Source organism: Amblyomma mixtum, chromosome 2 (assembly GCF_055824585.1).
Source record: "Amblyomma mixtum isolate Tamu chromosome 2, ASM5582458v1, whole genome shotgun sequence".
NCBI lineage: Eukaryota > Metazoa > Arthropoda > Arachnida > Ixodida > Ixodidae > Amblyomma > Amblyomma mixtum.
The window spans coordinates 182450706-182520340 of NC_143013.1; the positions used below are offsets into that span (position 1 = coordinate 182450706).

The 69635-nt window shown below is 46.1% G+C and overlaps 1 protein-coding gene across 1 annotated transcript; it reads right to left on the reverse strand.

Moving 5' to 3' along the window:
- Positions 1–18522: 18522 nt before the first annotated feature.
- Positions 18523–46226, reverse strand: LOC149361764 (chymotrypsinogen A-like). The gene is made up of 6 exons (XM_089572806.1): positions 45765–46226; positions 41957–42143; positions 37969–38104; positions 35542–35686; positions 22296–22435; positions 18523–19194 (listed from the first exon to the last, which is right to left on the reverse strand). The coding sequence occupies exons 1-6, from the start codon at positions 45904–45906 to the stop codon at positions 18988–18990; spliced, it is 957 nt and encodes a 318-aa protein (XP_089428932.1). The 5' UTR covers positions 45907–46226; the 3' UTR covers positions 18523–18987.
- Positions 46227–69635: the final 23409 nt, after the last annotated feature.

Consider the following 69635-nt stretch of genomic DNA (forward strand, 5'->3'; position numbering starts at 1 on the left):
GCAACGGCAACCTGCGACTGTGCCCTCTGCGTATTTTTGCTTTATTTCGTCGCTTTGCTCTTCTTTCGGGCCTTTCTACCAGACAATCTGGCGCCCCTTTTCCCATAAATATACCAGGCTTTCCAAACCCGTGTCCCACAGTGAGCTTCCCGTGAAAAAACAGCGTCCGTCGGGTAAAATACTGAGCTAGCTTGAGCGCGTAATGGGAAGGCAAAGATGAATTTGGGGGAACAAAACAAAAGAAGGGAAGAGCAGAAAAAAAATTAGCTCTAAAAATGTTTAAAGAAAATATAACACAAAAAATGTTAACGCACACACAGGAAGAGGAAAGAGAAAAAGAAAAACTACTGATTAAATGCGGCGCCAAACAAGTATGACATGCTGAGAGCACTTTGATAAAGTTTGGCGCAGTGCATGTGGTTCCGAGATTTGCATGCACGCGCAGGTTAAATCATTCCGAGATTATCGAGTTGAGTCGATGTTGGTGTAAGTAAATAACAAATGACAAGGAATATGTAGAAAAATGACAATAAAAATGGCATGGAGAATATAAAATTGAGCACAAGAAGTTATACAAAAGTTAACAAATTAAAAATAATAATAATAATACATGTGTGCGGAAAACGCGAAAGGTCGGCGGCCCGCGGAGCTGCCGCGTGGTCCCAATGGTCTTGGTGATAGATCAAAGGTGTCTATTTGGGATGGAATGTGGATGCTGGCAGGAGGTTGGACAAAAAAGTACTCAGGAAATAAACTGCTAGATTCCCTGCCATTTCAAAGTGTGTCTGCAGTTGTCAAGAAAAACAAGTTCCGGCGTATTCTGATTATAACGCTGTCCAAGGCCTATGACCGGCGGAATTTCCTACGTTGGCTCCTTTAAGCAGGAAAGTCTCCCGGGAGTAGCGTTCAAGCCATGAGAGAACGTGCCGAATTTATGAATGAAGTACGATTCCCTTTGTTCCCTGTAATATGTGTTAGGGAACCCGGACTGGAGAAGGATTACACGGATGTTTTCAAAATGTGCAGGGGCAGACGCAGGTGCCTGGAAAGGGGCAAGTTGGGCAGGGATGACACATGCGCTTTGTGGTTGTTGAAGCGGAAACGAAATGTTGTCTTGGTCTGACCAATGTACTCCTCCCCACACACCTCGCATTGAAGTTTGTAGATAACATTGCTCGAATCGCAGTCGAGGTGTTCATTTATGTGAAACGTAAAGCCATCGGACTTGGATTTTGCCAGTTTGGTGTCGGAAATGTGCGGACACACCTTGCAACGGGGTTTTCCGCATGGGCGGCATCCACCTCGGGCAGCGGTCTTCTTTGTTTTCGCGTTGACAAGCAAGTCTCTCAAGTTCTTGTCCCTGCGGTACACCACTCGGGGTGGTTCCTTGAATATTAGTGACAGCCTATTACTCTGTCTGATTATATTAAAATGACGGCTTAGTATGTTGTTTACCCTGGGAGCAGTTGCGGAGTAAGTAAGGATTAGGTTTGTTTTGCTGTCTTTTTTCACCTTGTTCGCTGCCAAAATGGAAGAACGGTCTAGGCTGCGAGCGCGTTGAATCGCGTCTTCGACTATTTCCCCCGGGTATTTTTGTCGTGACAAAGCGTCCTTGAGAGTCCCCGTATGCTGGTCAAATTTCTCTGTTGTAGAACATATTCTTCGGTATCTGTGAGCCTGAGAATATGGAATACTTCTTTTGCAGTGCTTCGGGTGGCTACTGTGAAAATGGAGATATTGCTGCCTATCCGTTGGTTTTCTGTATAGGGTAGTCGAAAGGCAGTTGCCGTCTACCGATATTTCCACGTCGAGAAAGTTAATCTTTAAATCGGAGATACAGTGGGTAAACCTTATGGAGGGATGCAGGGTATTAAAGTGCGCAATGTAGTCCAGCAGGCCCGCTTCATCATGTTTCCATACAAGAAAGATGTCGTCTAAGAAACGCTTGTAGAAAAGTGGTTTTTCTGGCTGTTCCTCAAGGAAGGGAATTTCTAGTGACGCCATAAAGATGCTGGCATAGCTAGGGGGCATTTTTGTGCCCATCGCAGTACCGCTTGTTTGGAGGTAGTGCTCGCCATCAAATTCAAAATTGTTGGAATTTAGTACTAGTTCAAGAAGGACAGAAAGGGTTCCACCGTCCAAATCAACCGAAGAGTTGGAGCTTTCGAATGCTGCCAGCGTTCCTGCAATGCCGTCTGCGTGCGGAATATTTGTATACAGGGAGCAAACATCCATGATCGCCAGAAGGCCTCCTGTGGGGATGGTCAAGTTTGAAATCTCCCGAAGGAAATGGCTTGTGTCTTTGATGTACGAGGGAAAACGGGGAGGGATGTCCTTGATGAGAAAACTAATGAAATTTGATATGTTCTCCGTCACTGCCCCGTTGCTGGACACAATTGGACGGCCAGGATGGTTAACTTTATGTATTTTAGGGAGGAGATAAAACCGGCCTGGAGCTGGATTGCTCGGCGACATTGATTTTAACATTGCCTGAGTTATTCTACCGTCCTTAGCGAGTCCAGCCAGAGAGTCCTCTATTTCTGTCCCCAGTTGACGTGTGGGGTCGTTCGGAAGCTTTCTGTAAAACTGAGGATCATTGAGCTGGCGGTGGCCTTCTTTTAAATATTCTGATTTGTCCAGGATTACTATAGCTCCACCCCTGTCGACCGGTTTTATTATGATGTTTTCGTCTTTACGCAACGTTTCCAAAGCCTGTCGTTCTTCGTTCGAGAGATTGTTGCTATATATATATATATATATATATATATATATATATATATATATATATATATATATTTATATACGTGGGTTCGATCCCGGCCGCGGCGGTCGAATTTCGATGGAGGCGAAATTCTAGAGGCCCGTGTACTGTGCGATGTCAGTGCACGCTAAAGATCCCCAGGTGGTCGAAATTCCCGGAGCCCTTCACTACGGCGTCTCTCAGCCTGAGTCGCTTTCGGACGTTAAACCCCATAAAACCAAACCAATATATATATATATATATATATATATATATATATTGTAAAGAAGAAGACTATCAGCGCCCGCAGTGGGAGCGCGAACGCCCAGCGCGAGACGAGAACGCTGACTGTCCGAGCCTGGACGTGCGATTTTGGTGATTTTGGTGACATAAGTGAAACAGCACGAAAGAAGAAGCCCGTAGGCAAAACGAAGAAGGGACAGGAAAGAGCGCTGAACTGACAACTGAATTTTATTGAGCGAAACTCGCACAATATATAGGAAGGGAGTGGCAAAGAGAATCAGACGCAGCCAACGTCACATGGTGTAGAGCCATAAAAGCGATAAAAACATAACAGGTTGATGAAGCTAAAAGTCAACTGAATCTCAAAAGGGGTGATAACAAATTGAAAAAAAGTGCACTTGATGATTATAAGCAGTTAATGTAACATGGTTTAAAGAGCCATAAAAATGCATAACAGGTGAATAGCAGGTTACAAGGGTAAAACCAATAAAAACTGACGAATCCAAATTCTGGAAAGAATATAAGTTTACTGAATGTGACAACGTGTGGCTAAAAATAAAGTGCACAGACCTTAACAAGAAAACGATGAAACAGTGACACTCAATGATTGAAACACGCGTAGTCAGCAATAAAAATTTAGCAGTGTTGTTCCAAAAAGGAAAGTTCACTCCCGTACAGTGATTTTGACGCGGCACTGACACATTCCAAGCCCTTCCTTTTTATAAACAAGGCTTACTTCAACTCCCGGACCAGGCTGTCTCTACTTCTGTCTAGAACGACAGTTTCGCCTAAACGAGGCATGCATTCTTTGGCACTGTGTCACTTATGTCACAAAGAACTAACTAGCCCCAGTAAAAAGTTCTGCTTAATTTTCCTGTTCCGCCTGGCCGTCCCGGTCAGGCGCCTTTTGCCAGTAAAGCACGTTACATCTTGATGGAGATCGCGGAGTCGCATCCTGGAGCTACGCAGTCGTACCCTCGCTACCACCATGCCATCTGACACAACCCTGACCCAGCCCGTCGGCACTTCACCAAGCCCATTGTTTTTCCTGATGCGCTCCGCCAGCGCGATGCTACCATCTTCAGTGGAATGGACGATAACGACGTCGAGAATTGGCTCTCCTCTTACGAAATGATGAGCGCCCATAACCGGTGGGACGACACCATGAAGCTAACCAACGTCATATTTTATCTAACCGGAGTAGCCAACCTTCGATATAAGAACAAAGAAGCGGAGTTTACCACCTGGTCAGCCATCAAAACCAGTTTTACAGACATCTTCGGACGCCTGGCTGTCCGCAAGCTTCGCGCCGAGCAGCGTCCTCGCGTTCGCGCCCAGCAAACCGGCGTAACGTTCACGAACTATATCGAAGACGTCATTGACCTTTGCAAGCGTGTCAACGTGTCGATGAGGGAGAAAGACAAAAGCAACTATGCACTCAAAAGCATCGAGGAGGACCCCTTTCATATGCTTGTGGCTAAGAACGCCACTTCCTTCAACGCCATATTCGACCTGTGCCAAGTCTATGACGAGCTGCGCCGCCTGCGCGTTTCCACTCAGCCACCTTCTGCGCGGCCCAGAACGCTCGCTGGCCTTGTGTACCCCGAAGACCCTTTTGCTTCAAATAAAGCAGTTTGTTCGTGAAGAGGTAGCTCGACAACTGCCACTCCTTCCGTCCATTCCGAGTTCACCATGTCATCTTGCGTTCATACTTCAGCAAGAAATACGGGAGCAACTGTCGAAGGCCCAGCCATCTGTTTGTCCCCCACACTCTAATAACTGATACTCTCTATGACAGAGTAAACCGGCTACTCTACTCCCTTTAGCAGCAGTTTACTCCGCCTAAATTTCCTAAACAGTGAAACGCCTCCTTCTGTAAAGAGTAAAACTGCGAGTGCACTCCCTCTAGGGCCTGAGGGAGATGAAGGTTGTTTATTTTCTTAGTTTTTGTACTGCAGCGGAGCCATATATATAGTGACCTCTGACTCGAATCTCACACAAACTAGTGATAAGCAAAAAACAAACAAGAAAGTGCGCTGTGCTCCGCCTACAGAGCCAGACCTTGCACATAACCGATACGTGCAGTGTAAACTTTAAAGATTACCGCGTTGCATTATACCGCATATTTGATTTGATTTCAATGGATTTTATGTCCCAAAGCGACTGCACTGACATCGCGACATCCCAAAGCGAAGTGTACTGATATCGCGCAGTGCATGAGGCTTTGGCATTTCGCTTTCATCGAATTGCTACCGCCGGGGGGTTCTGAATAGTATATACCATTCAACAAAGTCATGCACTTCCGTAGAATGCATATAAGAAGACACTGTCATAGTAACAGTCGCAATTTATCCTAAACATAGGTTTATTGTTATGTGAATATATTTTATGTCTTTCGGAACCGCCATTCACATTTTACAACATCTGTTTCAACACAGCGACCTCTAAGGAAAAGCGGTTTTCAGAAACGAGGGATGCTTCTGTTAAAGGAAAACACTTCTGTCAGATCCCGTAAACCTTCGCGGTCGACCGCGAAACATTAGTCTAAACACTTTACATTGCATTGCTACTACGGTATGAATGATGAACGAGTGCTCTAGGGAAGCTACACATCATTTTAATAGAAATAATTGTGTATCAGGACACGTTTGCGAAGGACGAGGCAACGTGCCGTGCACAATGAAATTGCTGTCGAGTAAAGATGTTCTGTGGCGTTCAGATGTTGCCTTTGCTGTTTCATCGTTAACTGAGCTGTGCCAACTCTAACCAGCCAGCGATCTACCAATTTGGAGAGCAGAATTCATGACATATATGCACGAAACTGCCGCTGAACTCAAAATGTAAGCACATGTAGTAATGTAAGCAAAATGTAGTATAGGCGAGAGGTAGCGCACTCGGTTCGCAATGCAATGTTCCCCGGTCCGAATCCGTGCACTGGCGCAGTGTATCTAACTCCTGCACAGGAATGCGCCTGGAAGGAGAGCGGCGATTCTGGAAAAAGGAGTGAAATATGGGACAAGCGTACACTCCATAGAAAGGAGTTCCCCGCACTCCTTTAGTTCTTAGGGTGCACCTTCTATTACCTCGGTCCCACGAGCATTGCGCCGTCAAGTTGCCCACTTCAAAATTCGTGATGGGCTCTTAGACCGCCGCAACTATATCTCTGACGGCTGCAAATCGCTCCTTGTGATCCCGTGGCCTTCCAAAATGACCCACCCGCCGCTCACGCCGGTGCCTTCAAACGTTATACATGCCTTCGCCTCCGTTATTACTGGCTCGGTATGTACACTTACGTCCGAAAATTCGTTCCTTCTTGCTCTAACTGTCAGCGCCGCAAGCAAAGTCACCACCATCCGACCGGCCCCATGCAGCCTCCACCTTGCCCATCCAGGCTTTTCGACCGTGTTGGCCTTGACCTGTACGGACCGATTCCCTACACGGCTGCAGGAAACCGCTGGATCATTGTGGCTGTCGATCATCTGACACGGTACGCCGAAACCGCTGCCCTTCCCTCTGCTACGGCGCGGGATGTTGGAGCCTTCCTCGCGCACCGCTTCATACTTTGCCACGGAGCGCCACGTGAACTCAGAGCGACCGTGGATATGTGTTTCTGTCCGAAGTCGTTTCATCTCTTCTACAGTAATACAACTTTATCATCACACCACCACGACGGCTTAACACCCGCAGACTAACGGGCTTACTGAAAGCTTTAATTGTACGTTAGGTGACATGCTCTAAATGTAACATGGACGCAGACTATTAGAACTTGGACGCTGTGCTACCCTTTTCCACTTACGCTTACAACACTGCCACGCAGAGCACTACTGGTTTTTCGCCATTTTTCCTCCTCTACGGGCGTGAACCTTCGTCCCACTTGACAACATTTTTCCTTACCGGCCCGATTGCTCGAAATCCTCAACTGCTTCCGCAGCATCTCGCCACGCTGAAAAGGGCCGGCAGCTCGCTCGGCAGTTCACATCCGCCGACCAGGGGCGCCAGAAATACCACTTCGACAGCACGCATGACAATGACAGTTTTCCACAACAATCCCTTGTTTGGCTCCGTCTTCCTCCTGCCTCACCTCGCCTCTCTTCCAAGCTGCTTCCGAAGTACCATGGCCCCTACCGCGTCCCGGAGCGTACTTCCCCGGTTGCCTACATAATCGAGCCTGTAGCGCCTTCGCCGCCGGATAACCTACGACGTGGGCGCTAGGCAGTCCATGTGTCTCGCTTGAAGCCACATTACGACCCCTGAGTCTTGACGCCCCCTTAAGTCGCCAGGATGGCTCTTTTTTCCACGGGGGACTGACTGTAAAGAAGACGACGATCAGCCCCCGCAGTGGGAGCGCCAACGCCCAGCGCGAGACGAGAGCGCCGACTGTGCGAGCGTGGACGAGCACTTTTACTGCTCCGTCTGGTAGTCCCTGTCAAGAGCCTTTTGCCAGTAAAGCCCGTTACAGTATTGACGCCAGCGCTCGTGCAGATGAAAGCGCCTTTCAAGAAGAGGGGGAAGTGTGTGTGTGGAAGTGATATGGAAGTGCACGTCCTGGGCTACGCCGCTGTTGACTCTCGGCCGCTGATTACCAACGTGAAATCTGGTGCAGGTGCTGGGTATGTCGTTAATGCACCGTACGCCTCTTTCAAGTCGCAATTCCAGCCCGGTCAAATACCGATGGTAGACACGCCAGTACACCAGGGCAGTAGCCTATTGCAGGGCTTACCTCCCGAATTTGGACTGCTCCCTGTTTCCCATTGTTCCCGGAGGGCAAGTGTTACAACAATGAATCCTCCAGCTACAGTGCCGCCGGTCCTGCTCCACCACCAGTGAGAGCCACCCCATTTCCACGGTCAACCACACGCGGACACCTAAGACTGGCTGGACCAATAAGACCGGGTGGCCATCTACAATGGTTGGGGCGCTGACTGCAAGATGCGGGATGTTTATTTCGCCCTTGAAGACTACACGAGGACCTGGTTTCTAAACAATGAATCTTTCCTTGGAACGTGGGACACGTTCAAAACCGAGTTCCTTCGATTCTTCAAAGACAGCACGTTGCGCAAGGAGAAGGTTGACCTGCTTTTAAAGGCCCGAAATCAACTCCCAAACGAGAGCGTGAAGGTGTATGTAGAGGAAATGAGGAGACTCTTCCGACGAGCGGACCTAAGCATGTCGGAGGAGAGGAAGGTGAGCTTCTTAATGAAAAGTGTCAAGGAGCACCTGTTCGCCGGCGTGGTTCGAAGTCCTCCAGTGACTGTAGCTGACTTCGTAAAGGAGGCGAGCACCATAGAAAAGTCTTTGGACATGAGGTCCCGGCAGTACGACTGTACAACAGCGTCGATGCTTACGGCCACTGTGGAGGGCGCCACGGTGAATTCGGCAGACTCTCTACGTGAGATTATCCGATGCGTCGTGAGGGAAGAACTGGCGAAGCTCTTTCCGGACAAGGAACAGACTCAGGTTAGCACAGTTGCTGACGTTGTCCGTGAAGAGGTGCAGCAAGCTCTAGGTACTTGTGCACCACTACCTGTTCCCGGCCCTTTGCAGCCTCAGCCCCCGAATCTCAGCTACGCCGCCGTCACACGCCGTTTTATTCCATCCCAGCCGAACTGACGTTACGACACACCTGCCTCCGCCGCTACACGAACTCCACCTTCCCAGCCGAATTCTTCCCAGCGGCTAGGACGCCGCAGAACGGATGTCTGGAGATCGCCAGACAATCAGCCGCTGTGATACCATTGCGGTGAGGCTGGACATGCTTGGCGCCGCTGCCCATGCAAGATGGGCCTTCGAGGATTCCCCGTCGGTTGTCCTCGTCCGATGTATGGAGAACGACCGCAGGATATCGCGGACATCTCGCAAGCGAACTCCTTACAGCGACGTTTCTCTCGATCTCCATCACCGCGTCGCTACAGTTCCCTAGGACGAGGCCAGTCTCAGAGTCCCCTTAGGGGAAACTAGAGGTAGCAGCCTCTGGAGGTGCGGCTGTTCAACGACAAAGTATACAAGATCCTCCATCACCACAAGACGGTTCTCAACCAACGCCGAATTCTGTAGCCGTACCAACGGCTCCTGAGCCCACGTACCTCAAAACTAGCCGATGTCCTGACACACCCCTCCATGACCGCGACGCCTTTCCTCGTTGGCGAACTCCTTCGACGCAGCGCAGCCGAAACCGAATGCCTCTACATCCCCAAAGTAAGACACCACCAACTGCCGACTTGGAGATTTCGGTTGACGGCGCCGAAGTAACCGTGCTGGTGGATACTGGTGCCGGTTATTCAGCACTTGTGGACAATTCCCCGCGGCACTAAAAAAGGTCATAACCGCATGTGACGGCCCACAGATGCGTACTGCAGGGGAACATTTGATTACATCTACGGGCGCGTGCACGTCGAGAGTAACCGTGCAAGGCCAAACATTCTTGGCAACTTTCGTAGTGTTAGCCGAGTGCTCCCGGGACGTCATACTCGGTATAGATTTTCTGACCGAAAACGGTGCAGTTATTGATCTGCAATAGCTTTCCGTCAAGTTCTCGACCGAGAAGGCCATATCCGTGGATAGTGTTCTCCCAGCGGCGGTGCTTATTCTGGACGAACACGTGACGGTACCTCCACGTTCCAGTGTAATGGTAACCGTCGGCTCAAAGCACATACGGCAAATTGAGGGTGTCCTCGAAAGCCAGCAGCTGTTGCTACTCGACAGAGGAATTTCCGTCGTCAGGGCGGTTGTCTTCCTTGAAGATAGCAAGGTCAACGTTCTTCTCACCAACTTCAGCAACGAACACCAACACCTTAACAACGGGACGACTGTGGCGTATGTTGACGCTCTTAGTGAAAATAGATGTGTGCACAGTTTAACAACTGCTTCAACAACTGAGCCAGACGGACTTGCTGGTGTTATGTACGACACTAACCCAACCCTGCAGCTCGAGCAGCGAGGCAAAGTGCGGGAACTGCTCAATCGCTACCGTGGTGCCTTCGTGTGCTCGCCTCGCGTCGGGCGGACGCATCATGCGAAACATCGCATTATTACAGATGAAAATCTTCCGCCACTCCGACAGTCACCTTATCGAGTGTCTACCAAAGAACGTGAGGCTATTAGCACACAGGTGGAAGAAATAATAATAATAATAAATTCTTTATTTCACTCATGAAGTAAGGGAGTGCGGGAAAAAAAGCTGAAAATTCAGCTTGTCTAGTTCCCAGCTCCGCAATGCTCGCAATGCAAATGCTCGCAAACGACGTTATTCGCCCTTCTAAGAGCCCGTGGGCGGCACCTGTGGCGCTTGTGAAGAAGGACGGCACCTTACGATTCTGCGTTGGCTACCGTCGGTTAAACAACATCACTAAAAAGGATGTGTATCCGCTGCCCAGAATTGACAACGGCTTGGATCGCTTATGCAACACCAGATATTTTTCCTCCACGGACTTGTAGTTTGGTTACTGGCAAATTGAGGTAGACGAAAGAGACCGCAAAAAGACGGCATTCATCACTCCAGGCGGATTGTACGCGTTTCAGGTGATGGCATTTGGCCTTTGTTCAGCACCCGCGACTTTCAAAAGGCTCATGGACACTGTTCTTGCCGAATTGAAGTGGCAAACTTGCCTGGTGTACCTGGACGACGTCATCGTTTTTGCCTCGTCTTTCGAGGAGCACCTTCGTCGCCTCGAGGAGGTCTTGCAAGCCATAACATCATCAGGCCTTACTCTAAAAGCCAAAAAATGCAATTTTGCATATGAAGAGTTAAATTTTTTAGGACATGTCGTGAACCAAGAAGGGGTACTTCCGGATCCTGAAAAACATCCGCCATTGCCCATTTTCCACCGCCGCGTGACCAAAAGGAAGCTCGTTGCTTCCTCGGGCTATGCGCATGTTACCGCCGCTTCGTGGAGAATTTCTCTAAAATTGCTTCACCCCTTAGTGATCTGACAAAAGCGCATGTACAGTTCAAGTGGGAACCTCCGCAGCAGAAGGCGTTTCAAGAGCTTCCTGCAGTCACCCCCCGTGCTGGCGCACTTTGATGAACTTGCTGAAACAAGGGTCCACGCCGATGCGATCAACGTTGGTTTGGGCGCTGTCCTTGTTCACGTTCAGCGGGACCAACAACTTGTCATCACCTATGCCAGCCGCGCACTCTCCAAGACAGAAGAGAACTACTCTGCCTCTGAAAAAGAGTGCCTCGCCATCATGTGGGCAGTTTTCAAGTTCAGCCCAAATCTTTATCGGCGCTCCTTCAAATTAGTGACCGATCATCACGCCCCATGCTGGCTGACCAATCTCAAGGATCCTTCCGGCTGCCTAGCTAGATGGAGCCTTTGACTTCAAGAGTCCGATATCACCCTCATTTACAAATCGTCACACACTCGCAGACTCAGACTGCTTATCTCGTGCTCCTGTGCAGCCAGCTCCGGATGACGCTGCTGACCACGGTGAAGTATTCCTGAGTGCAGTACATACCAACGATTGCGCCGAGCATCAACGCGCCGACCCCGATCTTCGCGACGTCATTCGTTATCTTCAAGGAGCCAGCAGCAGAGTTCCTAAAGCCTTCAGGAGCGCTTAGTCGTCTCTCTGCATACGTAACGGTGTTCTCTTTAAGAACTTCGCTGCCAACACTAAGCCATATTTTCTGGTCGTCCTCGTGTCCCTACGCGATGAAATTCTTCACGCCTGCGATGACGAACCCGCTTCCGTTCACCTTGGGGTTACTACAACACAAGCCAAAATTCAAGAGAAGTACTACTGGCCTGGCCTTGCTCACGACGTTTCACATTACGTCCGCTCTTGCAGGAATCGCCAGCGCCGTAAGGTCCCGCCCGTGAAGCCAGCCGGATTCCTCAAGCCCATTGAGCTGCCTTCGCAAGCGTTTCAACAAATCAGCATGGACTTGCTGGGACCCTTCCCTACATCAGGCAGCGGAAAAAGGTGGATAATTGTAGTCACACCAGTCACCGTAGGACGACTTCTTATCATCCCCAAACTAACGGACTGACTGAACGTCTAAACAAGACGCTTGCAGACATGCTTTTCATGTACGTGGACGGGAAACATAAGATCTGTGACGACGTCCTGCCCTATTTAACGTTCGCGTATAATACAGCCGTACAAGAAACCACCAACATGACGCCGTTTAGCCTCGGGTATGGCCGTCAGGTGACGACAACACTGAATGCCATGCTTCCCCATGACGTCGACCACCCAAATGACGACGTTGCATCCTTCTTACAACGCGCCGAAGCTGCCCGCCAACTCGCACGGCTTCGCATTCAAGACCAACAGGGCCAGGACGCGCAACGCTACAACCTACGGAGGCAGCTTGTTGAATACCTACCGTGTGATCATGTCTGGGTTTGGTCCCCAATCCGACGACGCGGCCTATGTGAAAAGCTCGTGTGCCGCTATTTTGGTCCTTACCGAATTGTGGGACGCCTTGGAGCCCTGAATTTTGAAGTTGCCCCTCACGAGACTCATCAATCTCGCCTCCACCCCCGCCCCGAGGTGGTACATGTAGTTCGCCTGAAGCCCTACTACGAAAGGGCGCATTAACTCTTTTGAAACCAACCCTGCGTTCGTGCCGGCATCGGATCGATGCCTTCGGAGGAGGGGGGCTAGTGACGCCAGCGCTCGTGGAGACCAAAGCGCCTTTCAAGAAGAGGAGGAAGTGTGTGTGTGAAAGTGGTATGTGCCATTCAGCCCGAGGACATCATCATCATCATCATCTGGAAGCGCACGTCCTGGGCTACGCTGCTGTTGACCCTCGGCCGCTGATTACCAACGTAATTATATATGCAAAGCTAATTGTAATAATTCGCACTGCCATTGCATTGATAGGAATATGAAGTAATAAAATCCGTGGGTGTTAATATTGCGAGCCTCTCCGTCTGGTCGTTCAGCTTTATTATATTCCGGATGTGCTTTGAAGCATTCTTAACATAAAGTTCTTTTTGCATGGTTCTGGTGAGTAGGCTGGAAGAGCATTCACAAAAGGAATAATAAAGACGCACACCCGACAATTCTGGACAAAGCATTTTCAACATCAAGTATTTTATGAGATCATTTTTTTTTTCTAAGACTGTAAGATTTCACTATCAAAAAGTGTATCCGCAGTTCTCCTCTCCGCAGGTTTGTATTTTTTGCTGTCAATGCTTGTGGTATCATCAAAAGCGCTAAATATTGTTTTTCTGCGGCAGTCTTACCTGCTCGATGCGAGCAACAAAAAACTTTTAAAAGGAAGATTTTCCTACAGATCGGAAGAATGGACCATTGCAATCAATATTTCCATAAGAGTAAATTATAATTTCGCAATATCCAAAAAATTTCTGTCCAAGAATGTTCTGCCTGAGAAACTCTCTTGTTTCTCATTAAAGTGGCCACACAAAAGGGGCTGTAAAACTGCCACGGTTATTAGCTCTGAATACTCCGACTTGGTATACGTGCTAATGAACGTAAACATCGCTTTGGCGAGCGCGGCTTCGGCCGCTTATCTCTTTTTTGAGGAGCGTCCGCTCCGGCGGACGCAGTTGTTGCTGCGACGCGCGTCTTTACTTTCCTCTCTCTCCTTCCTCTCATCTTTTAACTCTCCTCTATCTGCACGTGGCAGCGGTGGTGGCTTGGCTCGAGCCAGTAGCAGGCCCGTGCAATTTCCTTTTCATCCTTCTCTCAGTCACAACAACAACAACAACATTTAGAGCCTGTATTTACGACAGCCTTTATTACTACTGAGGCGGCACCCCAGCGGTTCCGCGCCCTTTGAGTATGATGGCTTATCAGAAATGTACGCGCATCTGGAGCTTCTATTAGCTTCATCGTGCGGGCGTTGAGCGTTGGTAGTAAAGATTTTCACCATGCGCAATTATAGAAACTTGTAGAGGGCCTTTCCTTTCTGCCGGTACTGCGCATGCATCCGCGGAAGTTGCCATAAAATGACAAAGAGGATTCAAAGCGCTCTTGATTCCACTTCTTTTGCCTTGCTAAAATAGAGCCAGATTTCAGTAGGTTATCTGCGAGTGCGCAATGAAGATAAACTTGATCTCCAGCTCGAATAGATTGACAGGCGACAAGATTGCACCCTGAGTTCAAATACGGGGTTTACATTTTAGGATGCGAGAAATATTGCTAACTATTTATGCAAGTTCCAGTGTCTTAAAATCTTTCTCACCATTTTGATCACGGAAAGAGCAAGTTCCCAAAAGAGTTCCAAATGAAAGAACAGCTCCCAATGGAAATGTGGCCATTTTATCTTTATTACTTGTTTGATTTCACTTTGAAGATAAAGGAGACGCACGCACTCCAGATTCTGAACTGCATTTTATTTCCGCTTGCACATCGCAGAGTAACGCCGCACCATGTAACCTGAGGCTTTGCTATCGCTGTGGTGCAAGATTATGTCACCCTGCCCCTCCATATCAGATGGCAGCTCTGTGAGAGATTCACTTTCACCGGACGAGCGCGAAGAGTGCTCTCTGCAAGAGGACTGAGTGACCTTCAAAGTCCGCTATTTCTTTTCTCCCAACATAACCAATGATATACTGCCGCATAATTTGTTTTCGAGAAGAAATTTGTACATCCGGTTTGCCAACACTGTAGTTTCAGATTCCAAATAATGACACTCAACAAAACAACCACAGAAGCAAGCGGGAAAGCTCACGGCTCGCACAGCAGTCTGCTTCCTCTGAGAACTACTGTGGAAAGACTGGCGTTATTAAAGCGATAGCTCTATCCGGTGTACCAACCACTCTCAACGCCACGCGGCCTGTACACTGGCTGAATTTGACCTGCAGACAAGCAACGGTGAAAATTGGCCTAATAGAAAAAGACACAGAAAGAGAAATAACATTTGCGGCTGGCAGTCGAACCCGTGGGGGCGCGAACAGATCAGCTTCACAGTGCGCGAAGCTCACAGGACGCGAAAGATCAGATTTGTGAGACCGCTAGCCTACAACGACAGTCGAACTCGCATCATGTTAAACTACACCACAATCTCGCGCTGTGCAATGCAGTGCGTCGTCTTCATGAACTTCCATGTGCTCCGCGCGACGGTACGGCCCGCTCATCGTAGTATTCAACGTGGCACAAATCCCTGCTTTAGCACTCATTCGAATGTTGCCGATATTCTGTATAGTTTCCAAAATTACAAAATTTGGCCGGGCCCTTCCCCGAAATTTGACCTTGGCCGATTTGAAAATTAATCGATTACCAACAATAATTGAGTGTGCGGACAAAATGATGACCTCCAAATTTGGCCCGGGCCTTTGCCAAAATGCTAACCCTCCACTTTCGGGTATAAACGTGATTAAACACTGCCTAACGTTTCATAGGAAAATTCTGATTGTATATGCCATATTACAGTGTCTGGAAAAACTTCCTCACCACCGCGGTGGCTCAGTGATTATGGTGCTGGAATGCTGACCTGAAACACGGGAGTTGGATCTCAGACGCGGCGGTCGCATTTTGATAGAGGCGAAAAGGCTTGAGGCGTGTGGACTGTGCGATGTCATTGCATGTTAAAGAACATCGCTTCGTCGAAATTATCCAGAGCGCTCCACTACGGAGGCCGTCGTAGCCTAAGTTGCTTTCACACGTTAAAACGCCATAAACCCAAAGCCATAAGAAGTTCTTTCTCACTGCTTAGAACACGAAGGCCGTTGTGCGATAGGCGATGTTGGCTGGGCATTATATTTCTTATAACTTTTAAAGGCCACCCTAACAAATGCTGTTTAACAGAAGCCCTTAACATCGAACAACACGAATCGAGCTCTCACGAAGCGCAACTGCACAGTGCTGCTATGCGATTAGAGGCGAAAGTCGGTTAGCCTCGGCCATGAAAAGAATCGCTGAATGCAATGAGGATGCTTTGAAGGTTGGTTCTTGCATAAGAACTATTCAATAAATGCTGACTCCTGCCTCTCTCCAAGAAACCCCGCGCAGTATGAAGCCACGGAATAGCTGGTAAGGAAAAATTATTCACAAAGATGCATAAGTTTAGATTTCCTCTACACTGTTTCCGTAGCACTCGCCCTGAACAGAACGTATTCGAGCTCCACGCTTCTTATATGCAGGATGCGCTCGATTTGCAAAGGCCCGAAAGCACATTCTCCTTACAATTACCTGTGGCCCCTTTCACCGCAGACTGTAATTTTTGTCCTTGATTTTTATGAAACGCTTAGGATATAGTAATTTAGCTATCCAACATGAATTAATTTATTTTGCGGCGCTTCTTTTTGAACTTTAAGCTTAGTGATTCGGAATTTCATGTATGGGTACAGCCATAGCGTTTCCGAAGGGCAAAATAAAGGTAATCCAACCTCCTCTCTGCACACTGAGCACGTGTGCGTTGGTTGCACTCTAAACCTAAACCTAAAAGCCACCTAAACCTAAAAGCATTTTAATGCCTATTCGGATGCACTTGAGTTTCTTTGTTGTCTTTTATCTGCACTGTAGGACTTGTTTGAATTAACTCCCTCTTTGTTAAAACCTTTTATTAAACCTGCCAGGACGCTACCAAAAAGGGCTGAATGAAGCATTGAAAAATCTTGAAATTGTCATCTAAATCCCATAAGAAAGGCTTAGGAAGTTACTCTAAGGCACGCTAGCAAATGATGCATTCAAGAAAAAGCTACGCATGTAAACGATCACAAGAAATTAATATTTCAACGAATTCGCGGACGCAGTTCACAACGATGAGATATGTTACCCGTTGAGTAGAACCCGAATAAATCCCTCATAGTCCCCGCGCCAAAAGTTGGACTTTAAAACCATTCTGCATAAAAATGTACTGCTAGAGCTGCCAGGGACGATCCTCAGTGTTCCCAGCAGGCGGCAGGGAGGAGAAGGAAAGATGGCGAGCTTAACCAGAAGAACCGCGTATGTTTACAGGGTGAACACTAAGTTACTGATCGGGCCATATTAGCCCGAAATTGGCTTGGCGTTTCTGAGTCCAGTCACTGGAAGTGTCCCTAGTTTTCAAGCATGAAAAGATTGTCCCGTGCACAAAAAGATAATGATCCTGAGGTCCACCTCCCAATGGCCGAAATGTTTGTGCAATTCCCATCATACATAGCCATTTATCTCTTTGTTACTCTAATCAATCATGCACAGTTCATCCTCGGTCCTGCCCTAAATAGGAAATTTCCGGAGCCCTCCACTACGGCGTCTCTCATAGCCTTAGTTGCTTTGGGACGTTAAACCCCATTAACTAAACCAAACCAAACCTTCTTAGCCTGCTACGGGTGACCAATACTGAGCTAATCTGGAAACCGCGAGGTAAGACATCTCACAATGCGATTACGAAACTGGCTGAGTGTGCTACATTAAATAAATAATCCATCGCGCAACTTGTGCTTTGCCGGGAAAACACATCCGTCACGCGACGTTATTTGCTTGAAGCTGTACTCCGATAACGGCTTTAAAACAGATTCTTTTGGCAAACTTATTCATCCCCTTTGCTCAGCAGCTGGTTTTTGCGGTATTCACTTACATTGAAGGTTCCGACGACATCAGTTCTTTGGTTCTTGATCACGGCAGAAAATTGGCCCACGTGGCCCATTTTTATCTAATTTGGCTAATCGACGCGCGAGAGATCAGCTCAACAACGCTCTCATCGGCGGATGTAGCAACAATATACTTACCCTCTCTCATTCACCTGTCTCTCCCCACCATTCAAATTTGAGGTAAAAGACAAAAAAGCAGCGTGCTACGCTGAAAACAGCCATATGAATGCACAAAATTCCAGGAGTACTATCTGTGAATCCCTTACAGACCGCGATCGAAGTAATCTAGTGAAGCTGGGTTTAACTGCGGTAATTAACAGAGTCACCTCTTCATTACAAAATATAATGGTGTTCGTACAGGATTAACGACGTACAACGATTGTTTTTATAATGGACTAAGATTACACAGAGCCTAACGCTTTATGTACAGTTTCTTCCTTTTCTCTAGCATCGCAAAGGGAGAGCTTTTAAATAAGCTAACAAAGCACAGACTACCTTAGGTAACACTGATATTTTTATGTGCACGCTGGCTTGAAAACATTTGCGATAGCTTTCGCTTTTTCCTATTCGGAACTGCGAATTAAAAAGATACTTCTAATCACTTTCTATATTTACGCTTAAAGTAGAGTGGACTAAAATATAAGATATTGTTTTCCGCCTTGAGACGTCTTACCGTTTCTTGGGTACGGCGTGTAATCGATCGATAATTTTTGTTTTCTAAGATGTTTGTGACAATGTGAAATTATTATCAACGCTTACCGGTGGCGACTTAGATGAAATGCGACGTATAGCAGTATAACACATGTATAAAAAAAAAGCCAGCAACCGAAGAGCGCAATGTAAGACCTGCAAAATTGGCCACTGCGCAGCAAGAGACACAGGGTCAGACCAAGTTTTTCCTTTTAAGCCTTGCAACAAATTGTTTCATTCAAGTTTGTCATTATCTTCTTCCTGAGCGCACCCATGCCAGTTAATTGAGCGCATCACTCTTCCATGACGTGTAGTCGTAACCGGTTACTGCGAAAGTGCTACATCAATTCCACTTCAACACACTGCTGATGATGGTTTATTTATCAAGCACAAATAAAGAAAAATGATGACTTCCACAGCAAGCTATATACAGCGTGTTTCAAACACGAAGGCTCAAAGAAAGCACTAAGTTCCGTGTGGACCCGATGAGCGCGTTGATAATGCAATGTTCCTCAAATTAAATGCAGAATATTCAGCTGTTGTTACAAATATTAATACTGTTTTGTTGCATAGAAAGGCGTGCAACCGCAAAAGGTAAGCCTGCGAAGTGCCCACATAATTATAGCCGCTGATATACAATCCATGCGCTCATTTTGTTGCATTATCTTGCCTCTCGAGTGCCCTCAGCCGAAACAAATCCATGAGGTCCGTTTTACTTCCTAGCTTTTATGTCTTGATTTTCTGTGCTTCACACTAATCACGCTGACTCAGTGTTTTAATAGATCTCGATAGTAAGAATGCAGGCTTAGAATATTTAGTTTCTTGTTATAAGAAATTGCATATCTTCCTCAAAGTTTTTCTGCTCGTCTGGGCGTCCACGTAGACGTCGATGAAGTTTCGGACATAGTGGGACACCTTCGCGAAGTACAGTGGTTCGTCCTCTTCCCCGCACTGTTGCGGTCCGCCCACGACGATCCCATGCAGCGTCCACGTCCCGTTGACCTTGTGTACCACTGGTCCTCCACTATCGCCCTGGAAAAGAGTTCATCACCACATATATTTCCATTAGCCAGTTTGAACCAACCGAAGGACTCATACCACCCGCACTCACGTCCGGGCGCACTAACTTGGAACCAGCAGAACGCTGAAAGCTACTCCGAGCGAATAGAAGCAATTCACACCATAGAGAGCCTCGCAGAAGCTCTCTTCTCGCTAAGATCCTCATGTGGTCGCTAAGTGTACCATATTCCAATCTTTAACGGTGTCACAAATCAATTTTTCAGTATGAGCTGCCGGCATATGGAAAGGTGCGGGAGTTAATAAATGTTAGCACAGAAGAGAGGGCACAGGCGAGGAGTGCACAGAGCAAGCAAGCCTGGGTGTGGCTCTCGTCCCATGGAATAGCCAGTGTCCAGGTAGAAGCATCATGGCGTTGAGGGTGGATTCGTGCCTGTGACTTTTCTATCAATTGTAAGCACGCCCCATCACATTCTCGACGGGGCATGCCGAAATGTTTTGGGACAGTACAGATCATAAAACAGTGTGTCGAATTTCAAATATTCTAGTACGCACACAATGAGCGATTCGGCATGCATAGCTGCCACACCGCATTCTAATGTACACGGCACAAAAGCATGGGAGGGCATGTTTCCATAGTTTAGAACAGCCAGAAGCGATATCGGCCTGCATCGCCAAAGGCTCGGGCATTCCCTTTCACACTACTTCTGCCTGCCCATCTGTGTACGGAGGACAGGACAAGACTCGTTATGGTTACTTGCCTCGGCGCCTCGTGAAAACATTCAAGGACACTTATTTGGACACCGCCAAAACCAAGAAATTAAGGCCACTCAGAAGGATATTTTTGTAACTTTGTGAACCAGAAGAAGTACAATTTAGAAATCTACAAGAAATCTACAATTTAAGATGAACAGAAAGCTCGGCGAGTTGATTGCTATCCAATTTTCAGCAGTGCGAAAATGACAAAGACGTTTACACACACAACAACACGAGCGCTGAGTATCAGCTGAAGGTGTATTATCACAAACGACGTTTATAAATAATCTCGCCAAAAGACTCACAAACACCGACTTATCCCATCTTAATATTCCTGCAATGACTTCTCAGGAAAGGCGAATTCACGGTTAATAAATGAAAACGACGGTTTTGCGACACGCGCGGAACCCCCCTTATAAATGTGATACGCTTCTACTAATTCTCTTACCACCTGATCTTTGTCTTTGAAAACTACAGAGGTCTCTTGAAGCAAAGGAGTACAGGCGTGTTCACGTTGTCTGCAATGCCGAGCTAAATTTGATCCGCCTGCTTTGTCCAACGAATTAAAATGTTCCCTCAGGCGGTCTTTAAGCAACGTCCTGTCTGTCCAACATACCATTCGCCGCAAGACAGGGGGATTCTGTATACAATCCCTTTTACACAATCGACCCTCCTTTCAGCATGGTTAGTGGTACATTCACTTCCGGCCCTCCTCACTCGGTCTCTCACCGTCTGAAGAAAGTGGGCCGTAAAATTGAAGTTGACGTTTTATTTTCGTCTGGAAGGGAATTGAGTGATATTTGCCCCGCTGTACAAAGACGGCGTGAGTCGTTACATGGTAGGAGGGCCGAAAGTGAATGTACCACTAACCATGCTGAAAGGAGGGTCGATTGTGTAAAAGGGGTTGTACACAGAATCCCCCTGTTTCGCCGCATGGTATGTTGGACAGACAGGACGTTGCTTAAACGACCGCCTGTGGGAACATTTCAATTCGTTGGACAAAGCAGGCGGATAAAATTCAGCTCTGCATTGAAGACAACGGAAAAACACCTGCACCCATTTGCTTCAAGAAACCTCTGTGATTTTCAAACACAAAGATGAGACAATAAGAGAATTAGTAGTAGCGTAACACATTGATAAGAGGGGTTCCGCGAGGGTTGGAAAACCGTCGCTGTCATTGATTAATCTTGAAATTGCGTTTCTTAAGAAGTCGTTGCCGGAAGAATAAGATAGTATAAATAGATTTTTGCGTATTTTGGCGGCATTATCTATAAATGCCGTTTGTGATAATAAATTTTCAGTTTACAGTCAGCGCTCGTGTTGTTGTGTGTGTAAACGTCGTTGTCTTTTTCGCGCTGTTAAAAAATGGTCTACAGTTTAAAATTCCGCTTTAAGAAAGCTGACATTTATAAGTCCCTAACGGTACCGCAATATAGATTGTTGTGGGCAAAGTTGCACCGGAAATCAAGCTTTTAATTTCTTCTTAGTTGAGTTTAGTTGTCTCAGCTGTTCTTCGAAAAACACATGCGTTACCTGATTAAGCTTATATCTAGCGTAATCACAGCACATCAATAATAGATGCCTTGTAACTGCCTGTAGATCCATTAATTCACTAACTAATACCGCACTCAAAAACTAAGTTCAAAGCTGATATTCAATTCTAGATCAAACCGGGCAGTCCGACCTAGTGTGGTAAGCAAGGTATTACTGAAAACAAATGACCTATTTGAATTTTTTTACTTCCTACTAGGCTCAGGCCAAAATTCTCTCTCGTAAAGGGTCCCTGAAAGGGTTTTTGTGATTGGCTAATATACGCTTGCATTATATAGAGTACAGGCCACCGAGTGTACATGCCGCGTACAGGACCTCAAAAGCGAACCGATCGTATACAATGTATTTTTTAAAATACGCGCTTCGACGCCTCGAGGCGACCTGTGCTGCCGAGGTTTCCTTCAATCCACGCGCAACGAGTCATGCAGCGCTCGTTACGTTAGCAGCGGAGGGCTGTCATTGGTTCGGCGTGATGTTTCTTCCTGACGTCCGGCAGCCTCTTCCCCTTACCCCTTCCCCCCCCCCCCTTCCCGCTCGCGTCCGCAGCAGACGGAGGGACCTAGTGGGTAGGGCCAGCGGAGGAGGCGGACATTTCAGCGTGCAAAAACTGACGAGAGGAATGAGAAAGGCACGAAGACGCGTAAATTCAAATTTTAACTATAGATAACTGAGTTTCTACAAAACGCATAAGAAAATTATTCTTGAAGGATATGTGTGAAGCGTCGTCCTGTTACATCGTAGACATTCCAAACTTTATTCGGACCCCCTTTCAAGGCCCCTTTAAGTACAGCAGTAACCTTTCAACTCACATCGCAAGACGATCCGTAGTCGTGCCCACCGCACAACACTGTGGGCGGAAGGTCGCGCCCGCTATGATCCCTGCACGCCTCTGTGCTCATGGCCTTCGTCAGAGTCTGCTTCAACTCGGCTGCCTCATTTTTGCCTTCTCCTGAAAAGAGATACAGTCAGCGTAGAAGCAAACGACTGCAGGTTACCCAGAAGAAGGCACCAGTTACCTTCCTTTTACTGGGCTAGAAGGACGACCAGATGTACTACAGAAGAAATATAAAGGAGAGCTCAGTTTGAAATGAAGAGCGTAAATCGGGGAGCAACGCACAACATTGGGGCAAATCTAGCTCATTACAAAGGCCTGACGTCAGCAAAAAAGAAAAGAAAAGGCACATGTAGAACAGTGGCGGTCATGAAATTTAGAACGGTCAATACCGGCGGCCGCCGTCCGAAAATTTTCCACTGCCTTCCGTACATCAGCGAGCGAGAGTTAAGACGGCCTAATGCAGAGCGTAGCAGTTTTGTCTCGGCTATATACGCAGGGATTGCACAGCAAACGTGCTCCATCGTCTCGACACCCCAGCAGCTGATGCAGGCAGGGAACATTATTTCGTAAGTGCAATGCCAAGCCTCATGCGACGTAGCAAAGTTCCTTCACGCCGCGGTAGCCGGGTGCAAATGCAGTAGTGCTGACGCAAAGATGATTGTTACTAAATTTTAGGGCGAAAGCTTTTAATGCTTCATACTGTCGTGACCAAGACTTGTTAGCAAATGTGCCCGCGTTTAGGATGCATGCCTTATATGGGTGTATGCCAATAAACAGCCACTCGACACTTAATCGCGTGCAATCGAAACACATCGGAACATGATATAGAGGAATATCATGATTATATCATTGTACTTAATGACTAAATGACTAATTGGTAATTAGTAGTAATTAAGAAGTGGCATGTGGGGCTGTGCACTGCGCCTGTACCTCAACTAACACTAATTAATCGGTGTACTAGTTAAGGCACGTTAACTATCACTAACCATACATTAACTAGTATCACAATATCTGCAAGTAATGCTTAAATATCATTTACCATCATTAATAGTTATACGTTTATAGACGTTTCATAGCCATTGTGTTGAGCATTCTGAGAGTCCATCACTTCAGAGGTGAGTGACAGGACATGATGCATGGCATTAGAACAATGGTAATGGCCAATTAGCCTAATTAACCTTTCTAGTAAGACCAGATAAATACATGAAACCAAGTAGGAAATTGGTCGAGTTGGGGAATCGAACCAGTGTCTCCGGAGTGCGAGACGAGCACGCTTCCACTCCGCCATGCCAGCTCGATGGTTTGGAATGAACAAAGGCGCGTCTAGCTAATACGGCGTCTTCGTTCACTGCCATCTTCCTCCCTTCCCTTACGGCTAAGTCCAGGTGTCGACTGAAATATGCGAGAGAGATACATTTGCTTTCCTCAAAAATCAATTTACCATCGAACAAGGCGTAAAGCCGAATAACCAACGTGTTTCTGTGGACTCCCTGGCAGCGTTACAATGCGCTGTCGCGTTCTACTCTTAGAGGCGAAGCTTAACATCTTAACTACACATCAGTGACACAAGCAGCAACACTGAGCTTTAGGCTTTCGCCTCACCGCACTTTAGGCCAACAAAGGGCCCCCCTGAATTTTTGGAAATATGTTATCTCTGGAGGCTGGACTTTTCAGTTTTTAGTTTTTGAAAATTCGGCGGACTTTTTTCGGCGTTTATTTAGACTGTGCTATCGGTTTCCTTCGGCGAATATCATTTCCGACAAATGAAATACTTCTTTCGGTGAATCAATGTAGCAGTTATTTGTGGTCAATGTGTATTAAAGTAATTTTTGTTATCTTGAACAATTGATTTACCAATAATTAACATTAAAATACAACATTTAGAGCTGGGCTTATAGAAAAAATTGCTACTCTCTTTAAAAGCATAACTCAGTTTAAAGGAGTTAGCCGCCAGGCAAAAATGGAAGTGGAAGTTAACTTCTAAGGCCTAGGTCGTCATTTAATCGTTGGGATTTCATGCCGTGCTGAGCGCGAGGGCGTGGCTACACGTGGTCTGCGTGTTGATGGCAACAAAGGACCTGCCCCTCGTCCGCCGCGTAAGCCAAAATACAATTTTTCGTGACACCCCTTCGTTGAATGTCGGCGTGCATTCTATTCGCCTTATTAACTAACTGCTCAAGGTAGGAGATGGTAGTGAAAAAACAGTGCTTAGCTAGAAGACGGCGAGGAGATTATTCTTCCCGGTCTGCAGGAGCGTGTGAGCTATGGAAGAAATAGCGCAAATCGCATAACTGCACTCTTTATACCCCAGTACCATGGTCGCATCATGGCCCTGGCTTCCCTGCTAGTTAATTTTCAACATTAAGGGAGCGAAAGACGCATTCAGTAGCCATATACCTATATACTGCAAGCCAGAAATACCGAATGTTTTTGGTTAAAACGAATTTTGAAAGCGAATGCGGCGTCCTTTTACAGTTTTCTTTTTGTTGTTCGAACCAAAAAGTCTAAATTGTAGTTGTGACTTATTTACATAAATGTACACTTATAAATACAGTATTTATTTCTTTCTCTCATATCTTCCCGGTTATTATTGCGAAAGCAATACTACTTGCACTTTCATGCCTTTGCCGTGCCGCGGCGGTGACCACCATTGACCTTCATTTGCGAAAGCAGTACTACTTGCACTTTCACGCCTTTGCCGTGCCGCGGCGGTGACCACCATCGTGCCGCGGCGGTGACCACCATTGACCTTAATTTGACCTTGATTGCATTAGATTGGATTAGATTAGATTGGATTGGACTGGATTGGACTGGATTGGATTGGATTAGATAAGATCAGATTAGATCAGATTAGATCAGATTATATTAGATCAGATCAGATTAGATTATATTAGATTAGATTGGATTGGATTTGATGGGATTGGATTGCAATGGAATGGAATGGATTGGATTGGATTGAATGGGATTGGTTTGGTTTGGTTTGGTTTACGAAGTTTAACGTCCCAAAGCGACTAAGGCTATGAGAGACGCCGTAGTGGAGGGCTCCGGAAATTTCGACCACCTGGGGTTCTTTAACATGCACTGTCCTCGCACAGTACACTAGCCTGTGGAATTTCTCCTCCAAAGAAATTCAACCGCCGTGGCCGGGATCGAACCCGCGTCTTTCGGGTCAGCAGCCGAGCACCATAACCACTGAGCCACCGCGGCGGCCGGATGGGATTGGATTGGTTTCGATTTGATTGGATTGGATTGGATTGTATAGCCGATGCATCACCACAAGTCTAACCACAAGCACCACCACCAGCTACACTACCAGCTGTACCATGGCGTAGGTACGGATATTGTTTTCTCAATTACCGTGCTTAACCAAGCTAAGCCACAGCGAACTTTTTTTTGTCATCAAGAAATACAGCGGCGCCTCCGGAGTATTCTCGAATTCTGTATTTGAGCATGCAGTGTTAAACCAGATTGGGTAAAAACCTGTAGCTTCAAGCATTACCCATACTCTGTTCAGTATATTAAATAATTGGACATTGAAAAGACAAACTATTTTAGAGCATTAGTTTGGTGTCTATTCCGAATAATAGGCACAGTCCTAATATACTAATAATGCCACTATGTCATGTCTGAATATGGGGCACACCATTTTTGATGTAATGGCTTCTTTCGGTCGGTCAAATGCTTTGATATAATTTCATGTGCCTCTTAAATCCAGCCAAAAATATAACCCGCAACATCTACCGCAGTTTTTCGGGATGCTCGATAGACGCTGATTGCGAGAGTACTCAGGGCCGGAATGACTACATTGTGTATGCACATTTCAACGCACGGCTGATGTCAATCGGGTTTGAGAAGTAGCTGCTTCAAATTGGCACTCGAAGGAGAAAAAACTGGCTTTGACGCCATTAGGACAATTTTCCCAGCAGAAGAAGAACAGCGGCTCGGTATGCCCAAGCGCTTGCTAAAGTTGAGTGTGCTATGAAGAAAAGACTATCAGAAGAATAACTCCATCGTCAGCAACCGCCAGAATCACTGTTCTTCCGACGCACTGCACGTAAAGCGAGCGAGGTACATTTTTTTATTGCCAAGCAAAAAATACCCAAGCGAGAGGAAGTGTCTGTTTGCTGTTTTCCACCAGTAAAAACACTGAAACGAAATAAACGAATTAAACTTAGACGCATTAAACTGGGCTACGTCCATGTCCACCACCAATGTTGCCGTCTATCACTCTGACCGGAATGGAGTGAATAAGCGAAACCTGAATTTCAGGCCAACATAGAGATGTAAGGACGTGAGAGAGTTTCTGGGATTTTAATTTGATTTGAATAGTATTTATTACTTATTTCTACATATATCGCACAGGCTGCATTCAGCTGCAGCATTGCGTGAGGGAGGCCTAAATAAAAGAAGTGCGAAGCAGCTAGGGGAAATATCCGATGGGCGAAACTGATGGAGCAGATGTGATTGCAAAAAGAAGGGTATAAATCTCTTTAATCACAATTTTACTTCAAAATAGTCTTCAAGAATAAAAAAAGCATGACAACTGATAACGATTTTAAAGATATACCACTGTTTATTTTTTCTTAAAAACGGCTGAGTGACAAAAACTGATAATGTTATCATGAAGTCGATGTAAAAGTGCTGTAGGACGGCGCAACAGTGGTGACACAAATGTGTTCGTGCTTCCAAAACGTGCCTGAATTTTTTATGGACATGTAGGCGATGGGATGTCCAACACGGTTCAGAAAAATGAAAGGCTTTTTATATTCAGCGACAGTTAACATTCGATAGCAAACATCGTAGTATACTTCACTAACGTCCAAATACAGAATTCTTCGTGCATATTTAGTTGAAGCGCAGCAAAAGTCAAGGGACAGAGTTTGTCTATTTCGTTTATCAAGCGGTGTGTTTTGATGCGCTCCTGCTATCTGATCATAGCATTCAGATTGCTGTTAGTGATGTCCAGAAATAAAGGGATAGCAGCTTCATACTGCTCCTTGAAATGCCTGTTATAATCACTGGCGAACAAACTCGCTTGAGAGTTATGCGTGGGTGCTAGAGAGTTGGTTAGGTTTTCTTGGTGCGGTAACTAAAATGACGATGCGAATTCAACTTGAGGAGGAGCGAGCATTCGATGTAGTATCTTTCTAGTGATTGCGGGAGCTTCCGAAATTACCAAGCGTATAAGGATATTTTGTAGTGGATCAAGTAATGCGGCTTTACTCGGATAAGTTTTGTGTAAGATCAAGAGGGAAATATTTGTACTAATAAGCGCAGTGTTATGGTAAGTTATTAACGTAAATAATGAATAGGTAAGGACCAGGCACGTTTTCTTTTGGAGCGACAAAGTTATGTCGCGTTCAAAAGTTGACTAATGGTCAGTATGGGTGAACTATTTACGCAGAGACAAAAAATTCGAATCCAGAAACTTTTTACAGAATCTGAATGTAATCTGGAGTAATGTAGTTTGGAACACAATCGAGTGGCCAGGAAAAATAATGAAAGTACGTTCAGTATGAACGATATTGTGTAACTGATGCGGAATTCGTTAGTAAATTCCATCAGTTGTGGTTATCCACCAATAGTTTCCTGAATCCCTGAATAAAGCCTTTGATTTGGAAGTGCAGCGCAGTGCTATGTATCGTGTTCAAGCAGTTTACACGAGATACTGGAAATGACGCAGGCCAACGATTATTTGCGGGAACTGTGCAACCAGATTCGAAAGCAAAAATTATATTACTAATTTTGAAATTATGTGGCAAATACTCTGCACATAAAGACTGCTGAAGTAGGGGCTAATTAATGAGATTTGGAAAGGTTCGAGTGCAGTTAAGCGTTTTCGTGTCGATGCTGAGACACCGGAGAAGATTTATAACTTATCTTTTTATTCCATACTTGTTATAGGGTAGGACATGCAAATCAATTGTTGCTTCCGTTAATTAAGGCATACTGAATTGGTCTTTCTGTGCGAACATAGCTATAAAGTGGTCACTTAAAACAAACGAGCGTGACGAGTATTCCGCTGACGTAACCAGTGCCCCGTCAGTATCCAATAGTGGTATATGGTGAGAGTAATCTGTGGAGAAAATCATTACTCCGAACTTTTTTTTCATTCTTTGTTGTGAAAGGCTGCAAGTCGCTGTAGAATTTTTAGCTGGCTTTGCGAATGGCACCACAGCATTCTTTCCGCTGTTGTTCTTTTTGTTTTTAGCGCTCGGAGCTGACAGTCATACCATGGCTTTAAGTTTCGCGGAAAGAAATACGTAGTATTTCCGCACGCATCAGGAATAAAATTTTGTTTTGAGCAAGAATTGTACATTTGTTAATACATCAAAAGAATAGCTTGAAGGAATGTCTGCCAGAAGTTTTCTAAGCCTAGATTGATTGCATGAAAACATATTTTTCTGTAGTCGACAATGTTTTTAACATATTAGTTTAGAGAAGCTTGCGGGTGGAGTAATTTATGTATGAGAAGCACGTGGTCACTAAAGCCGTCAATGCGGTATATATAAGTGATATTCTCAGTACGTGACTTAAGATCAAGATCTAATGCGTTAACACGTTCACTGGCCCAAACAAAATAGGTGAGTTAAATCATTACATTCACAGGAACAAGATATTACGTTATTCCCTTCTATATCACAAATTAAAACCGTTCGCATTATTTTTTGGGAATTTGCTTTTTACTGGACTTAGGTTATCGTGTGACTGCCAACAAGAGCCAGTGGAAACAAAATTATGCGGTTCGGAACATAGCAAAACACCTATTTTTAATTCACTGGTAATGCATTACGCGGATTACACGTGCAATGCGTCTTAAGCCGAAGTAGAATCCCGACAACAGATAACACGTCATTCGAGACAGATTGCGCTATCACTCAAGACGCATCAGCTTCATGTTCATTCAGGAAGCAACCGCTATTTTCCTTATCAGTTATTTATATGCTTAGCATCATTCCTATGTGCAATTATTTCCCTGGTTCTGTTAAACATAAGGAACGAGAGGTTACAATATTATCGTCCTTATCAAGGAAATTAAAACTGTTCGCTTAGAAGACAATAGATTCTCGGAATGGGCTTGTCGCTGGACTGAAGCTATAATGTGTGTCTGTGGTCGAAAACTATCAGCTTCATCAGGCGGCATGTAACAGACGCCAGATAGCAACCTTTAAAAAAGTGTTGCAGGCCAAGGCTATTTTGATTATTGATAATAAAAGACAGTATGCGTTTTGATGGATATTAGAAGCACAGTTCTCTGCTTGCCTTTTGTTTCTGGTATTTTGCAATTGCCGACATCTTAATGATGGCGTGTTTTAGTCAGATAAGGTACGCCGCGATCGTTAAGTTCTCTAGAATCAGCAAAATTATTGCACATAGAAACGATGCTGTGTATATTAGGAAGTGATAAGGAAAATAGCGGCTGCGTCTTGAAACTACATTAAGATGATGCGGCTTGACTAATAGCGCAATCTCTTCGATGACGTCTTAACTATTCTCGGGATTCTGCTTAGGTTGAGATGCATGGTACACGTAAATCATGCAGTGCATTCCTAGTCAATTAGAAGAGGGTGTTTTCGATTTGTCGAATCTTATCACTTTCTTTCCAGTGACTCGTGTTGGCAGTCAGAAGTCCTAACTTATGCATTTTGCGTCCATTTGAATTGTTTGAATTTTTGCAGGATGCGCTCTTTTTCTTTAAGACTGAATTTTGTTATACCCAGTCTGTACTCAATGCCGCGTGAACTTGTCTTGGGTAATTATGCTAATCATAACAAGTGAAACATTTTGCGTAAAAATGTCAGCGAGTTATGGAGAAGTTAGGTGTCAGTATATATTTAATACTGACACCTTTCGTTATTTTTTCCTCGAGCGATTAGGGAATGAAATATTTTACCTTGAAATGCTATTAACTCTGAATCTCTGAGCAGTTTCCTTCGTAACCTGTAATAATTGTTCATTTTACCCTTTGAGTCAGGTATTGCATGTACATTTTTTGAAGAAATCTTAATCCGCACTACTCTTCATAACGTGTTCTTTAATACTGAGTCACGTATTTTGAAACTGTCTCTCATGATTATCTATTTTACAAAGTTATTTCAGCTGTGGGAACCTTCTTTGTGAAACTTTTGTGTGACGTAGCTAAAAAAAACAACCTCTGCCCATTCCGGCAAAAGCCTTCAAAGTGGCTAGCAGTTTGTTCCAAATAAACAAAAATAAAATAACTGACGATGTACTGGCGAGGAGCTTCCGCTTTGCAGTATTGTCCTGACTAGTGCAGAAGATTTAACCTTAAATCTCAAGGGAGCTTGACTTCGCTCCAGTTTGAACTCGGGAAATTCCTCTAATGGATGTTGTATGTAAACTGACGCCGCATGTATATCCGAAGATCTTTCAAAGCGACCGCATTTAAACGTAGTCCATTGATCAAGGAATTCTACATCGTGGTTCACACTCATGCCATTAGCAGAATGCCAGCGCATGTATATAAAAGTGCCACATTCAAAATGCCCTCTAAAATGACATATCTTTCTGTATGCTGGACACCTTTGCTAAGACTCTGATTATTAGCTACTATAAGGCATTGCGGGAATTCCTGAAAGACTGACTGTTTGATGTTGCCTACAGAAATGATGAATGCTTTATTTAGTTTCTCCTATTTGACATAGTTTATTGAAGTAAACAGTTCGGGGTCTCTACTGCTGGAAATGGCTAAAGTACAGTATTTCGAAACATGTAGAAGATTAAAAAGCGCAAATTTCAAAATGTAAATTTTTATCATATCCGGTGATGATGTGTTTCCATGCACTTTAAAATATCATGCGAAGGCGTGTGGCAAAAACGCATGCATTGAACGTCTTTGCTGTCAGCATAGCTAACTATCCGGCAGTTGATGCAGCACTACCACTGAGATGTGGACAGAGTTTACCAAAGAAGAATTACTTTTCATGTCCTCGTGTGGCCAATATAGCATTCTTCAAAATTTTGCTCGTTTCGCCTGAGAAGTCGTAAAGAAATTTCTCGATAAAGGTAAGTTTTCAGTTGTTACACTAATTTCGGGTTTATCTGCGCTCGCAGGCTTCATCTTGGCTCTGAAACTCATATGTCATCATCCCGCTCTCTTCACACTATTTTCCAGCATGTCCGCAACATGCTGAGAAAGGGCTGCTGATAACCGGAGCACAAAAGGGCTGCAGACCCATCGACGAAATTTCACGGAAATTGCACTCTGCGTGCTATTTTTCAGTCTATATGCTCACTTCTCGTATTTTAGATCTGAGTGGTTAAATTTCACATGAGACAAATAATAATAAAAAAGAAGTTGGTTGCTTTACTGGCGACCAGTATCCCGCTTGTATTTCATACCATTCACCTGTACCATCTTTATAGAACCCTTGTGGATGGCAGCGGAGAATATATATACCCAGCTGAAACAGAAATGAGTCAGCTACTAAATTTCAATAGTAGGTAGCAGTACCAAAAACTAATATCAGTTTGAGGTATATGTAGGGACCGATTTATTTGCAGTAGATACCAAAGCTCATCGTTCCATTTTGACTATCTGTGTGGTAGTCTGATGACCTTTATTTTTATACGCAAACATAGCTAATAGCCTCTCTATGCTACAGGGCACTGTCACTTCGTTTCATTCCTGCTTTGGAAAACTATGATGTTCCTACCATTTACAACTTTATTTCAGTTCCGTTCATTTACCTGCATAACAACAGTGACCATTAAGTCACTGGTCATGGCCTGGTTTACAGTGCAAGAAATAGTAGAAAGCACTGTTCGCTAACCCTAAAGTTATCTGTTCAGAATTCCGCTCCATAACATGCGTTGAGTTTAATTTATTCGAGGTGCCGTGGGCAAATTGAGGACATGTGGCAGCGGTTCGCAGCAATGTTTGATTTCGTATTTTCTTCTCTTCAAAAGCCACATTTGTGATCAGGGCTGGCGAGTAGCAGTCCTTCATAAATACAAAACCTGAACAATAAAAACACCCTCTGTGACTTTCGGGGCGTATGTTGTTTGTCTGACTTGATCGCTTACGAAGGGGTCATCAACAGTCGGCATCTACGCCCTCATTTTTACTAGGGCACGAGATCAAGGATGCTATAACCCTTGTCTTTAGGTCGGTTTACGGAGAAGAGCGTCGCTGAAAGGCCTCGCACGAGACCTACTTGAGTGTGCTTTACCACAGAACGTGTACAAGAAAATGGGTCAGTGGAGATCCTTAGAATCACGATGGGAGTTGAAGATCAAAATAAGTATTTCTGTTTTTCTACAAGCAAGCGGACGAGAAGAATCAGCATTTTTGTCTCAGCTGGCTAGTTCTAGCTACTTGATTGTACCCCGATATGAGAAAGCAATTTTCATCCTCTACGAATAACATTGTTAGCAGATAATTTCTGACGTGATAATACTAATACGCATAGAATGACTTTGGTTTACGGTTCACTGCGTTTAAATCACCGATGCATTTATATACCACGCTGTCCAATTACATCTGTCTTCGGTTCAGAGGCATTGAGTCATTTCTATTCCTGCCTAAATTTGTGCACATTCGTATTTCTACGAGCATGACAACAAGTGCAATCTCAATCACGTTGTATGGCTATTGCGCCTTTAAAAAGAAGAATGAATGAAAAGTTACTGATATTTTAATAGCCCCAGGCTGCCCAGTCTATCATTTGATTCTCATGCGCACAAATACCAATGTTAATTTTATCATTAAAATACATTTAACTTTCAACGGCCTGCGTAATTCTTTTCTAACATGTAGAACGGAAAAGCCTAGGTCATGTGTTATATTTTCGTCACTCGTTTCTTTTTTTTTTAATTTGCATTGAGTCTGTACACAGCGCTGTTGCTCCTGCCCATGTTTTGAAAAAAATAGAATGAATGAAACTAGCAAAACAATGCACAATCTTATTAAAAGCCGAAATGGACGCACTGAAAAGAGCGTCGCTGCGTATGGGACTGCTAGCACTTTTAAAGTGTTTCGTTGGAACACATTTAGGCCAACTCATAGATAAGAGAGAGCTAGTGAGAAACCCTGTACTGAAGAAATAAACCTAACCACATCTCCATGTTTGCCGGAGTGAGCTAGTTGGGGGTCTCCTCGTAATACTCATGTCAGCTGTTGAAGAACAGCGCTCCCAGAAGTGGTTGTTTTGTGCCGGCAGGAAACCGAAGCTTCCAATAGCTGTTTTTTGCAGGAATGAGATACGGTGCACAAGACAAGTCTAATATGTTCTCTCGCATCCAATAAAGAAAGCATTTTTGGCAAGCGCGCAGAGATGCTTGACATTGCGTGCTTTTTAAGCAACAATTAGTGTTTGCTTCAAAAAAATTCACAGACGATGGTAGGTGGAGTGTTACGCTGTTAGCCACCATCCATGTTCTTCCAGTCAAGCCACCTTCTAGATGGCGTTTTGCCCTGCTACTCGGTCAACCGGTTGCGCCAACGACAACTACGCTAAATCCAGGAACGGGCATCTAAGAGCAGCGCTCTAAAAGTGCTGCGGCTTATGCGGCAATTGTGTGAAGGTGGCGGTGACGTAACTTTAGTAATTTTCTAAAACCGCTTTTCTGACCGCATATGTATATATACCGGGTGTTTCAGCGAACACTTTCAAAAATTCTCATAAGTAGAATTTTCTTGGTAAAGATATGGCTTTTGCAGCATAGTATTACCAATGTTGGCGGACACCATAAAACCGGTGAATCATATTACGTAGTAAACTGGTTCACTAAATTTTAATAATTAACTTTTTAACTATTACAGTTAGGCGCCTAGTTTGCAATTAGATATTTGTAGCCGGTCGTTAGTAATAGCCATATCAGTTTTTAGAATTTCTAAAACGCAATTACCCTCACCGCTGTGGCTCGACAAAGTTTGGCTGCATCGGGCGAAAAATACATGCGTTATCGAAAGCATGCAGGCAAAGCATCCCCTCCAGTGCACGTAACTAGTCGAAAAAGCCAAATTTTGTCGAACCACAGCGCCGAGGATAATCGCATTTCCGAAATTCTAGAAACTGATATGGCTATTACTAACGACCAGCTACAAATATCTAATTGCAACTAGGTGCCTAACTGTAACAGTTAAAAATTTAATTATTAAAAATTAGTGAACCAGTTTGCTACCTAATACGATTCACCGGTTTTCTGGTGTCCGCCAACATTGGTAATACTATGCTGCAAAAGCCATATCCTTATCAAAAAAAATTCTACTTATGAGAATTTTTGAAAGTGTTCGCTGAAACACCCGGTATATGCCCCTACGAAAATCTAGAGATGATATTGTATGGTACGTACAGAATGTTCAGGAACGGTGTAGCATCATATGGTTCAGTATAAATAAGGTGTAATATTCCTTACTTAAGGTTGCGTATCTTGTATTGTAGGCATAGTATGACACGGTATGACGGGTCATGTGTGTAGTTGAACTTACTGGAGCTATTCGGTGGGCTGTGAAAGGCGCCGTGGAGAGGGCTCCCCAAATATTTGTAGCCACATTGGTTCTTTAACGTGCGCTGACACTGCGCAGCACTCGGGCGATTTGCTCCTCCCCTCCATTCAATTGCGACCGCTGCGGTCGGTATTGAACCAGCGAATTCTATCTTAAAAGCTGAATGCGGAAGGCACTAAGCCACTGGATGGGAGAAAGATGCTTCTCTTTCTTGTTGATCACTTCTCGATTATTTTTGAGATCTTTGCAAAAAAAATTGCACTTCAAAGAAGGCAAAAAAGAAACGACCAAATTGTTTGAATACCTTCATTAATAAGGAGTAATTGCTCATGGGCACACACCATGGGCAGCCATACGGCTAGAAAGGAGAGCTATCTTTTGTAGTCGTATGGCCGTGCTTGCATGTATGCCAATGAATAATTACTCCTTTATTACAAATCTGCTTCACCTTGGCAGATTCCTCTAAACGTATGACCAACCGTGATAAACTGTTTACACGGGCACGAAGTGCAGTTTTTATCCATCTTTGTTTGTGTTTTAGGGATTGAACGGTGTGATGCCAAATGAGTCAAGTTTGCGCCTTCTTTATTTTATTTTCGTTTGCGTGAGTAGATAATGTATAACAGCAAATCGACTTTTTTGCACTCGAGCACTCCTTGATAAATATGAACCCTGTGTAACTGTATCAGCGCTTTGGTAATGCACGCCAATAGGAATAAGGTTGAATGCAGTGCATTAGTCCACTCACGTCCGGTGCGTCCCCAGCCGGTGACGTACAAATGAGATCCATCACCCAGCTCCTCGAAGCTTACTGGAAGACACACTGGGTGGACCATGCTTGTGAAGTTGATCTTGTTCTTCAGCTTCAAGATGGCAATGTCACCTTTGAAGCTCTGCGGAGAGGAATGCAGGTATCGCAAGATGCCAAATAAGAATATTGCTAGACCAGGACGAATCACCAAAATGGTAGAAATTATATATATTCAGGCCTGACGGAACGCAGAACTCTCGTAGGGCAACAGAGAAAATGCTAACATTATCCTTAAACAAGCCTACGTCGTGGACAAGAGAACTCGGTGGCTGCTTCGGCAAAGAAATTTCGGAGTGTCTAACTTCGAACTTTTTAATAGTTTGAAAACTTTGAGAGGCCCGGAAAGGTGCCCAGATGCAACTGCGTCTTCTGTGCTCTCACACGTTACATTTGATGCACATATATGTTCAACATCGTCAATTTCACCAGCTTTACCATTTGCCTGCTGAGAAATGATAGCAATGCAAGCTCTTCTTCTAAGAAAATGAGCCGTTGGGGAGCAATATTTATATAACTACTCAATTACTGTGACTTTCACCAAACTAACATTGTTTTGAATACGCTAAATATTTAGAGGACTACCTGACTGCATTTAGCCATAGATACGCATGCAAAATATATATCCGCACTGCAGGCTGAGAGCGTTTGTTTGCCTTACTGGGTATCATAACCGTGCATAATGAATCAACATGGCTACGGTAACGGTTTTCTATCGTTACTGTTAATGCTTACGTCTGCCACGTCATTATATCCCAACCTTCATTGACACTGATGCTTTGCCGTGTATTTATGGGTTATAAAAAGACTATGCCTCTCAAACACTTGTGATATACTGCAGCTATTTCTGAAAATCAACGTCGAAATGTCCGTCTTGGAGACTAAGCACAGAAACTGAGCAGTAGTCTGGCTGATGTCTCCGATAAGCTTTCACAGAATATTTTGTATCCGGACTTTGTCACGTAACAACTACTGGTGACGCCTATTCGCGACCTGTTCGAAATTCTTAAAAAGCTTGCCTTTGATAATTTTCCCATCTGCATGAAACATTGCTTAGTGTTCGAACGTGCGCGCGCTGAAACATTATCGTCACTGCGTGAGCAGTATGCCTGCCAATAGGAGAAAATGCTGGCGTGTGTCTCTGCGTCACCATCGACTGAAGCCTCGGGTGCCGGCAGTGAGCCGAGCGAGAGGTCCGTAACCTTACGAGATTCGAAAGAGGAAATCCGCCTCTGCAGAGGCACACAGACGTGCGCAGTGATGCCTCCAAGCGAGCAGCGAGTGCGGGGAGAGGGAAGACAGCCCATAAAGCGAGCGCGCATCAGCCGACCACGTCAGCGAGCGCGGGTTATTGGCAGAGCTCATGAGGCGCGCCAAGAATAGTGAAGTATGCAGAATGCTACAACTATAGAAGCATAAAAAACCATTAGTGAGCCGTAAAGCCAGCAAAAGTAGTGCAGAGTAGAAGCTGAGCAACCGTAAAGGATACATTACTAGGAGAACCATTAATGCCAGTCAAAGTAAAGTGTAATTGGCCGGCGTAGCTTTCAAGAAATTAAATGCGGCAGAAGTAAAAAGTATGAACGGAAAGTGCATTGGCTAAAAGCACACTCGGCTTGCATAGTTCTCGGAATCAAACCAACTGAGCGTCTGTCAGTGTGTCATAGCTGACATCTTCATGTGTTGAAAGTATTTATGCACTGCATGCCCAATAATGACTTAAGATGTTTTTTTCCTTGCTCTGGCGTTCTTTATGTAGCAGGAGGTTTCACTTTAAATGCTTTAATTTCACTTGAGTGTAGACTGGAATAAATACATTATGTTAAGTGAGAATTTGCGCTAGTCTCGATCAAGCACTTGTTTCCCGTGTCTTTTTTTGCGATCTTAAACCATAAATGAATATATTAACCTGGAAGAAGACAACCGCCCTTTTCTAGATAGGTTTTCTGTGTGAAACCGGTGTCTTCACGCCACTTTACATGTCGTTTTGGTAGTTATTTTTTTCCTGGGCTTCAGAAACAAAGCAAGAGCAGCGTTGCATTCCGTTTAAGTGGTTGAGTGCGCTGAATACACCCTTCCTCGAGTTCGTCCCTTCTTCAGAACTGCCCAATGGCTGAATAAAGGTATTCTCCTGGTGATTATTCACTTAGGGGCAGTTCTGTTGAAATTATCTTGAGAAATTATGAACTGAACGGCTTCATATGTTCCCCTTAAGTCAACTGGTGCGAAACATACTCTCCCTACTTTTTCTATGCTTCCTAAAGCTGGTGGCTCGGTTTTTACTTAATGTCGAAATCGCAAATTTTATTTTAATACGGTCCTTGACTCTCTCATAGATTCGTTGAAAGCAACAAATGTTAAACTTACCGATTTTCTGTGGGACTTGAAGCTTGAGTGAGCGCATATTTCCTCTACTTCCTCCCATATCTCACTTCCTTGCCGAAGGTCACGGTTATGGCCGCCGAGGTGTACCTTTATGTACTGCTGGCCTGGCTGGTCTGACCTGCAACGACATAATGAGAAGAATTCATGAATCGTTCTCTGAGCACATAAATACCGAGCTTTCGGTTTCCTCTAAAACCAACGCGCAATGTTTTGCAGGCAAAATATTTGCTTAAGAGTTTTCTTTTTGGATAGTGCGCTTTATGAAAAATCAGAGCAGGGTAAAAGGTGTAATCTAAATAGCGAAAATATTGGTTAAAGAAACTGCCATATAAATCATCATAGAGGCCTAGCAATACCAGGACATTTCGCGTAACGCCTCAAAATTGGTTTTTTTTTTGTTAATGATGAACTCGGCTGTAGACCGCTTTTTAAGAACACTTTTTCTAACTGGTTTGTTGCATTTTAGAGCTTTCGGGTCAATGAACGAAGCAGAGACTTTTCACAGCTCAGCGGATTGCTTAATCCTTCACTTGGCCGTGCCTTAATGATAATGGTCTTAAGGGAATGAATAGAAAAAGATCGTCCACGGAGTATACTACCCATAATTGAGAGATTTGTGGTACGATACTCAATGTCACCGGGCACAGAAATTGCTCGCGATGTAACTCAAGGAGGCGCTCGTAACAGCAGCCGCTTATATGAATAGAGCGCATGGGCGGTCACAGTCCTAGCAGTTTACGTCGTTGACTCCTTGTTTAGCTGCGCTGTCTGTGTTCTTCTAAATGCGTACAAAAGAAGGCCGATTCGTGAGCAGCAGTGCTGAAGGTATTGATTATGTTCTATTCGATCGTCTGACACATGTTCTGAATTTGTAGTTTATAAACTTAAAAGTACGACACATTTTGTTTTTTTAACTTTTCACCCTTTACACCAGGTATCCGAGTTTACGCTAGCCAATGATTAAAATATAGCGAGGCAAAAAAGGGGGAGAAAAACTTCATTATTGCTGTTGACCATTCAAGGCATAGTTACTGAGCGCATTTCTGTATTCTGTTCATTTCAATGAATATATAAATTAAAAGCAAACATCTCTAGTTGTTGCTTTTCCGGTGGTAATTACAGGGTCCAAACTTTAGAGCGCTCCAAAAAACGTCTAATTCATCACTTTTTATTTTCACGTGGGCTGTAGACGAGCATTCTCCGCGTCAACAAGGAAGTGTGTGAAATCTCGAAAAGCCCTAGTCACCATGTACCTGCGTGCTGCGATATCAGCGCTCTTAAATGCGGACTTTGTGAAAGAAACTGTATAGAGTTACTGTATATGTTACCAAAGGTAGCAGAGTTGCGCGTAGGTCCGCCATCTTGCCTGTCAAGCAACCGAAGTTATGCGGGAAAGTCGCACTCCTTTTGTGCAGGCGACGTGCCTAGAGCAGCACCGATCGACCGTGGGTGCTTTTCCGAGTTTTGTAAACCATTTTTGCGCTTGATCGCAAACAAAGAGCATCGAAACAGCTGACTGCGTAATTCAGTCAAAACATACAGTCAAGAAAAATCGCTGCTCTTTCTTGCGCGCGCCGTGAGCTGCGGCAGCAGCCGATTCTCAAAGTCGCCTTCTCCAAACTATTTACCTGATAATTTAAGGGCAAACTCAGTATTCAAAATGTGCCGTACAAATTCAGCATTCATTCGCCTTTGCGGCAACATTTAATTGCCGGACCTTCGTTGAAAAACCTGTTTATAGTCGCCTTTATTGAATCTGAAATTCCTGCAAAAAGTTATGAGCCGGAACTAAGGACAGTATAAAATCCAGAATGCAGTTTACTCGAATCTGGACGATCGTTGTCATCTGAAGTAAACAATAAGATGCCTAAACATGTTTTCCCTCGCTTGAAAATTGTTTGAAGCCGCCGCGGTGGCTCAGTGGCTATGGTGCTCGGCTGCTGGCCCGAAAGACGCGGGTTCGATCCCGGCCGCGGCGGTTGAATTTCTTTGGAGGAGAAATTCGAGGCCCGTGTACTGTGCGATGTCAGTGCACGTTAAAGAACCTCAGGTGGTCGAAATTTCCGGAGCCCTCCACTACGGCGTCTCTCATAGCCGCAGTCGTTTTGGGACTTTAAACCCCATAAACCAACTAAACCAACCAACCAAAATTGTTTGCCATTCAGGTTTTATGCCAACAGGGATAAATACGCAACGCATGGCTCTACTCTGGCGTTTAAACATAAAACACGAAAGAGCGCCGAGCCGCTAGTCAAGTCTGCTTACGCTAACGAAACCTCAATGCAACTTTCAGCGAAAGAAAATAAAACGCGAGAGCGACGCACGTGAACAGCAGCGAACGTAAACAGCGGTCGGATAGTGGATACGCTTCCAACTTGGCCGGCTGTCGCCAAGTCGCCTTCTCCGCAGTACACGGTTCCTTGGACACCACCTGATGACGCTCTGCCAATGGAGTCGCGAGCGGCGTTTTGAAAACAGACGCGCAACGCTGGTACCTTTGACAGCATATACAGTAACTTTAAAGCTGTAGCGCCCCTCGCGCCGCCCTCGGCTCGCAGGCCATGACACGCCGCGCCGGACAAGGAGGAAGTTGGGCAAGGCAACAGCGCGAGCGGCGCAATTAAAAAAAAATGGCTGAGGCTTAGCTAACGTTAAGCCTAGTCAGATGCGAAGCATATTGATGGCTAGGCTTGGTAAAGTTCCTCGCTTTGATCTTCAGTTGTTGTAGAACGTTGTCGCCGAGCCGCATATTGAGCACGCCGCTTAGCCAGACGTTCATACCGCTCTTCATCGGTCTCTGCGGCACGCTGAAGCTTTCGCTTCTCGTTCAAATCAGCCCTCCTTCTAGGCGGCATCCCAACACCTGGCCGCCTCGTAAGTGCCCGGAGAGCGAGGCAAGCTCAGCTTTATACCGCTGTGGTAGCGTCACGTGGTCAGCTGCAGCGCCTCTGATGTGGAGCCTCCACCGCCGCGGCCGACCGCGCGAGCCGGCAGCCCATCTCTCCTCTGCTGTGACATCATGTTGTCACGTGGTCAGCCGCCGCGCCTCTGATGTGGAGCCTCCACCGCCGCGGCCGACCGCGCGAGCCGGCAGCCCATCTCTCCTCTGCTGTGACGTCATGTTGTCACGTGGTGTCACGTGGTCACGCTAAAGGTCAATGGTAGCTCCACCGCCGTGCTCGACGGGCTGTAGTGTAGCTCTAGTAATATGCTTCGCATAAAAACACTTCGAACGTCAACGCTGTCAGAGCTGGTTCTTCCTCGCCTTAGCTCCGACAAAGCCACGTTGAATGCTACCGTGAATATAATTGGGAGAACACAATCAAGTGGGCGCTGGCAGAAAAATTCAAAGCAACACCGGTTACTGGGCCGCGTTCAGTGGGGAAAACAGCGGGAGAGCCAGACTACTGTATCTGTAAGCAAGCCAAAACAATGTATAGTTCCCTGTAGTCGGTAGCAAGAAACTGAAGTCATTTGACAGTTAGTTTGCATGGAAGCATTCCACGAATTCTCGCGCACACTGGATCTCAAGGCAAGATGAATTGTTAATATGCCATCCACCCACGATAGAGAACTTTCTTGCGGGTTAGTTGGTTCATTGCAGAAAATAGGTTAGTACTGCGCGAATGGGACAGGGCAGAAGAAAGACGAACACAAATTACTGTTCCTGTGTGGTAGTTTGTGTTCCTCGTTCTCCTGTCCTGTCCCATTCGGCCAGTACTAATCTTTTTTCCACGTTGGAGCTTCATGCTTTACAAGGACGCAGTGTTTGGCACTTAGTGTCGCCAGCTATAGCCAGGTTTTCCGACTCCAAAGAAGCCAAAGCCCAAAAATGTCGGCTACTATCAAATGGCTCCCGGTACCTTTTGACGCTTACATTGCAGTTCGACGCCTCGGGATGTTCGTTTCTTTGGGCCTTAAAAGATAAGTGATACTACTGCAACGCTATAAACGGCGAGCAAGGTCTCACCAAACGCAGTGGGCGGCTGTGATGATATGGCGGTCGGTGATAAGAGCACCGCCGCAGGCGTGACCTGTGCTGTGCTTGTGTAGGGCTGCGTGCCATGGCCATGAACCCGGAACCGCTGGTTGTCCGCCTATGATGCGGTCCTCTGGCTCCAACTGAGGCTCCACCGATGGCCTGCCGCAAGGGCCCTCTGCGACCCGGCAAAAAAGATCGGCAAAAGCTTGGACAACACAGCAAAGGCAATCAGTTGCCGCCGAAGACTTATATGTATAGAGGTAATACGTTCATTATAGTATACGAAAGTAATGCACTAATACTTGTGTTCCTGCGTTTGAGAAAGCACCGGAGTGGTCATTCATTCAGTTCAGTTTGAAATAGATGACAAATTCTAATAATAAACACCGTTGTTGGGGATTCCGGAATAATTTTGGATACCCGTGCTTCTTTAACGCGCACTACCATCGCAGAGAACAGGGGCTTTTTTTTTTATTCCGCCTCTACCGAATAAGGGCTGCCGTAATCGCGATCGAACCCACGAACTTCAATCTTGAGACGAACGGTAAAACTGATGACCTACTCCATCGGATAAACTGTCGAAGAAAGCTCACCTCAAACTGTCTTGCGTTGTTTCTCCCAGACGCCTTAAACTGTAGTGCGCTTTATTACTCTCGGATAGAGATTTAATACTGGGATTGAGTTGAAACGTTGAAGGCGAATGTCTCTCAGCGAGCACTTGTTAGTATAATTCGAGAAAATGAAGCATACTTAGAATGGAAGCGTCACTAAAGTTGTAATACAAACACGCACGCGAGCTGCACTGGCTAAAAAAAGTTATTTCTTGGTTTTTGCTGGTTAGGACGCTAAGGGCGGTAATTATACTGTCACTTTTTTTCTGCCTGGTCACTTAACCTGCGCAAGCAGCCCTCGTGACTGATTATGGTTGGTTTTAAAATCAATTTTGGATTATGTACTTTTAGAACATCCCTGTAGCCGCAGTCATATTTCGATTTGTAGCCGACGCTTTGGCATTTTAGTCCCCTTCCGATGCCTCTGGCACACGGCATTGTTTTAGCATGCGAGGAACCGCGAATGTGCGCCCTTCGCTGCGTATTTCTGTGCGCGTTCATCCAGCACAATGCGGGGCATTGATATTGCTCGTTTTCATGGCCGCCGAATAGAGGGGAGGGTGGAGAAGCCCATGCGCTTGTGCATGCGGTTGTGGCATTTGTAACGTGTCAAACGGCCCCATTCCTAGAGGACGTCCTACCGATACATACCAGACATTTCATAAAAGAAGCAGAAACAGCTGCTGTGAAACTGTCTCCAAATAAGTTTGATTGCACTCAAAGGACTGCCAGTAACGGACAGGAAACATCTTTTACGCATTCCTACTCTCTCCGTACTGCTGAATAATCTTTGCTTACTGTCTTATTGTGCTCATAGCAAGGCGCATAAACGTCATACGGCGTCATCATCCGGCTACAGTGTTCTGACTTAGCAATTAATCTCCCGCAAGAGCATTTCAGTGCTGTTTTAATTCAGTCTGCATGCCTGCGTTATTTGATGCGAAATTCTGCTCCAATATATTTAACTCGCCTAGAAAAACTTCGCCTGTAAGTTACGAACGTGCGAGCGTCAATGGCATCAAAGCACGCGGAATCAGGGCACAGATACTATTCTACTTGAAGCGTCGCTGGCATTATCGGCACAGAACTTGAACCCTCCCCGCGTGCCATCATTTGACACCCTCTTGCAAGGTCTGTTCAAGTTCGCGAAACAAGGGCCCGAGGGTAGGTCACTGATCCCGAAGTAAGGCTTGTAAAAGCCTGACGCGGTTGAAACGGTTTCTTTTGCCAGTGCAACGCTCCGAGTAGGAGCATATCGCCTCCTTCTGGGAAGAGATGTTCAAGAATAGGAATCGCCGTTGTTTCGTCAGTCGCGACATCGGATAAGCTACCGTGCAGTCGGGAAGAACAAATAGAGCGACCGCTTCATAGGACTGTGAACGTGGAATTTGCCATCAACACTACATTCGTAGTGGGCAAATAGTAAAGCTTGTTGGATGAAAGCACAAGGAAAGTGTCGTACGTTGTGGGATCGAAACTGGCTAATTTAACTGCATTGCTGTGCATGAAAAGGTTTAGTTTTCATGTGCTTAAATATGTTTTATTCACTCTAAGTAATGCCCGCGTAGTTGTTTATGGTGCAAAAGCTGAAATTAATTTCCTTATCATAGGAGCCGCACTGAAATAACGAAAAAGGAATGCGGACATAATCATTTCATCATTAGCAATAAGCGCTAATTAGAGAGAACCGAGTTTCCGGTAAGATATGTGCGAAAAATGGTTGGAATGAAGCGCGCAGCATTACAGCGGGACGAGACAGGAACAATTATTGCCGTCGACAATCATCAGCATTCCGATCAGGCTCAGCCCAACATTGCTCAATACAGCCCTATAAACGTACGAGTCCCTTCAATAAGGAAGGGAACAAATAGTTTCCAGACAGAGAGGTGTTCTTTTGTTAAATCTTTACTCATATTCAAAATGAATTTTGAATATAATATCGCAGAAGGCCAGTGAAACGAAAAGTATGATCGTCGGAACAAATTATGGAGCAATGATTAATTGCATGCATACAGTTTGTTTCCGTTTTACAGGAGAAAGGTGCACTTGCTTGCGTTGTTGCTTTGCTATCTTATTTTATTCCGAATTCTGTATTTGTTGCTTCTTGCATTCTTGTGCTACTGGTCCCGTTGCCCTCTGTTGGGCTATTCAACCGTTTGTGGTTTCATAAGCAAACAAACAGCCGGGTAACGACGAATAATGCGCCGTGCGTATTTTCCACCCCTTCTGCCCCTCTGCGTTGCGGTTTCGCTCTCTCTGGCTGTGATCCACCAGTCTTCACATACAAAAATTATGGGCAGTCAGTATGCGAAGCAAAGAACAAAAATGGAAAAAATAGAAGATTGCAAGGTCCATAAACGTACTCTACTTCATACATTTTCCTAAGGTTATGTTGAAATTGGTAGCCTCTTACAGCCACAATTTTTCTCCTGCACTTTAAAGGTGCACACGACAGCACCCGAACGATCTGTGAATGCATCATAAGGGCAGTGAAGTCGTAGTAAATTTATGCTTTTCAGCACAAAGTTAAAATTTACCCCAATACCACAGATAGTCAAGTTTTCTATAAATCTACTGGGTTGTAAACCTTTCACGGAACATTATCTGGTGATGATAAAGCATTATTTGAAAGGGAAATTTCCACAGCAGCTTTAGTTTGAACGAGAGTTCAGTGTACAACCAGAAAAATTAGTCTGGGTTATTGTTTACTTGCTCAGTAAAGAACCTGCTAAGTGAAAGTAGTATGAAGACGGCGTGCGTTTTTGGTCCTTTTCTGCTGCATTGGTCGTGCCGTCTTCATAGTACTCTCATCGTGAATCAACTAGCCCAAACAAGGTTTTACTTGCTATGTAACTTAAGAAGCACAAGCGAAAAATTCCGTTTCTATGAGAAAGCTGCACGCGTAGTATTTAACACATGCTTAATGAATGTACCCGAAAATTTGTGCCATTTCATTTCTACGTCTCCATGACTTAAGAGTTTCTTCTCGGCAGGAGCCAACTCATCTTAAAGTAAAGGAGCTCGCTGTGCTTCTAGTCAACCCCTGCGCAGGGTACGAACACCGTCGCCGTGCGAGACACGTTCTTGCACTTGAAGAGCCACTACGCCGCGTCCCATTCGCACTTCTCGCGAGAACCAAGCACCGCGCGCGTGTTAGAATTGCATTTCTTGCTCCGGCCACTCACCGTTTTCGGCTGTCCTGGACGATGTCAAGGCTGCCGGCACAAAAGCAGCCAAAACTGGAGCACCCCGGCTGGCCACAAGCAGAAGTAGCACAGGAGCTGACAAGAAAACTGCGCAGGAAACTCGCTGCATTAGGCGATTCATGCTTCTGTAACCACGCAGAGATGTCCGTAGTAGAAACAAAAATCGACCAGTGAGCCGGCTTGCCGTGGTGCAATGCGAGTGCCGCAGCCCTGGACGTCGAGAGACGAGAGAGCACAGCGCGTCCGTTCGGGGCAAGGTAACAGGCGCGGCAGGCAAGAAGACCTCGCAAACTTTTCGTGTATTACGTGTGCCCGCTTGCCGCTAGCGGGGCAAGCTGCTGCGGTCTGTGATCTCACCGGGCGGCCGCCTTATGTCGTTTCCCCTGGTAAGGTCGCACGCGATACGCTCCGTTCGGAGACGACGAGCCTGCCCGAGATAAGTTAAATCGCCGGGATGGAGGGCGGCTTTGGCGCCTTCCCGTATTTTGAAGCCGCCGCTGCGAGGGCTCGCTTGGGCTCCTATCGGTCCCCGGCGGAGGAGAGGACCGTTGGGGGAGCACTGCTAATGGCCAGCTTAGCGGCACTTCATTCTCTACTGCGCTGTTTCTGCTTGATGCCAGCCTCCATTTTACTAAATTTCATCTCTGCCTGTACCTCACTCAAGCAGACAGAGAGAGCTTTGTTCCTGTTATGACGGTATCGGCAAAGGATGGCTCTTCTTCTTCTTCTTCTTCACCATAAGAAAATGGCACATACCCACGCGGGGGGATTGGCCAAGGTGCGGTGGTGAATGCCAAGGAGGTATGAGTGCGGGAAAAAAGCTAAGTAAAATAGTAGAATGTTTGAAATCAGAAAATATGTATGAATTGTTAGAAATGTTAATAATAAGCAAATTAGATACATCAGGAAACAAACTAAAATACGCTTTTGGACATTCAGTGGAATTTTATATGGATTTAACAGGGTAAGCGCCCAGTTGCAATGATGTAATCATGAAGGTAGCCGCAAATAGTGCTTAACGAAAATCCCGTGGCGCTCGCACCAAACGAGAGCAGAACTGGTAAAGACAAAGGAAGTCCTAACCTCGAAAGAGGGTCTTCCAAATACTGTTTTCTCTGAAAAGCGAACCGCCGGCAAGAGAGGAGATAATGGTCAATTGATTCAACTTCTCCGCATGTGTTACAAAGGTTACTCGTAGCGAACCCGCATCTGCATAAGTACAAGTTGAGGTGGGGGATTCTGCATCGCAGAAGCGTCATGGACACCTCACACCGCCTTGTCTTACATGATCGAACATTCCATGGGAACTTTAAATGTTGAAAGTCCACGGTATTCAGCAACGGATCACCCAAGCTGGCTGAGATATGTTGGAACCGCTGGAAACGGGAGGTCTCCAAAATAATAAGGTGCGGTACGGGATATATTACAGGGGCAGTTAGAGCTGACCTTGCCAAAAAATCGGCCACCTCGTTGAAATATATTCCCGAATGACCAGGTACCCAGACAAAGCGGACCTCCCTTACTGTGCGCGGAACAAAAAACCTAAGGGAACGCATCAATAGAGAGGAGCCGGAAGTTTGGAGAGCGACTAAAACTGAAAGGCAATCTGCAAGGATAAGTACCTGAGCTACATGCGTCGGAATTTTAAGAAGAGCCAAACCGAGTGCCAAAAACTCTGCAAAGAATACAGAAGTGTAATCCGGGATACGAACGGAATAGCTGAAAGCCAGATCCTGTGAATATATCCCAATTGCCGCCTTCTCACAGCACCTTTCCTTCAAAGTTTTTTTTTTTTTTTGTGTGGCCGCCCACACCACTGATTAACGCGTCATCCATCAGCCTTCTCATGATATATAGGGTCTGTTCTATATATTTGTAGACGAAGAAGCGCAGTATGATATATGCTCAAATAAAATTAGTTGCTTGGCTGGTAGCGCAAAAAATGACCACCACAGGAGGAAGGCAGCACAAACACGAACGCTGCTAACAACTGGATTTACTTTCGTGAACAGTTAATATATAGGCGTGCAGATCGCATGCGCTCACGACACTAGGGCGGCGCCGGCCTTCTTGACAGGAAAAGAAAAAATAAATCTCTTTACATATCTATAACCGCAGAAATAGCAGATATCAAGTGTATCAGGAGCGAATGAAAGCGTCAAGAACCAACACACATTGAAGAAAAACGAAATAAAAAATAAATAAAAAGCAGGCACGTTCCTAAGAGGCGCTGTTCTTACAGATAACTCTCCAGAAAAGCTCTCTCGGAGCAGTACAAAGTTACTGACGGGTCGCTAGTACAATGACTCGCTTGGAAAGCCTCCAGCAAAACTCTGGATTTTGTGTTTTCACTTCGGCCCAGAAACTTTGCTTCTTTAAAGCGAGGCTCGTACTTCCACGTCAGAACATGCGAAACTAAATTCGGGAGCTTATCTTGCTGTGTTATGTTCAGAGCATGCTCTCTTAAACGGCCATTAAGACAGCGCCATGTCTGCCCTATACAGCATTTTCCGCAGGTCCGGGGAATAATGTAGACCACTCCCAAGGCACACTTGACGGAGGCTGCTTGACGTTGGTTCTTGCAAGCGCGCTCAAACTCCCCGCAGATCCGGGGGCATAATTTAACCAACTTATTCAGCGTTCGTGTTTGTGGTGTCTTCTGCGGTGGTCGACTTATGGCGCTACCTTCTTATTCAAGTATATATCGTCAGTGCAGTTGACTTTGAATTCAGGGTTTACGGCTTCAGTACCTCAACATTTCTGAGTGGCTGCTGTGGTACAGATCACCATCTGGTTTGGTTTGGTTTATGGGGTTCAACGTCCCAAAGCGACTAAGGCTATGAGAGACGCCGTAGTGGAGGGCGCCGGAAATTTCGACCACCTGGGGTTCTTTAACGTGCACTGACATCGCACAGTACACGGGCCTCCAGAATTTCTCCTCCAAAGAAATTCAACCGCCGCAGCCGGGATCGAACCCGCGTCTTTCGACAGATCACCATCTGGCTGATTTCTGCACATTAGCTGATAACAGATCATCATCTGGCTGATATCAGCTAACGTGCAGAATGCAAGGAGCCCCGAACTATAGGCTCACTGGTTACAAAAATGCATTTGATTCAGTCGAAATAAAAGCCGTCATTTACGCGTAGCGTGGCGAAGGGATGCAAAAGGCATAAACGACCTAGAAATTCTAGATAACAGAATAGATAGCATAGATCTAGACAATAGATGTAGAATAGTCAGGTTGGAATTTTTTGAATGACGTTGCCCTGCTGAGTATAGTTCAGGGAAGCAATCCCAGCCCATGACTGGAGGCCTAAGCTGCCAAAGCAGAACTTTGATAATAATCAGCACATGACGCAAGAGCCTACTATAGGATGTGGGCTATTGCAAGTCATAGGGGAAAAGACACATCTAAGAATAGTTTTGCCCACAGAGCTCGACCACTAAAACGAAAGATTTAAATAAGTGTCAGAAAGTTTGACTGCATTGCGCATGTAGTTGGTAGTCTATGAACGGTAGTGTACCGTAATATCTCCCAACAGGAAGATATAGTGGTATAGGCAATTAAAACATAAGGGCCGGAAGGTTTTTGGTTTTGTAAAAGCATAGGAACTAAAACTCTGCTATCTCAACGGGCTATGGAACGAAAAAAGGGGGTCGAATTTAAGGTGCAGGAATAAAGCAGAATGAAGTGCGGAAGAAACACGATATATTAATACCATAGCTGTAATTTAAAAGAAAAAATTAGATGGGCAAGGCTTGAATGCAGAGCACTGGTCTGCGTCTGCTGTGGAAACGGGGCCCATATAATGAGCCTACGATTCGCTAACTAGCACTGAAGCAATTCGGGAAAGCATCACGCTGCCTACAGAGTTGATATATATTCAGAGAAGATATGTATGCAAAGATAGTGCAGTGACGCAGCGGGAAGTTTTTTAACGCCTGCGTAGGAAGTCACGTATGGCTGACAGAATTCGGGTCAGCTTTCTCTCATCTATATCTCTGGATCCCGGCCTGCAGGTCCGACATCAACGCTGCCTAGAGCACCGTAAAGAAATTTCGGCGCGCCCTCTGTGGTTTGGTGTTCAGTTCGGAAACCGGTGCCTCTTTGTCACTGACATGGCTGACAGCCTTCTCAGCGTTATTTGCTGGTGTGACGAGGTGGTTGAATAATTTTTCTGCGCATGCTCTGCAGCATAGTTCTGGGAGACATGCAGCATGCCGCGCAGTGGACCGCCTCGACCCTTTCCCGTTGACACAGTTTCATGGACGGGAGCAGCAGCGAGCGTCGGCTCTTAAGGCATGTCCAGCAGTGTTCTGTTTCTCCAGGGCGTCGCGTCCGCGCTATAGAAAATGACTACGCTATACACGACGTTCTTAATGCCTTACTTGTTACGCATCCGTTGAAGCAGCACTCTTTTTTCTACTTTTTGCTTATATCGTCTCCTGTCTTCCCCCCCCCCCCCCCCCCCCCCGTCCAGGGTAGCAAACTGCTATCATGTTGTTGTTAACTTCGCCGCCTATCTTGCTCCACAATATCTTCTTGAGTACAAACTTTTCTGACGTGCTTTTCTGACGTAAAGCTTGTCTTATTCCGCATGGGATGCGTAATCACGCAGTCACTAGGGGATGGGGCAGTCCAAGAGAGCTAAAAAGATTGAAAAGAACATCGAACGAAACTCAGGGACATTGAGTCACTTGTGACATTTTGTTTCAGTCTGGCCGAGGCACATCATAGCCTCAGTGGTTGTAATCAATACATCCCAATAACTAGCAAGCATAAATACATGTATAAGTACGTTCATTTTTGTCTCCTAAAAACATAATTAGGCAACGCCATCTTTTCCACTGGCTATGTAACAAGTTGAACCAACTATTCAATTGCTGCAAGGTGAGCCAGGCCCAAGGCACCTTTATCGGGGCTTGCTTTAAGTGGTGCAAATAAGGTTGCTTTCTAACTCTTCTTGTCGCTATATATCTCACAATGTCTGCTTCTCTGGTTCAAACTGGTCAAGAAAACTTCCTGCGCAAGAATAATACTGGACTGAAATAAACTATTAAGAGGAGTAATGTAAGAAGGCAGCTTATATCTCAATAAGTCAGAGTGTTGGTGTCTGCCGCCATTAATTTCATTTTCCGTTGCTGTAGAGCGCATCTGTTTCATATCACACGCGCTTCGCTGTTATGAAACAGCGACCGCTATCTTTGCAACTGAAAAGGCTAGACTCGTGACTCACTAGCACCCCTTCTTGGCGCCATCTTTGTATCGTCCTATGTTATCTGCGAAGGCAGCAGTCGGCGAAGTCGGGCAGGCAGCAGCTGACGTCTGCAACCTCCAGGGAACAAAAACACATGTCTCGTGAGCCTTTTGCGACACCGAGGTGATTCTTGCAAAAACATGAGCCAAGCGTCCATGCCATGCTTGCACGTTGTTTAGAGGTCGTTAAATTTGAGCTGGTAGATAGTTTTTCCACTTACGCGATTCAGGCGTAAGTTGCTATAACTCATAGCTAATGTGTCCTGAGCCCTGTTGCCAAATAAGAGTATTAGATTCTAGAAGCAAGAATATTGCGCCAATCTGACGGTGCCTTTAGAGAGTTGTCAACGCGTTGTGGTCACGAGGACAGATATTACCGGGTTCGCCATGCGTCTGTGACAGTTTAGCACGATCGCTGATTTTTTTCTTCCTGAAAAGCTTTTTTCTGCATTGCGCTGAGAGGAAGACGAAACATAAGACAGCTTATGGGCAAGCGCTAACACTTAACTGACGTTGTATTACATCATACATGGGCTGCAAGCCTGGAAGAGAGTGAAAAGAAAAGAATAAAAAGAAAAACGAAAGGCCTTCTCTATAGGTGCACTGTAGAACTAGAAAAATTATTTAAAAGGTTCTGTTTGTTTACATTTTTTCTAGAAAGGCGATTATGCTCCATACCCGAGCCAGTTGGTAACTCCTGAACGCACATATTGCAGTGTTTCTAAATACATCGTCCCTGAAAAACCGATGCATAATTATTGACCCTCTTTAACAATGAAGTGACTTTTCTATCGAAGGCTCAACTTCATAGGTGGAAAGAAAAACCTAAAAACATCTTTGAAAGCAATTTTTTAAATCATACATTCATATGGTATGGACCTCTACTGTCCCCCTTCCCACACCTTTCCAGGTCATATGAAAGCCACTGCAACTTCCTCGCGCAAGAGGTTGGTACTGGTATATATCTATCGATCTCGATTTTCGATTGCTGCATCCTTTCTGTGTAGAAAGGTGTACCTGAGAAGCCTGAAGAAGGACATTTTCGCTAGATAGCTGGATCACTGATAGTACAAAGGTGAGCAAGAGATATCGTTAATGCGTCGTGACACCTTATCCTCATCAGTTCTCTAACCTGGCATCCAATGGCGCATGCTGTACTCACCTTGCAACCATCGAAAACTTGAGTAACCAGTAAGATCAAGGAGGAGATCCAAACTGAAAATTTGGAGCATAGTTTTACTCTTCCCTACACGTAATCCGGCAGCTCTTCCAATGAAAGTGTTCACTAGTCTTCTTGGTTCAAAATATTCAATATGTGAAAAAGAACTTCATGTGAGACACGAGAGTGAAAGACAACCCGATATTGGGAGAAAAAAAAAGGCACCAATTTTTTAAAGTGATGTGCCGCAGACGGTCACGTTACATAAAACCTTACAAAAGTTTCCTTGTGGGGATCAGATTTTGCCTTTCCTCGATATAGTTTGGGTTCGCTTTTTTCAAACCAGTTTTTATTGACTGAAACCCCTGTCGCTTTTTGAGAGAGCCCAAACAGTCTTTTTCAGATATGTCCTTTTTGCGTTTTCTGCGAAGTATGTTTGCCTTCGGGTTCTGTTGCCATGCAGATACGAGCCTTTTCGTTAGCTGCAGGTTATGCACGCCTAATACGGCCCAGCAATGCAAGAATGCTGCGCGAGGATGAGAGAGGCACAATGACGAAACCAATGCGGCGCAGAAGCGACCATTTACTGGAAAAGTACGATTGTAAACTTCGATATGAACACGCGCAAAGCACAAACATCATTCTCATCATTGTCTTTGAAGTCACTGGCACCGGCTCTGATTCCAGAAAAATTAAACATTGCTGTTAACTGAGCTCTTATTACCTTCTAAATGACTTTTAAACTGGCCATTTTACGTTACTTGCGTCTGTCCTCAATCATTCCCTGCAGTCCGCGCCTTCATCACTCTGAAGTCAGGAATAGCACCTTGGCGGGTTCCCCAAGAGAAAAGTATATATCATATCTATTGTATCAGTACATACCTATAGGGAGAACCTAGGAAAGTAACGAAAGTGTTCTGAAATTTAGATTGAAAACAGCGCAGCGGATTATGGATATGAAAATTATGGGCGTAGCGCTCCGGGACAGCAAGATATAGCAGAGTACGTCCTGGAGAGAAACCCACTGTATGGTATCTATAGCTGAAATCATTTAGAGGTAATGGACAAGGGCAGGGCATGCAGTGCAAAGGGAGGCAACGATGATCATTTCGTTTAAAATAGTGCATTAAAAAGGTAAACATAGCAGGAGTACCAAAAACAGAAGAGGAATAGAGAGTCTAGAAAGTTTGCGAGGATATAGTGCTCGCAGTTAAGAGGGAAACGGGCTAATTGGATAGCTGCGGCAGTGTCCTTTGCTGTACAGTGTCACTGTCAGCACTAATGCCGCAAGGGCCTTGGAGTTTTGCCATAGTACAATAATGTTCAATTATTTACCTTCACATGAAAGGTGTGGTTGGTGCCTGGCAGCAGCGCCAGCTACTCCTTTTCACGCAGGGGAATCACACGACCTGATGATGTAATACTCATAAGAGCAAATTAGAACGCAATACGCCACACAAATCACAAAGAACACAATGAACACCTCAGAAATGTTAGCGCTAAATGTAAGGGAAGCATCAATTGGACAGCACAATGACTTTATTGCTTAAATATTTTTTACGGAAATCGAAAGCTCCTTGATCAAATAAAAGCATACCCGGCTATGGCGCAGAGATACGGCGCAGCAGAACTTAACACCTACTTTTTTTGCGTGCCGAAGTCACACCTTCTCATTATTGACGGAGCCTGCAAATCCATTCCTTGGGGACATGACAGGCCGTCAGTAGAGTGGTTTATAGTCATCAATATCATCCTCTGCATTGAAGGGGTGACTTAAAGGATTGCCTCGTAGAATCACTAAATTATTCCGCTTTGCGGTCATAGTGGCTACGCTATTCCAGGGAAATTTCTTAGCTCGTCAACTCATTCAAAGGCCCACCATTCTCGGTTAGGTCTCCTTGCTCCTGTTTCCACCATAACACTCTACCAGGCTAGCGGTTGTCAGCTTCGCGCGTTTCACGCCCTGGCCACGTCTCATTTCTCTTTTCAAATTACACCCACCTATTTCAGCTGAAATATCGCCAGGCATTGCATAAAATATGGGCAGGGCATGTAATGCGAAGGTAAGACAACCGCTGGCCCTTGAGAGTAACGGAGTGGATTCCAAGAGGAGACAAGCGTAGCAGGAGGCGGCAGAGTTAGACAGGCGGATGCGATTAAGAACTTTGCGGATATACGGTGGCCTGCAACTGGCAAAGGACAGGTTTAATTGCAGAGACATGGGAAAGACCTTTCCCTGGAGTGGGCGTAGTCAGGCTGATGATGATTATCCCCAATGTGCGCTCCTTTATGAATAATGCTCTTTTCTTTCACTATTTCTCAAGTTCCACCTGCATGTTCTTTTCCCCATATGATTTCCCACTATTAGAAGCGCCTAAATTATTGAAAACGACAGCAAACATTGGTGAAGCTCGTCCGTATAAGTAAAACTTTGGGGCTGAGATTTCCTTGTGATTTCAGGTGCTGACCTGGACTAGAATCAAGACTACTGTGCACTTATCGCCACAGACTCACTGCCTGTCACTCCTTAAGCTAATTAACAAATTCATTTAAAACGCTATGGTGGCAATTTGTTGACATTTCAGTGCTCGCTGGCATTGTTACCGCACCTAATTTTATAGCGGGTATATATATAAAGTGAACGAACTCAATATGAGAATAACAGTAGCGTGCGTCAGGTGTTCATTGAATTACTATTTTCAGTGCAACAGAAGACGAGAACAGGCGCCAAAGCTACATCCGTGAGCCATGCCATTTTAAAGCGTCGTTATTTTGCGCAATTTTTGTTTCTTGCAGGTATGAAAACGCTGCCATATGAGAAAAGGCTGAATATCGCGTCTAATTACCTCGTAAACCTCACTCAAAAATCTATCCGAGCGCGTATTCGTGAATTTCAGCGTCACTCACCATTCAATTCCAATGAAGGGTTTCCAGCCATGTTTTGAGTTCTCTGCTACGACGTGTCGACGGCTCTAAAGCAGCGCATGAAAGAAAGCGGATGCTACGACTGGCAAACAAGCAATTTCTTATCGCGACCATCCGCCACTGTGTTGCCTAATGAGGAAGAGCTGGCCTCTATCAGTGCACGGAGTTCCCTCGTTTTGATTGCAGCGTCAACGAACAGCACGGAACTCTATCGAAATTTCAAGGGCCTTTGAGCTTTGCCCAAGGTTACCAGCGTTGCTTCGAGCGGCGCCATCACGCACTTTTGTACAGGATACGTTCATGGTACAAAAGCATGAACAAGCATTATTCTCCTAAACTTTAATGCAAGCTGTAAAATATTAGTCTGCGCAAGTCTGTGCAATACTTTGAAAATTGTATCGGCCTGGTTTAGAGCGCACAAATTTATAATCTCTTCATCGCCGAAGACGAGAATGCCAGCGGCAGCAGTGTTCGCAGAGTGTTTAACAACTGTGACAACAGCGTATAGAAGCCAGTGTCATTCAAGAGAACGCAACCGGAGTTTAACGATAATTGAAAACCTCATATGTCTTCAAAAAAGTATATTTCCACATATAGTTAGATTTTTAAAATATTTTTGTTATTTACGCAGAATCGAAACAAGAGATTAGGGTGCCACACAAGCTTGCCGGAAGACAAGAGAACCATTGCAATGGCTATTGAGATTTGCTGTGTAGCAGCGACAAACCTATTTATGCTCGAGAGTGATTGGGAAATTAGAAGGCTCTCGACTGGATAATCACAGAAATTGACCGTGTGACAGTGGTATTAATTGCGCTTGTGGAGATTTAACGGATGGTTAAAAATAGCGTCGTCTGCGGTTTCTAGGCGGATACAAGCTTCACGCGCAACACATTTTTATTTCTGATATCTGCAAAAGGTGGAAACTGCATCCTGAAGGCAAAATCATGACATAACTTTCTTACATCATAATAGGGTAAAAACAGCGAGATTTTAAGTGTGAGGCGTCAACAAAAACTGTGTAAATACCGCGCTCGTTGATCAACGCCGGTAAAATTTTGTATTTTGGCTAATGAAAGATTTCGTGAAACAGGAATTTCATGGCTCCATATCAGAACAATCAGAGAAAATGTATTCGCGTGTCTACAGTTTGCGGCAGTTTGAGCGGTTTAAATAGCATGGAATGAAATTTGTTTTGTTTCGGAGTCCTGTTTGACATCCTAAAGCGCATAGTCAGAAAAGATGTGCCAATTACCTCGTTGCACGCAGGGTTCTTGGCTTGTGAAGGAACAACATGCTACATACTCAAGGCTTTTGCATTAACTCTACAGAATCTGGGTCGAGTCTACTACTCGAGTGAAAGCACTGCTATTGACAAAGAAATTTGTCATTCGCGCTCTGGCTTCACGCTCAAAGTCTTTTTCATTTCCCTCAAAAAGTTGACTCGACTCGCTTTCAGTAGACACTTTAAAAACTTTCCGGATAAGTTAATGAAGTTATGTATGCATACGTAAATTAAGAATCGCTGTCTGACATGGCGGCATTGATGCATGGTCAGCTCGATAGTATTTGACGTTAAGCGTAAGCTGCTTGCCTGACGCAATTAATGCTGTAAATGACCCGTCAGATTATTTGCTTTCTCCGAACAAATTTCCTTCTTTAAAGTCATTTAAACATTGCAGCCGAGACTTGAGAAGCTTTTGTCTTTTTACACTTGGTTGTTTAATATTGTTTCGACAAATAGTTTCTCTAGGAAAGCCGCTTAATGAGTCATGCTTTTAGAAAAAATACCAACTTATGGTTGACTGAGCGGTATCGTCTGTTCAATATTTCCTTTTCAAGGCTTTTCGCCACAAATGCTGAGCTGTTTCGTTAATGACTGCTTGCAAAAGCGAGCAGAGAGTGCAAAAACAAAAAAAAAACAAAACTGCAAGCTTCTGACTTAGCCTTTGTCGCATTTGGTGCATGACTTTCTTGTGTTACATTGAAACGATTCAACTTTGGTTTTTTTTTTTGAGGGCGGTATTAAGATGCTCACCAGATCTTTGCACACCGAACGGCACAGAACCAGCCTATCGTTAACAATCTCAAATGGGAGGGAGGGGGGGATGATGGTGGGAGGGGGGGGCAGGAGGAGATACTCGTTGATCACGAAGAAGGACTAAGAGGCTAGTCAAGCATCGCTCTAAAAAAAACAAAAAACAAAACAAGCGCAGATACTAAGCAAGAAACTTCTGCCTCCTCCCTCCATCCCGTATTCCATTTGCCTGCTTTACTGTTCATAGACACCGAGCTTACTGTACATAGTGAGGAGGTAACACCATTTTTTACGTTGCGGTCGTCCTACTAATTTTCTCTTGACATCCCTTTTATTCGGCATCTTTTACTTGCCCAATAGCATGTGAGGCGAATCGCGTGTCTATCGGTGCTTTTTATCTTGCCTGGAAAAAGTGTGACATTTCCTCTTAAGTGCTAGCAACCGTAAGCTCAGTAGCCTGCGTCGCAGGCTACTGCGCCGACTAATGCATGAATGATTAACATTTGACAAGAATGAAGTCCTACACTAAAAACTGATTGTGTCCGAAGTTCGAGAGTCTTCAAGTATCTATGAAGACGATGAAGAAAATCCATCTTTGATAATGCGTTGCATTTCTAAGGGCTCATTGCATTGACGCTAAGATACCATTGTGGTGTTGAGACTAGTATAGAAGATGCTCACCAGATCTTTGCACACCGAACGGCACAGAACCAGCCTATCGTTAACAATCTCAAATGGGAGGGAGGGGGGGATGATGGTGGGAGGGGGGGCCACAAAATCAGTTTTTGTTACACTGCTTCCACAAGTTTTTCAGTTACCTATTACAGTACACCGCTTATGACAGCGCCTCTTATAGCGCATTCATGACAAAACGCGTGTCGGCAGCAAGGGCTCTGTCGGCACGAGAGCCTCTAGGCACCACAACGGGGATATCACTTCAATCGACACGACCCTCTTGCAATATAAATTTTAAGAGTGGTCTTTAGAGAAGGGGATAACACGACTGTTGCAACGAAGGGGCTTAAAAGCCTCTTCCATGTCATTTCTAACTGGGATTTTGTACCTCATGCAAAGAGTTTATATTTGGTTTGGGTTTATGCTTTTTTGCAGAAAAAGAACGAGCTCACTATAATCCCGAAAGGCTTCACTAGTCTGCAGTTTCTCGTTTTGAAAAGCATTCGTTTAGCGACTAAACGGATCGCAACGTGGGCTGGAGATGCTCTGGAAGCTATTCGCAAGCATGCAAATAATCCGGAACTAGGTATGTATGAGTTTTTTGGTCATGGTGCCGACAAAAGCCGGAAGCAGTAAAAACATACTTACCCTTTCTTCACTGTTAGTGTAATCCGAGTAGAAAGCCGTAATTGATGTCCTTAAAAGTGCAAGCAAATAAAGACCAAGGAAACTACATTGTATTTAGAGGTAATCGTTCTTCGGGCCATGACGGCGGCGTATTTCTAGCAGTGTGGCACCGACTATAAAAGCATACACCAGATCCACTGTGACAGCCTGTTAGTTTCTTCTCTCTTTACATAGCGCTGCAGTTCATGCGGACAGGGAACACTGTCATCCCAGACAAAATGCATTATATCGGCCTCACGATTCAAATGTAAACTGTTGCACGCTCTGCCCAATGCGACTGAGGACATCGTCCATTGCTATAATTTCCCAAATGGCGAATCTCCGGAATTTCCGGAACAGAACTTGTGCGGCCCTAGAATCGGCGAGCTTTCTCACATTCCTCGAATTCAGAGTAGCGTGTGACCGTTCCTGCGGTGAACGGCATGAAGTCCACAAACTGCTCTATAGGTGTCCTTGTATGTGCTAGCTGACGGTTCGACTGCCGATTCATGGCTCACTAAAGTTACGAATACAGTATTATAGCATATCATACGCGCCTATTGGAAGATAACCAACCGAAACCTGTGCGACAGTTAGGGTCCCCAATCTGTGCGCAATCTGTGCGCAAAGAATCGCCTCACTTGGCGAGGCAGTACTTTGTTTTTCACAAACCCTCCAATGTGTGCCGCCTGAAACAGAGTGGTTCCGGGGTGTCTGCCTTTTACTTTATCCGCCACAGTAGCTTGGTGTTTTTAATGTTTTCCGCTTGGACCCGTCCTCTCTTTGTCAGTGTCAGATAAACATTTCCTAAACAGTTGCTTATGCGCAGGTGGTTGTGATGCACGCTCTTATCATGAAGGCTGTCTGTAAACGCGTTTGGGAAGTCATTAAGCAAGAACCGATTTAAACTGAGTGTGATCGCTGTTGCCTGCCTCTGCCACCCTCCTCTTCACCTTTCCACCTGACGCCTCTCTTTCTTACACTGCTACTCCTACCTCCACATCTTCATTCTCCCACTGCCTATGTTGTCCCCCTACTTTCATCCTTCCCCATCATCTTCGCTTTGCTATAACTGTCCCGGTAACGCCCACAACGACGACGATACGAAAGACATGAACGAACGTCTACGAGCTGCGTTGGATAACTTCGGATAAATGGCTTTGTCTGCGGGTTGGGGAGTTTGTGCATAGTGGCTGTCCTCTGCGCTTCTAAGCTCAGAACCACCGCTTGACATTATCTCATCAAGGCCGTGCTAGACCAGAAACACTTTGCCCAGTACGTCGCACCTCCCACCAGCCCAAGATATCCGACCGACGTGGGATCATCTACACCGCGACGCCATACGGCCTATACCCTGAAACATGAACCCGGAAAGGTATTCGGCACGGAAAAAGCAATTGCCTGTCACCTCAAGACCATATCACTTGACGCCTGCTATACAGATGCAACCTTCGTGACTACAACGCTAAAGCTTCATCAGTAAGCCCCTGCTCTCGTGAATTCTATCACACTGGCGTTCTCGATCTTACCTCAGGTGAAGCAATAGCAGAAGCAGAAACGATCCTTAACAACCGTCTTCAAACTAACTTCGTCACAGTGCGCACAGGCAGCCAGAACGCCCTCCGTGGCTTCGCCATGAACATGCTTCTGGTAGACACCTACACACATGGCATGTGAGGTAGCACAAAACGGGACAAGGGAGCGGAGAAAGACGCACACAACGCAGGCGCTAACTTCCGACTGAAAGAAACCTAGGCGACTAATACGAACGTGAACCGGGAGGCAAACAGGCACGTGCACCCGGTTTGCCTCATACAAAGGTCACACAAAGTCCAAAGTCCGTACGCGCTCCCACTGCTCCTGCACAGCGGCCTACAGAGCATCCTGGCAGCCAGCCTGGAGTGGCCGCCACGAAAGCGCCTTCTTTATAGCAGCCCATACATTCTCCAGTATGTTCATGTCAGCGCCTTGTGGAGGCCACTCCAGCAACATGATTCCCAGTTGTTCCAGCAGACAGGTAACTGACTTGGCGTGTGCCTGGGCTGCGGTCCTGTTGAAAATAGTCCAGCCCGTCGGGAAATGGGCTGTCCAGGGCGTAGGGCACCATGACGCTTTGGATGACATCGCGATAAGCTGCGGCATCAAACTTTCCGCGCAGGCGAACCAACGTTCCAAGGCCTTCCTTGCACACCGCTCCCCATGCACCGACGGAGCAGCGGCCGCTGCTTGCAACGCGATGGAAATTCTCGGGCTCGAACCTGAACAGAGAAAAAGAACTGAGGATTTCGTGGCTATGATATAAATTTGCCATCGCCAGTAACGGAGAAAATGCCAAAACAAAAACGTAGCACATAGAGTATACAGATAAGGACCAAGTATCGATAGGTCCCAGAAGTAAAAACTTCTTCCCGCGTAGGAATCGTAAACGTGACGACGATTGCATTGAAGCAATTTTACCTCAAATGTGGCAGAGTCTACGAGCTCACATGGCAGAAAATACTCACCTCGTGTTTAGAGGTCTCCCAATTCGCGGACGCTGGCGCCAACATTTGAAAAAGTCGACTCGCCAGAGAACATCACGCAGAGCCAATCCTCCGCCGTCAGGATAAGTGGTGTTGCGCAAATGCAAGTCTTACATTTCTGTTTGCCTCTGAGACTGCCAGCTTTTGCGACGCTAGTCGGGTTCGCATAGTCGCCTTGTGCAGGGGGCGTCTAATAGTCGACGGGCTGGCGCCCAACCGAAAAGTGTCCTTTATCTGACGAGCAGTAATATTGGGTGTGTCGGCTGCAGAAGCGACAATATACTCTTCTTCCTTCCTTGCCACCCGCTGTCTGTTCCCAAGGAGCAAGTTAGTGAGCCGTCCCTAATCACGGAATGCCTTCCAAATTCTGTTAATTGTCGACAGTGGTCGACCCATTTTCTTTGCGATGGCACGTTGTTGCACACCGTGGAGGTAAAGGGAAACGATTCGCTGTCTATCTTCCGTCCGGACGCTTGGCATTGTCAGTTTCGAATGACGCATTGAAGATGGTTCCCATATTATTACGGTCTTCCGGCGGCAATAAAGCTGTGCTCACTAACAGAACAGGATTGGATGCTGGGCGGGCGAGCTGGTTTCCTTCAGTCATCGTGGGATTCATAGCGCTTGCAGACGAAAGCAAGGAATCAACACATTGTATGTAGCTCTCGGCTTCCTGCACTTGTCTGCAAGCAGTGTAGATTTCATAATCACTGCCTACCAGAAACAAGGGATTCAGAACCTCGACCTTAAACCGATCAGTTTTTATTGTTGGCTTTGCAGCCAAACGCTCACGATAGGACGATGATGGAAGCAAAATCATAGCGCTGCAGGCAAGCGTGCCAAGAACGGCCGCTTCACTGAACCACGCGGGCCAGAGCTGCTGTCGTCAGCGAAACCGCGCTTCGCAAGTTTCCATGCGTAGAAAAAATGAATGTGGCGCTCCAGTAGCAAAACGCGACAACGAACGTCAAAGAAAAAAAACGAAAATTATCTCAAACCGGATGGGCGTGCCTATGCTTCCTGTCGACAGGATGTGGCATAAGCAGGGCCAGTGGCCGCGCTTTCCGCGGTTCGCATTTCATTTGACGCTGTACAGTCGTCAGCACGCTTAACATGAATACCGGAAAGCGTGACCGGGAGCGGCTTGGACTGACGCCAGCGCCGCGAAGTGCTGCGCGATGTTGCCCAGATAATATCTCGGTATGTTTGCGGTGGCTGACGATAGCTGGAGCGCCGCTCGATTTGACTACTCACCTTGTTCTGTAGCTTGAATCTAGCCGGCCGGGTGAGTGCGCTCACTTAACTGTTTCCCGATTTCTCTCTGCTGGCCTAGGCTCACGCGGGTGCAGAAAACACGTTGCGGTTTGCTTATCTCCAAAATGCGTTAAAGTGTCGTGGCTTCATATCAATCGAGCGCTTTCCCAGGTAGGCCTCAAAGCCAGTGATCGAAAAAAATAGAGATTCGAAAAGCAGAGCAATCGTGGGTATGTGGCATTTGTAAAGAATGTATAATACATTTTCATATCCGGTGGAATCGTTGCACAGGTTCTTTTCTTTAACGTCTTTATTTCTGCATTTAGTAGGCCGATACCTTGCGGCAGAACTAAGGTGCTTCATGGAGGTTGGGGTGGGGGAGTGGTTAAGGGTGGGGGTGAGGATGGGGGTGGGGGTGAAGGTCGGAGTGCGGGTTGGGGACCGGTGTCCGCTTCTTCCTCGAGGTAGTGTCGTCCCGAGGTCGGCTCCGTGAAGTGATGGCCTGGCCCTTCATCTTCCTTGAAGTAGGAAAGAAAAGTTCGCCAGAGCCGGAGTGCGTCTGATGGCCCGATGTGCGATGGCGGATCGACCCATTCCTGCAGGGTTCCAGGTCGAAGCCCGCCCAGGGACTTGAGTGCTCTTTCCCGTACTGCGTCAAAGGTAGGGCAGCTCCACAGGAGATGTTCGGCTGTGCCTCTGTCAGGGCACGTCGGGCACTGAGGAATCGGGTATGAGCGCGGGTTTATGAGGTGCAACTTCGCTGGTGATAGAAGCTGGCCGGTCTGGGCTCGGCGAAGGAGCACTGCCTCCACTCTCCTTAATGCGCTATGTGGACGGCGATATAGTTGCTCAGGGTTGGCCAAATGCTGGAGTATGCTGCGACGATAGCGTTGTGCGCGATGCCATGTCTCGCCCTGTCCATATGGGGCGACGACGGGTGCGCAAAGTGATCAGGGGGTCAAGAAGCGGAAACGAATGTGGATCCAGGCAAAGGTGCTGAAAGAGCTGCTGCGCGCGCTGCCTGGTGTGCCTTTTCGTTTCCAGTGATTCCTTCGTGTGCAGGAATCCATTTGATAATGACAGTGTAGCCCTCCTCTCGCAGGCGACGGGCTTCGGTTCGAATAGAGTTGAGAACGGCATAGTCAGCTCCCCCTGCGCGGCAGGCGGTGTACGCTGCTTGTGAATCTGTGTAAACATGGTAAGTGCAAGGAGCCGGGTCTTGTCTTTCTACTATTCGAGTAATGGCAAGTCGTATGGCCATGAGTTCGAGATCGCTGACGGTGTGTTCCTCGGAAAGCCGTTGAACTACAGAGGTATCTGACACAGAATCGTGAGAAGCTATAGCGGCGCAATGTTGAAACTGAGCGGCGTCTGTGTATAGTTGGATGGCTCCTTCCTGGGCTAACTTCTATGATGTCTTCTCGTGCCGTTTGGCGGCAGTCTTGTGCCTTTGAGGATTAGCCGAACTCATATTCTTTGGTAATGCCATACCATCTACTAAGTCGATCAATTCCCATGGCGGGGCAGCGGACGAAAGTGGCTCTAAGTTGTCAACGTTGTAGCCTAATGCCCGCAGGATCTGTCGGCCAGCCGCCGTTGTGGAGAGACGGACTCGCTGGGCTAGCGATTGCTGCTCTGCCAGATCCTGTAGGGCATTGATTTTCTGCATGCGTGTAGGTTCACTACTGGGCAGTACTGCTGCAGACCAGTAACCAGGCGCATCGCCTTGCGATTGATTCGCTCAAGCTGAAGGCGTTGGGTTGCGTTAAGCCGCATGTACGAATATGCGTACAGGATTTTTGACGTTATGAGTGCCAGGGTAATCTGACGGAGCTCCACCTCCTTGATTCCCCATCCACGCGCAGAGACGCGGCGCATAAGGTGTAAAGCCTGATGACAGCTATGCATCGTGTTATGAAGCCAGCTTTTGGCTCCTCCATCCTCGTCAATAAGCATGCCGAGTATGCGGATTGTTTGTTTCCGGCAGATTACTGAGTGCCCTAAATGAAGAGAGATAAGTATGCGTTCGGCCTCGGCTCGTACCCGCGAACCATTTAAGACAACCACATACTCGGTTTTTTCGGGAGAGGTTTCCATTCCACACTTCTTGATGTATTCATGGACGGCATTAAGGCCTGTTTGTAGGGCTAGTTCTTGCTCTTCAGGGGACCCTGAATTAGTCCACAACGTTATATCGTCCGCATACACGGCAAAGTTAAGACCGGGTATCGACGACAGCATTGGCGGGAGACCTGACATAGCAATGTTAAAAAGAGCCGGTGATATGACAGCGCCTTGGGGGACACCTGTTTGGTTATGTTGCCATTCACCCTGAGTATCTCCAAACATTACTGAGAAAGTTCTTTCTGCAAGAAAGGCTTTCACGAAGCGGTAGAGGTTGCCGCCTATCCCCACTTCCTGTAGCCGGCGAAGTACGGTCGAGTGGGGCACGGAATCAAACGCCTTTTTGACGTCTACCCCAACAACCACTCGGAGCTGTGCGCTGCTAGGGTATGCGAGAACGTCGTTATAAAGCCTTTTGAGAATGTCTTGGGCACAGAGCCCTCGACGAAAACCTACTTGCATAGGAGACAGGACGTTGTACTTGTCTAAGTACCATTAAAGTCTTCTTAGAGCCATACGTTCCATGACCTTACAAAGGTTGGACGTCAGCGATATTGGCCTGAGGTCTTGTAATGTTCGACTTGGCTTGCCGGGTTTTGGAATTGGTTTACCACTGACTTCTTCCAGGCAAGAGGAAGATCACCGTTGGCCCAGTACTTGTTCATCTCTTTCAAGAGGGCAACTTTATGTGACTTGGGAAGGTTCAGAAGTGTTGAGTAGCGTATATCATCTGGCCCTGGGGCGCTATTGTGATTGGAGTCATACAGAGCTGCCTCTAGTTCGTCTAATGTGAAGGGAACGTCGTAATCGTTTGATGTACCTGATATGGGGTCCGCAGGCAAGACATCTGCATTTTCAGGTTGGGGAAAAAATACCTTCCCTGCTTGTATAGCTAACTTCGCCGGGGAGACATTCAATTTCAAGGCCATGCATTGGGCAGGGGAAATTGGCTTCTTGCGTCCAAGGATAGCTCGAAATATGTGCCAGGCCTTCGATAAGTTAGCTGCTCCATTGAGTGAGTGGCACAGCAGCTGCCAGTCTTGGAGAGCGAGCTGCAGAGTATACTTCTCAACTTCTTGACTGATGCGAGTGAGAGCACGCCTCCGATGGGGTGTCCGGCCTGATCGGCGATACGCCTTGAGAGACCGAAGTCTACGATTCCACAGATTCAAAAGGTGGGAATCTGGCTTTGGGGCATCAAACTTGACTGAAAGCTTCGTTGTAGCTTTCTTCTTGGCATCGCTGATCTGACTAATGAGCTCGTCTAACACTGTTGGAGCGTTCACCGTACCGAGCATTCTACGAAAATCGTCCCATGAGACGTACTCCTCTATTCGACGGCGTTGTTGCCGCTTTACTGACTTTCCCCCTCGAGGAGCCCATGAGACCACCACGGGATAATGATCACTGCCAATGACATCATCAGCCCTCGACCATAGGATCTCACTGGGATGAGACACTAGTGTCAAATCTGGGGAAGTGTCTTGTTGACCTTTGTGCTGGCCAAGGCGAGTAGGTAGCGTGAGGTCGTTGGCTATGGTCAGTTTCGCTCTGACAATTTGCTGCCAAAGGTCCCTTCCCCTAGCATCTGGGTGATGATATCCCCAGCTGCTGTGCATGGCGTTAAAATCGCCCCCAACTACAACGCGATCCCGGGGATATATCCTTAAGAAGTGTTCTACAAATGACATATCTACTCGATATGTCGTAGTACCGAATGATCGCGCATAGATTGAAAAAACTAAGGCTTGTTGGTCGCCATCTAAGCTAAGGCGTACCCCCGCTACCTCCTGCGTCTGCGTGCACCACGCGGAAGTATCTAGTTCAGTGTGGGCCGTGCGCGACAGAACAAGAACGCATGCCTGCCCATTGGCTATTGGAGGCGCAGATCGCGATCCTGGGCCGGGACGCCGGTGCTCTATGGAAGGGGTTCAGTAAGGTTTGTACCCTATTAGATTGGGCTTATTAATGCCAGTCTCCTGAAGCAGGTCAGCTAGAGGAGGCGTTGGCGTGATGGACAGTCTTCTCTGAAGTTCGGCTTGTTTGCGACGGATTCCCCGGCAGTTCCATTGCAAGAACCATATAGGAGAGTCCGAAGCAAAAATGTCATGTGGTTTCGCGCTAATTCCTGCCATTATTAAACTGAAAGGTACGCGGAAGTGAAGATGATGTGTGCCCAATTTCGGGGTCTTGATTCGGAGAAACCTGTGACATTCCCAAGAGTGGGAGCATACGCTTGATCACCTCGGCAGTGACCAGTTCGATAATGTGCGTGAGCTGGTTTTCGTCTAAGTGTAGCGTACGCGAACTATCTTTTGCAAGATTCGTTTGCGCGCCGCGTTGCGTATCACGGAGTGTTTCAGCGTAAACCCGATGAATGCGCGCTTGCTTTGGTGCCGTCGCGGTATGCTCAAAAATTGCGGCTAGAGATGAGGTGGCATTCCTTTCACTATTGCTCTCATGTTGTGTGGAGGGCTTGTGCGCGCCTTGCCGTTTAGATTTATGTTCGCTGTCTCGTGTCTTCTGCTTCGGCTGACTTTGTAGTGGAGGGAAGTCCTGATTAACAAGCACAATTGTCTCCGAGGCTGATTGCTGTGTACTGACAGGGCTCTTGGGCGCCGTCGTCGACACCGTTTGGTTACCACGTAGAATCTCGGCTTGTTGTTTGCGTTCTTTTCGTCGCGATACTCGGATACGACGGAAAACGCCATTCCTCAAGGTTTTTGTGGCCTGCCGCCGAGCAGGGCACTTTGGGTCCGTGGCTACGTGGGGACCTCTGCAATTGCGGCATAGTGGTTCCGCCGGACAAACCTCGAGGTTTCCATGTGCAAGGCGACCGCAGTACGAGCATCGACGTTGGTCGACTAGTGGACACGAAATTGCCCTGTGTCCGATTTTGTGACAGGTCTCACATATGATAGACTTCGGGTGATAAGGTGTCACCGGAAGGAGTATGCTGTACAGATGAATTTTTCGGGGAAGTCTGGAGCCCTCAAACGTGATTAGAGCTGCTCCGTTCTTGCCCATAGGCCTGGCGGTTATTATCCTGCACGAGTAGCACGTGAGGTTTGCCATGAGCTGTTCGCTTGTTAACCCGTTGGCACGATAAATGACCCCGCGGATCTGGCCGGGGCGTATGGTTTCATAAGCTTGGATAGGTGTCTCCTTCCCAGAAATTAGGAGAGACTGCAGTCCAATCAGATGGTCTCTGGCATGCATATGCGATATGTCGACAGCAAACTGATTGCTTCGTTCAAGAGGCCGTACTTGAAAGCCAGAGTGAAAATGAATTTTCCGAAGCTCATTAGCAACAGCTTCGTGCAGCCAGTGTGCGGGGAGTGTCCCTAGTTGTCCAGGTGAGGTTAGCTTAATTATCACAGTGTATTTAACACTGATTGGATCGGCGGCTGCGGCCTTGTTCTTTCGCCTAACAGGCTGCCAATCATCTTCTTCAGTATGTTCATTATCAGCCATGTGATCGATTCTGCCCATAGGGGTGACTATGGACGCTGAGGCACAGCCTAGCGATCGATAATGCGCATCCGTGACGCGAGCATTTATAGCTATCTGCGAGTGGGCATGTTTTGCGCCGTGTCGTTTGTTCTCAAAGCGAGTGCTTTCTGGAGCCATCTGCGAGGTGCCTGACCACATCCTAGGTTGCTTGGCAACTTTCGAAAACGGAAAAGTGCAAGATCTTACCTCGGAAGGGGCGCTTCCCGGCTTGTTTTCCGTGGAAAGAACAGAGAATGGGTTGGAGACAGGTATCGTCGCAACCACTTGAATGGCTTCGTCATCTGCCATGCTGTCGTCGGCGCCGAGCACGGCGTCAGGTTGGGCCGCGTTATCTGTGCCGCTGCAAAACGATGTTACCGCGGCGTCTTGCCGAGGCTGCTGCGAAGCCATGTTGGGGGCTTCGGCGGTAGGCGTATCCGATGCATCCGGATGGTTTCCTGGGGTAGTCGTTGACGCGGAAGCGTTGAAACCGTCGTCCACAGGTGGCAAGCAACACGATGGGGGTGGCCCATTCATTTTTGGGAGCCTGGCCCAAAAACGTCCGGGCCAAAAAGCTTCAAAAAGTCGGAGCGATGCGAACGTGCGTCTGTTCGAGACGGCTGCTTGCAGCGCCACTCTGCACAGGTTCTTCATTTATCATATCCTGGTCAGCGTGCGTCGCTGTGCTCTCGCAGGTTAGTGTCTCGCTTCCTGTTTTGCCCAAGCTGCACTGGAGACCCAATGCAGGTGCGTAAGAGCTGCTCGTGTCATGAGAAAGAATGACGCGTCGATGCAATTCAAACTAAGATCTTAATGTCTGGTTATTAGCGAGAAGCGACAACAAAACCTAAACTAGCCAAGTATGAGCACAAGCACAAATAGGAACAAGCCAGTCCTAAACCAAACGAAGTTTTCCTAAAGAGTCAGTTTTTCATCCCAAGGCATGCTATACATTGCGCCTCTCGCTAATAGCCAGGCATTAAAATCTTAGTTGGAACTGCATCGACGAGTCTTTCTTGCTCAAGAGACGAGGAGCTCTTACGCACCTGCACTGGATCTCCAGTGCAGCTTGGGCGAAACAGGAAGCGAGACACTAACCTGCGAGAGCACAGCGACGCACGCTGTCCAGGATATGAGAAATGAACCTGTGCAACGATGCCACCGGATATGAAAATTTATTGTCCAATCTTTACAAATGCCACATACCCACGATTGCTCTGCTTTTCCGAATCTTCATTTTTTTCGATCACCGGCTTTGAGGCCTACCTGGGAAAGCACTCGATTGATATGAAGCCACGCCACTTTAACACATTTTGGAGATAAGCAAACCGCAACGTGTTTTCTGCACCCGCGTGAGCCGAGGCCAGCAGAGAAAAGTCGGGAAACAGTTAAGTGAGCGCACGCACCCCGCCGGCTAGATGCAAGGGACAGAACAAGGTGAGTAGTCAAATCGAGCTGCGCTCCAGCCATCGTCAGCCACCGCAAACATACAGAGATATTATCTGGGCAACAGCGCGCAACACTTCGCGGCGCTGGCGTCAGTCAAAGCTGTTCCCGGCCACGCTTTCCGTCATTCGTGTTAAACGTGCTGACGACTGTACATTGACTTTCCCATTACGGCAAAAGTGGGCCTCGTGCGTCCACAGAACTTTCCTTAAAAACTTCCTCTCCCGTAACCGAGAGTAGAGTAAGCATGAAATGTTTACGGGCATAACACATTGCTTGTAGATGGTAC

Coding starts and splice junctions, on each gene's coding strand:
- LOC149361764 (XM_089572806.1), bottom strand. CDS start 45,906: ATGAATCGCCTAATGCAGCGAGTTTCCTGCGCAGTTTTCTTGTCAGCT. Junction 42,144..45,764: donor GTCCAGGACAGCCGAAAACG/GTGAGTGGCCGG, acceptor GCCGGGTCGCAG/AGGGCCCTTGCGGCAGGCCA. Junction 35,687..37,968: donor TCAAGTCCCACAGAAAATCG/GTAAGTTTAACA, acceptor TCCTCTCCGCAG/AGCTTCAAAGGTGACATTGC.